Raw genomic sequence first — 72,089 nt, 5'->3', positions numbered from 1 at the left:
CAGCCTGTTGGACCTGTAGCTTAGTATTGGCCCTAACAGCATTAATTGTTTGAATAATGTCTCCTCTAGCCACTGCCTTAAAGGCATCCCACAGGAGAGCTGGGGATGTTGAGTTGCTATTTTCCTCCCAATAATGTTCAGCTGAGGTCTGAATCTTCTCTACTACCTCCTCCTGTGAGAGCCATAAGGAGTTCAGTCTCCACCTTTTGAATCCCTGATACGGGTACAGTTGCAGCTTAATACGTAAGGGGGAATGATCTGAAATGGATCTCGGTTCGTACGTAATGTCTACAATCTTAGCGGCCACTTCTGGAGAAACCAGGGCCATATCTATACGGGACAAGGTTCGATGGGTCCCTGAGTGACATGAGTAGGACTGGGCAGAGGGGTTCCTAGCTCTCCAAACATCCAGCAATCCCATACTATCCACCCAGTTTTTAAATTTAGATGGAGTAGTGTCTATGGAATTAAGTCTATCAAGGGCCGGGATTAGGCAGCAATTAAAGTCACCTACCCAGCACTGGGGGAGGAGAGGCATAGCAATGACTTTTCGCATTATCTGATCCATAAGTTCCATACTAAAGGGTGGAGGCACATAGACAGTAATCAGTAGGAGTTCAGTCGATCTAATTGTACAATGTAGGATAATGTATCGCCCGTAATGGTCTGTATGAATCTGGTGGAGTACATAAGGAAGGCTTTTCTTAATAAGGATAGCGACTCCTCTGGCGTGGGAGGAAAATGTAGCATGGTACGCCTGGGCTACCCATCCTTTCTTAAGTGCAAGAGTTTTGCGCCCTATTAGATGAGTCTCCTGGAGACAAACTATTTCAGGGGCCCATTGCTTCAAAACAGTAAACATAAGAGCCCTCTTAATTTTGTCATTAAGCCCCCGGACGTTCCATGATACTAAGGTTGTGGTTGCCATTCATACCTATGGTTGATTGCCCGTGCTGGACCCAGCGCTGTACCTAAGTATAAGGGTAAGGTAAAGATAGGGGAGGGGGAGAAAAAACCCACAAAATACAACCCTAACCCTCCCTGCCCACCCTGCAAACTGGGGTGGGCCTTGGCCCCAAACTGAAGTAAGCAAACATTTGCAAGGGACGAGTGAACCATCGCAGTAGTAAGCACACTCAACTTAAACTTGTAAACATATCATATTACCCAATTCGCTCCGAGTCCCAACAGTGAACAGAGGCTCCAAATGTCCGAACCTGGGGTCCCCCCGGTGTAGGTGTCGGCTCACCCTCTCCATGACGGGCAGCAGTCCAGCAGGAGGGGAGCATGTGTGTGACAGTCAAGCACTTGAAGTTACCTGCATCTTGAGACAACGCACACTGCAGGAGGAAGGTGTTCAGGCTCTGCGTGGTGAAGCCGGTGCGCCTTGTCGTTCCAGCCAGTCCATGGCACTCTGGGGAGTATCGAAAAAACGGGTGGTCTCACCATCAATCAGACGGAGTTTTGCGGGGAACACAGTTGAATAAGGAATTCCTCTGTCTCTTAACTTCTTCCGGACTTCAGCAAATTTTGCCCTCTGCCGCTGCACTTCGAGTGTATAGTCCGGAAAGAACAGTAGTTGAGCATACCTTTTAACGTGACTTTTCTCCCCCTAAGAAGTAGTAGGTAAAAATTGCTAGCCGTCTCAGATGCCAAGCTGAGCATAACTTTTAACGTGTCTTTTCTCCCCCTAAGAAGTAGTAGGTAAAAAGCGTTTGCCGGCTCAGACTTAGAGCTGAACATACCTTTTAACGTGACTTTTCTCCCCCCTAAGAAGTAGTAGGTAAAAAGCAGTAGCCTGCTCAGACGCCGAGCTGAGCATATCTTTTAACTTGACTTTTCTCCCCCTAAGAAGTAGTAGGTAAAAAGCGATAGCCGGCTCAGACTTAGAGCTGAACATACCTTTTAACGTGACTTTTCTCCCCCCTAAGAAGTAGTAGGTAAAAAGCGTTAGCTGGCTCAGACTTAGAGCTGAACATACCTTTCAACTTGACTTTTCTCCCCCTAAGAAGTAGTAGGTAAAAAGCGGTAGCCGGTTCAGACGCCGAGCTGAGCATACCTTTTAACTTGACTTTTCTCCCCTAAGAAGTAGTAGGTAAAAAGCAGTAGCCGGCTCAGACGACGAGCTCAGCATACCTTTTAACGTGACTTTTCTCCCCCTAAAAAGTAGTAGGTAAAAATCGTTAGACTGCTCAGACGCCGAGCTGAGCATACCTTTTAACGTGACTTTTATCCCCCCTAAGAAGTAGTAGGTAAAAACCAGTAGCCGGCTCAGACGCCGAGCTGAGCATACCTTTTAACGTGACTTTTCTCCCCCTAAGAAGTAGTAGGTAAAAAGCGTTAGACTGCTCAGACGCCGAGCTCAGCATACCTTTTAACGTGACTTTTCTCCCCCCTTAGAAGTAGTAGATAAAAAGCATTAGCTGGCTCAGACTTAGAGCTGAACATACCTTTCAACGTGACTTTTCTCCCCCTAAGAAGTAGTAGGTAAAAATTGCTAACCGTCTCAAACGCCGAGCTGAACATACCTTTCAACTTGACTTTTCTCCCCCTAAGAAGTAGTAGGTAAAAAGCGGTAGCCGGTTCAGACTTAGAGCTGAACATACCTTTTAACTTGACTTTTCTCCCCCTAAGAAGTAGTAGGTAAAAAGCGGTAGCCGGCTCAGACTTAGAGCTGAGTATACCTTTTAACGGGACTTTTCTCCCCCTAAGAAGTAGTAGGTAAAAAAGCGTTAGCTGGCTTAGACTTAGAGCTGAACATACCTTTTAACGTGACTTTTCTCCCCCTAAGAAGTAGTAGGTAAAAATCGTTAGACTGCTCAGACGCCGAGCTGAGCATACCTTTTAACGTGACTTTTCTCCCCCTAAGAAGTAGTAGGTAAAAATCGTTAGACTGCTCAGATGCCGAGCTGAAGATACCTTTTAATGTGACTTTTCTCGCCCTAAGAAGTAGTAGGTAAAAATCGTTAGCCGCCTCAGACGACGAGCTGAACATACCTTTTAACGTTACTTTTCTCCCCCTAAGAAGTAGTAGGTAAAAAGCGTTAGACTGCTCAGACGCCGAGCTCAGCATAACTTTTAACGTGACTTTTCTCCCCCCTTAGAAGAGTAGGTAAAAAGCATTAGCTGGCTCAGACTTAGAGCTGAACATACCTTTCAACGTGACTTTTCTCCCCCTAAGAAGTAGTAGGTAAAAATTGCTAACCGTCTCAAACGCCGAGCTGAACATACCTTTCAACTTGACTTTTCTCCCCCTAAGAAGTAGTAGGTAAAAAGCGGTAGCCGGTTCAGACTTAGAGCTGAACATACCTTTTAACTTGACTTTTCTCCCCCTAAGAAGTAGTAGGTAAAAAGTGCTAGCCGACTCAGACGCCAAGCTGAGCATACCTTTTAATGTGACTTTTCTCCCCCTAAGAAGTAGTAGGTAAAAAGCAGTAGCCGGCTCATACGCCGAGCTGAGCATACTTTTTAACGTGACTTTTTTCCCCCTAAGAAGTAGTAGGTAAAAATCGTTAGACTGCTCAGACGCCAAGCTCAGCATACCTTTTAACTTGACTTTTCTCCCCCTAAGAAGTAGTAGGTAAAAAGTGCTAGCCGACTCAGACGTCAAGCTGAGCATACCTTTTAACGTGACTTTTCTCCCCCTAAGAAGTAGTAGGTAAAAAGCGTTAGACTGCTCAGACGCCGAGCTCAGCATACCTTTTAACGTGACTTTTCTCCCCCTAAGAAGTAGTAGGTAAAAAGCGGTAGCCGGCTCAGACTTAGAGCTGAACATACCTTTTAACGTGACTTTTATCCCCCCTAAGAAGTAGTAGGTAAAAAGCGGTAGCTGGCTCAGACGCCGAGCTGAGCATACCTTTTAACGTGACTTTTCTCCCCCCTAAGAAGTAGTAGGTAAAAAGCGGTAGCTGGCTCAGACGCCGAGCTCAGCATACCTTTTAACTTGACTTTTCTCCCCCTAAGAAGTAGTAGGTAAAAAGCGGTAGCCGGCTCAGACTTAGAGCTGAACATACCTTTTAACTTGACTTTTCCCCCCTAAGAAGTAGTAGGTAAAAATCGTTAGACTGCTCAGACGCCGAGCTGAGCATACCTTTTAACGTGACTTTTCTCTCCCTAAGAAGTAGTAGGTAAAAATTGCTAGCCGTCTCAGATGCCAAGCTGAGCATACCTTTTAACGTGACTTTTATCCCCCTAGGAATTAGTAGGTAAAAATTGTTAGACTGGTCAGACGCTGAGCTCAGCATACCTTTTAACGTGACTTTTCTCCCCCTAAGAAGTAGTAGGTAAAAAGCGGTAGCCGGTTCAGACTTAGAGCTGAACATACCTTTTAACTTGACTTTTCTCCCCCTAAGAAGTAGTAGGTAAAAAGTGCTAGCCGACTCAGACGCCAAGCTGAGCATACCTTTTAATGTGACTTTTCTCCCCCTAAGAAGTAGTAGGTAAAAAGCAGTAGCCGGCTCAGACGCCGAGCTGAGCATACCTTTTAACGTGACTTTTTTCCCCCTAAGAAGTAGTAGGTAAAAATCGTTAGACTGCTCAGACGCCGAGCTGAGCATACCTTTTAACGTGACTTTTTTCCCCCTAAGAAGTAGTAGGTAAAAATCGTTAGACTGCTCAGACGCCGAGCTCAGCATACCTTTTAACGTGACTTTTCTCCCCCTAAGAAGTAGTAGGTAAAAAGCGGTAGCCGGCTCAGACTTAGAGCTGAACATACCTTTTAACTTGACTTTTCCCCCCTAAGAAGTAGTAGGTAAAAATCGTTAGACTGCTCAGACGCCGAGCTGAGCATACCTTTTAACGTGACTTTTCTCCCCCTAAGAAGTAGTAGGTAAAAAGCGGTAGCCGGTTCAGACTTAGAGCTGAGCATACCTTTTAACTTGACTTTTCTCCCCCTAAGAAGTAGTAGGTAAAAAGCGGTAGCCAGTTCAGACATAGAGCTGAACATACCTTTTAACGTGACTTTTCTCCCCTAAGAAGTAGTAGGTAAAAAGCAGTAGCCGGCTCAGACGACGAGCTCAGCATACCTTTTAACGTGACTTTTCTCCCCCTAAAAAGTAGTAGGTAAAAATCGTTAGACTGCTCAGACGCCGAGCTGAGCATACCTTTTAACGTGACTTTTATCCCCCCTACGAAGTAGTAGGTAAAAACCAGTAGCCGGCTCAGACGCCGAGCTGAGCATACCTTTTAACGTGACTTTTCTCCCCCTAAGAAGTAGTAGGTAAAAAGCGTTAGACTGCTCAGACGCCGAGCTCAGCATACCTTTTAACGTGACTTTTCTCCCCCCTTAGAAGTAGAAGGTAAAAAGCATTAGCTGGCTCAGACTTAGAGCTGAACATACCTTTTAACGTGACTTTTCTCCCCCCTTAGAAGTAGAAGGTAAAAAGCATTAGCTGGCTCAGACTTAGAGCTGAACATACCTTTCAACGTGACTTTTCTCCCCCTAAGAAGTAGTAGGTAAAAATTGCTAACCGTCTCAAACGCAGAGCTGAACATACCTTTCAACTTGACTTTTCTCCCCCTAAGAAGTAGTAGGTAAAAAGTGCTAGCCGACTCAGACGCCAAGCTGAGCATACCTTTTAATGTGACTTTTCTCCCCCTAAGAAGTAGTAGGTAAAAATCGTTAGACTGCTCAGACGCCGAGCTGAGCATACCTTTTAACGTGACTTTTCTCCCCCTAAGAAGTAGTAGGTAAAAATTGCTAGCCGTCTCAGATGCCAAGCTGAGCATAACTTTTAACGTGTCTTTTCTCCCCCTAAGAAGTAGTAGGTAAAAAGCGTTTGCCGGCTCAGACTTAGAGCTGAACATACCTTTTAACGTGACTTTTCTCCCCCCTAAGAAGTAGTAGGTAAAAAGCAGTAGCCTGCTCAGACGCCGAGCTGAGCATATCTTTTAACTTGACTTTTCTCCCCCTAAGAAGTAGTAGGTAAAAGCGATAGCCGGCTCAGACTTAGAGCTGAACATACCTTTTAACGTGACTTTTCTCCCCCCTAAGAAGTAGTAGGTAAAAAGCGTTAGCTGGCTCAGACTTAGAGCTGAACATACCTTTCAACTTGACTTTCTCCCCCTAAGAAGTAGTAGGTAAAAAGCGGTAGCCGGTTCAGACGCCGAGCTGAGCATACCTTTTAACTTGACTTTTCTCCCCTAAGAAGTAGTAGGTAAAAAGCAGTAGCCGGCTCAGACGACGAGCTCAGCATACCTTTTAACGTGACTTTTCTCCCCCTAAAAAGTAGTAGGTAAAAATCGTTAGACTGCTCAGACGCCGAGCTGAGCATACCTTTTAACGTGACTTTTATCCCCCTAAGAAGTAGTAGGTAAAAACCAGTAGCCGGCTCAGACGCCGAGCTGAGCATACCTTTTAACGTGACTTTTCTCCCCCTAAGAAGTAGTAGGTAAAAAGCGTTAGACTGCTCAGACGCCGAGCTCAGCATACCTTTTAACGTGACTTTTCTCCCCCCTTAGAAGTAGTAGGTAAAAGCATTAGCTGGCTCAGACTTAGAGCTGAACATACCTTTCAACGTGACTTTTCTCCCCCTAAGAAGTAGTAGGTAAAAATTGCTAACCGTCTCAAACGCCGAGCTGAACATACCTTTCAACTTGACTTTTCTCCCCCTAAGAAGTAGTAGGTAAAAAGCGGTAGCCGGTTCAGACTTAGAGCTGAACATACCTTTTAACTTGACTTTTCTCCCCCTAAGAAGTAGTAGGTAAAAAGTGCTAGCCGACTCAGACGCCAAGCTGAGCATACCTTTTAATGTGACTTTTCTCCCCCTAAGAAGTAGTAGGTAAAAAGCAGTAGCCGGCTCATACGCCGAGCTGAGCATACCTTTTAACGTGACTTTTTTCCCCCTAAGAAGTAGTAGGTAAAAATCGTTAGACTGCTCAGACGCCAAGCTCAGCATACCTTTTAACTTGACTTTTCTCCCCCTAAGAAGTAGTAGGTAAAAAGTGCTAGCCGACTCAGACGTCAAGCTGAGCATACCTTTTAACGTGACTTTCTCCCCCTAAGAAGTAGTAGGTAAAAAGCGGTAGCCGGTTCAGACTTAGAGCTGAACATACCTTTTAACGTGACTTTTCTCCCCCTAAAAAGTAGTAGGTAAAAATTGCTAACCGAATCAGACGCCAAGCTGAGCATACATTTTAACGTAACTTTTCTCCCCCTAAGAAGTAGTAGGTAAAAAGCGGTAGCCGGTTCAGACTTAGAGCTGAACATACCTTTTAACTTGACTTTTCTCCCCCTAAGAAGTAGTAGGTAAAAAGTGCTAGCCGACTCAGACGCCAAGCTGAGCATACCTTTTAATGTGACTTTTCTCCCCCTAAGAAGTAGTAGGTAAAAGCAGTAGCCGGCTCAGACGCCGAGCTGAGCATACCTTTTAACGTGACTTTTCTCCCCCTAAGAAGTAGTAGGTAAAAAGCGGTAGCCGGCTCAGACATAGAGCTGAACATACCTTTTAACGTGACTTTTCTCCCCCTAAGAAGTAGTAGGTAAAAAGCGTTAGCTGGCTCAGACGCCGAGCTCAGCATACCTTTTAACTTGACTTTTCTCCCCCTAAGAAGTAGTAGGTAAAAAGCGGTAGCCGGTTCAGACTTAGAGCTGAACATACCTTTTAACGTGACTTTTCTCCCCCTAAGAAGTAGTAGGTAAAAATCGTTAGACGGCTCAGACGCCGAGCTGAGCATACTTTTTAACGTGACTTTTCTCCCCCTAAGAAGAAGTAGGTAAAAAGCGGTAGCCGGCTCAGACGCCGAGCTGAGCATACCTTTTAACGTGACTTTTCTCCCCCTAAGTAGTAGTAGGTAAAAAGCAGTAGCCGGCTCAGATGCCGAGCTGAGCATACCTTTTAAGGTGACTTTTCTCCCCCTAAGAAGTAGTAGGTAAAAAGCGGAAGCCGGCTCAGATGCTGAGCTGAGCATACCTTTTAACTTGACTTTTCTCCCCCTAAGCAGTAGTAGGTAAAAAGTGCTAGCCGACTCAGACGCCAAGCTGAGCATACCTTTTAACGTGACTTTTCTCCCCCTAAGAAGTAGTAGGTAAAAAGCTTTTGCCGCCTCAGACGATGAGCTGAACATACCTTTTAGCGTGACTTTTCTCCCCCTAAGAAGTAGTAGGTAAAAAGCAGTAGCCGGCTCATACGCCGAGCTGAGCATACCTTTTAACGTGACTTTTTTCCCCCTAAGAAGTAGTAGGTAAAAATCGTTAGACTGCTCAGACGCCAAGCTCAGCATACCTTTTAACTTGACTTTTCTCCCCCTAAGAAGTAGTAGGTAAAAAGTGCTAGCCGACTCAGACGTCAAGCTGAGCATACCTTTTAACGTGACTTTTCTCCCCCTAAGAAGTAGTAGGTAAAAAGCGGTAGCCGGTTCAGACTTAGAGCTGAACATACCTTTTAACTTGACTTTTCTCCCCCTAAGAAGTAGTAGGTAAAAATCATTAGACGGCTCAGACGCCGAGCTCAGCATACCTTTTAACGTGACTTTTCTCCCCCTAAGAAGTAGTAGGTAAAAAGCGGTAGCCGGTTCAGACTTAGAGCTGAACATACCTTTTAACGTGACTTTTCTCCCCCTAAAAAGTAGTAGGTAAAAATTGCTAACCGAATCAGACGCCAAGCTGAGCATACATTTTAACGTAACTTTTCTCCCCCTAAGAAGTAGTAGGTAAAAAGCGGTAGCCGGTTCAGACTTAGAGCTGAACATACCTTTTAACTTGACTTTTCTCCCCCTAAGAAGTAGTAGGTAAAAAGTGCTAGCCGACTCAGACGCCAAGCTGAGCATACCTTTTAATGTGACTTTTCTCCCCCTAAGAAGTAGTAGGTAAAAAGCAGTAGCCGGCTCAGACGCCGAGCTGAGCATACCTTTTAACGTGACTTTTCTCCCCCTAAGAAGTAGTAGGTAAAAAGCGGTAGCCGGTTCAGACTTAGAGCTGAACATACCTTTTAACTTGACTTTTCTCCCCCTAAGAAGTAGTAGGTAAAAAGTGCTAGCCGACTCAGACGCCTAGCTGAGCATACCTTTTAATGTGACTTTTCTCCCCCTAAGAAGTAGTAGGTAAAAAGCGGTAGCCGGCTCAGACATAGAGCTGAACATACCTTTTAACGTGACTTTTCTCCCCCTAAGAAGTAGTAGGTAAAAAGCGTTAGACTGCTCAGACGCCGAGCTCAGCATACCTTTTAACGTGACTTTTCTCCCCCCTTAGAAGTAGAAGGTAAAAAGCATTAGCTGGCTCAGACTTAGAGCTGAACATACCTTTCAACGTGACTTTTCTCCCCCTAAGAAGTAGTAGGTAAAAATTGCTAACCGTCTCAAACGCAGAGCTGAACATACCTTTCAACTTGACTTTTCTCCCCCTAAGAAGTAGTAGGTAAAAAGCGGTAGCTGGTTCAGACTTAGAGCTGAACATACCTTTTAACTTGACTTTTCTCCCCCTAAGAAGCAGTAGGTAAAAAGTGCTAGCCGACTCAGACGCCAAGCTGAGCATACCTTTTAATGTGACTTTTCTCCCCCTAAGAAGTAGTAGGTAAAAATCGTTAGACTGCTCAGACGCCGAGCTGAGCATACCTTTTAACGTGACTTTTCTCCCCCTAAGAAGTAGTAGGTAAAAAGCGGTAGCCGGCTCAGACTTAGAGCTGAACATACCTTTTAACTTGACTTTTGTCCCCCTAAGAAGTAGTAGGTAAAAAGCGGTAGCCGGCTCAGACTTAGAGCTGAACATACCTTTTAACGTGACTTTTCTCCCCCTAAGAAGTAGTAGGTAAAAATTGCTAGCCGTCTCAGATGCCAAGCTGAGCATAACTTTTAACGTGTCTTTTCTCCCCCTAAGAAGTAGTAGGTAAAAAGCGTTTGCCGGCTCAGACTTAGAGCTGAACATACCTTTTAACTTGACTTTTCTCCCCCTAAGAAGTAGTAGGTAAAAAGCAGTAGCCTGCTCAGACGCCGAGCTGAGCATATCTTTTAACTTGACTTTTCTCCCCTAAGAAGTAGTAGGTAAAAAGCGATAGCCGGCTCAGACTTAGAGCTGAACATACCTTTTAACGTGACTTTTCTCCCCCCTAAGAAGTAGTAGGTAAAAAGCGTTAGCTGGCTCAGACTTAGAGCTGAACATACCTTTCAACTTGACTTTTCTCCCCCTAAGAAGTAGTAGGTAAAAAGCGGTAGCCGGTTCAGACGCCGAGCTGAGCATACCTTTTAACTTGACTTTTCTCCCCTAAGAAGTAGTAGGTAAAAAGCAGTTGCCGGCTCAGACGACGAGCTCAGCATACCTTTTAACGTGACTTTTCTCCCCCTAAAAAGTAGTAGGTAAAAATCGTTAGACTGCTCAGACGCCGAGCTGAGCATACCTTTTAACGTGACTTTTATCCCCCCTAAGAAGTAGTAGGTAAAAACCAGTAGCCGGCTCAGACGCCGAGCTGAGCATACCTTTTAACGTGACTTTTCTCCCCCTAAGAAGTAGTAGGTAAAAAGCGTTAGACTGCTCAGACGCCGAGCTCAGCATACCTTTTAACGTGACTTTTCTCCCCCCTTAGAAGTAGTAGGTAAAAAGCATTAGCTGGCTCAGACTTAGAGCTGAACATACCTTTCAACGTGACTTTTCTCCCCCTAAGAAGTAGTAGGTAAAAATTGCTAACCGTCTCAAACGCCGAGCTGAACATACCTTTCAACTTGACTTTTCTCCCCCTAAGAAGTAGTAGGTAAAAAGCGGTAGCCGGTTCAGACTTAGAGCTGAACATACCTTTTAACTTGACTTTTCTCCCCCTAAGAAGTAGTAGGTAAAAAGTGCTAGCCGACTCAGACGCCAAGCTGAGCATACCTTTTAATGTGACTTTTCTCCCCCTAAGAAGTAGTAGGTAAAAAGCAGTAGCCGGCTCATACGCCGAGCTGAGCATACCTTTTAACGTGACTTTTTTCCCCCTAAGAAGTAGTAGGTAAAAATCGTTAGACTGCTCAGACGCCAAGCTCAGCATACCTTTTAACTTGACTTTTCTCCCCCTAAGAAGTAGTAGGTAAAAAGCGGTAGCCGGTTCAGACTTAGAGCTGAACATACCTTTTAACATGACTTTTCTCACCCTAAGAAGTAGTAGGTAAAAATCATTAGACGGCTCAGACGCCGAGCTCAGCATACCTTTTAACGTGACTTTTCTCCCCGTAAGAAGTAGTAGGTAAAAATTGCTAACCGTCTCAGACGCCAAGCTGAGCATACCTTTTAACGTGACTTTTCTCCCCCTAAGAAGTAGTAGGTAAAAAGCGGTAGCCGGTTCAGACTTAGAGCTGAACATACCTTTTAACTTGACTTTTCTTCCCCTAAGAAGTAGTAGGTAAAAAGTGCTAGCCGACTCAGACGTCAAGCTGAGCATACCTTTTAACGTGACTTTTCTCCCCCTAAGAAGTAGTAGGTAAAAAGCGGTAGCCGGTTGAGACTTAGAGCTGAACATACCTTTTAACTTGACTTTTCCCCCCTAAGAAGTAGTAGGTAAAAATCGTTAGACGGCTCAGACGCCGAGCTCAGCATACCTTTTAACGTGACTTTTCTCCCCCTAAAAAGTAGTAGGTAAAAATTGCTAACCGAATCAGACGCCAAGCTGAGCATACATTTTAACGTAACTTTTCTCCCCCTAAGAAGTAGTAGGTAAAAAGCGGTAGCCGGTTCAGACTTAGAGCTGAACATACCTTTTAACTTGACTTTTCTCCCCCTAAGAAGTAGTAGGTAAAAAGTGCTAGCCGACTCAGACGCCAAGCTGAGCATACCTTTTAATGTGACTTTTCTCCCCCTAAGAAGTAGTAGGTAAAAAGCAGTAGCCGGCTCAGACGCCGAGCTGAGCATACCTTTTAACGTGACTTTTCTCCCCCTAAGAAGTAGTAGGTAAAAAGCGGTAGCCGGCTCAGACATAGAGCTGAACATACCTTTTAACGTGACTTTTCTCCCCCTAAGAAGTAGTAGGTAAAAAGCGTTAGCTGGCTCAGACGCCGAGCTCAGCATACCTTTTAACTTGACTTTTCTCCCCCTAAGAAGTAGTAGGTAAAAAGCGGTAGCCGGCTCAGACTTAGAGCTGAACATACCTTTTAAACCTGACTTTTCTCCCCCTAAGAAGTAGTAGGTAAAAATCGTTAGACGGCTCAGACGCCAAGCTGAGCATACATTTTAACATGACTTTCATCCCCCCTAAGAAGTAGTAGGTAAAAAGCGTTAGCCGGTTCAGACTTAGAGCTGAACATACCTTTTAACGTGACTTTTCTCCCCCCTAAGAAGTAGTAGGTAAAAAGCAGTAGCCGGCTCAGACGCCGAGCTGAGCATACCTTTTAACTTGACTTTTCTCCCCTTAAGAAGTAGTAGGTAAAAAGCAGTAGCCGGCTCAGACTTAGAGCTGAACATACCTTTCAACTTGACTTTTCTCCCCCTAAGAAGTAGTAGGTAAAAAGCGGTAGCCGGCTCAGACGCCGAGCTCAGCATACCTTTTAACTTGACTTTTCTCCCCCTAAGAAGTAGTAGGTAAAAAGCGGTAGCCGGTTCAGACTTAGAGCTGAACATACCTTTTAACTTGACTTTTCTCCCCCTAAGAAGTAGTAGGTAAAAATCGTTAGACTGCTCAAACGCCAAGCTGAGCATACCTTTTAACGTTACTTTTCTCCCCTTTAGAAGTAGTAGGTAAAAATCGTTAGACGGCTCAGAACGCCGAGCTGAGGATACCTTTTAACTTGACTTTTCTCCCCCTAAGAAGTAGTAGGTAAAAAGCGGTAGCCGGTTCAGACTTAGAGCTGAACATACCGTTTCACGTGACTTATCTCCCCCTAAGAAGTAGTAGGTAAAAAGCAGTAGCCGGCTCAGATGCCGAGCTGAGCATACCTTTTAACGTGACTTTTCTCCCCCTAAGAAGTAGTAAGTAAAAAGCGGAAGACAGCTCAGACGCCGAACTGAGCATACCTTTTAACGTTACTTTTCTCCCCTTTAGAAGTAGTAGGTAAAAATCGTTAGACGGCTTAGACGCCGAGCTGAGGATACCTTTTAACGTGACTATTCTCCTCCTAAGGAGTAGTAGGTAAAAAGCGGCAGCCGGCTCAGACTTAGAGCTGAACATACCTTTTAACTTGACTTTTCTCCCCCTAAGAAGTAGTAGGTAAAAAGCGGTAGCCGGCTCAGACTTAGAGCTGAGTATACCTTTTAACGGGACTTTTCTCACCCTAAGAAGTAGTAGGTAAAAAAGCGTTAGCTGGCTTAGACTTAGAGCTGAACATACCTTTTAACGTGACTTTTCTCCCCCTAAGAAGTAGTAGGTAAAAATCGTTAGACTGCTCAGACGCCGAGCTGAGCATACCTTTTAACGTGACTTTTCTCCCCCTAAGAAGTAGTAGGTAAAAATCGTTAGACTGCTCAGATGCCGAGCTGAAGATACCTTTTAATGTGACTTTTCTCCCCCTAAGAAGTAGTAGGTAAAAATCGTTAGCCGCCTCAGACGACGAGCTGAACATACCTTTTAACGTTACTTTTCTCCCCCTAAGAAGTAGTAGGTATATAGCAGTAGCCGACTCAGACCCCGAGCTGAGCATACCTTTTAACGTGACTTTTCTGCCCTTTAGAAGTAGTAGGTAAAAATCGTTAGACGGCTCAGACGCCGAGCTGAACATACCTTTTAACGTGACTTTTCTCCCCCTAAGAAGTAGTAGGTAAAAAGCGTTAGACGGCTCAGACGCCAAGCTGAGCATACCTTTTAACGTTACTTTTCTCCTCCTAAGAAGTAGTAGGTAAAAATCGTTAGACGGCTCAGACACCGAGCTGAGTATACCTTTTAACGTGACTTTTCTCCCCCTAAGAAGTAGTAGGTAAAAATCGTTAGACGGCTCAGACGCCAAGCTGAGTATACCTTTTAACGTGACTTTTCTCCCCCTAAGAAGTAGTAGGTAAAAAGCGTTAGACTGCTCAGACGCCGAGCTGAGCATACCTTTTAACGTGACTTTTCTCCCCCTAAGAAGTAGTAGGTAAAAAGCGTTAGACTGCTCAGACGCCGAGCTCAGCATACCTTTTAACGTGACTTTTCTCCCCCCTTAGAAGTAGAAGGTAAAAAGCATTAGCTGGCTCAGACTTAGAGCTGAACATACCTTTCAACGTGACTTTTCTCCCCCTAAGAAGTAGTAGGTAAAAATTGCTAACCGTCTCAAACGCAGAGCTGAACATACCTTTCAACTTGACTTTTCTCCCCCTAAGAAGTAGTAGGTAAAAAGCGGTAGCCGGTTCAGACTTAGAGCTGAACATACCTTTTAACTTGACTTTTCTCCCCCTAAGAAGTAGTAGGTAAAAAGTGCTAGCCGACTCAGACGCCGAGCTGAGCATACCTTTTAACGTGACTTTTTTCCCCCTAAGAAGTAGTAGGTAAAAATCGTTAGACTGCTCAGACGCCGAGCTCAGCATACCTTTTAACGTGACTTTTCTCCCTCTAAGAAGTAGTAGGTAAAAAGCGTTAGACTGCTCAGACGCCGAGCTCAGCATACCTTTTAACGTGACTTTTCTCCCCCTAAGAAGTAGTAGGTAAAAAGCGGTAGCCGGCTCAGACTTAGAGCTGAACATACCTTTTAACGTGACTTTTATCCCCCCTAAGAAGTAGTAGGTAAAAAGCGGTAGCTGGCTCAGACGCCGAGCTGAGCATACCTTTTAACGTGACTTTTCTCCCCCCTAAGAAGTAGTAGGTAAAAAGCGGTAGCTGGCTCAGACGCCGAGCTCAGCATACCTTTTAACTTGACTTTTCTCCCCCTAAGAAGTAGTAGGTAAAAAGCGGTAGCCGGCTCAGACTTAGAGCTGAACATACCTTTTAACTTGACTTTTCCCCCCTAAGAAGTAGTAGGTAAAAATCGTTAGACTGCTCAGACGCCGAGCTGAGCATACCTTTTAACGTGACTTTTCTCTCCCTAAGAAGTAGTAGGTAAAAATTGCTAGCCGTCTCAGATGCCAAGCTGAGCATACCTTTTAACGTGACTTTTATCCCCCTAGGAATTAGTAGGTAAAAATCGTTAGACTGGTCAGACGCTGAGCTCAGCATACCTTTTAACGTGACTTTTCTCCCCCTAAGAAGTAGTAGGTAAAAAGCGGTAGCCGGTTCAGACTTAGAGCTGAACATACCTTTTAACTTGACTTTTCTCCCCCTAAGAAGTAGTAGGTAAAAAGTGCTAGCCGACTCAGACGCCAAGCTGAGCATACCTTTTAATGTGACTTTTCTCCCCCTAAGAAGTAGTAGGTAAAAAGCAGTAGCCGGCTCAGACGCCGAGCTGAGCATACCTTTTAACGTGACTTTTTCCCCCCTAAGAAGTAGTAGGTAAAAATCGTTAGACTGCTCAGACGCCGAGCTCAGCATACCTTTTAACGTGACTTTTCTCCCCCTAAGAAGTAGTAGGTAAAAAGCGGTAGCCGGCTCAGACTTAGAGCTGAACATACCTTTTAACTTGACTTTTCCCCCCTAAGAAGTAGTAGGTAAAAATCGTTAGACTGCTCAGACGCCGAGCTGAGCATACCTTTTAACGTGACTTTTCTCCCCCTAAGAAGTAGTAGGTAAAAAGCGGTAGCCGGTTCAGACTTAGAGCTGAGCATACCTTTTAACTTGACTTTTCTCCCCCTAAGAAGTAGTAGGTAAAAAGCGGTAGCCAGTTCAGACATAGAGCTGAACATACCTTTTAACGTGACTTTTCTCCCCTAAGAAGTAGTAGGTAAAAAGCAGTAGCCGGCTCAGACGACGAGCTCAGCATACCTTTTAACGTGACTTTTCTCCCCCTAAAAAGTAGTAGGTAAAAATCGTTAGACTGCTCAGACGCCGAGCTGAGCATACCTTTTAACGTGACTTTTATCCCCCCTACGAAGTAGTAGGTAAAAACCAGTAGCCGGCTCAGACGCCGAGCTGAGCATACCTTTTAACGTGACTTTTCTCCCCCTAAGAAGTAGTAGGTAAAAAGCGTTAGACTGCTCAGACGCCGAGCTCAGCATACCTTTTAACGTGACTTTTCTCCCCCCTTAGAAGTAGAAGGTAAAAAGCATTAGCTGGCTCAGACTTAGAGCTGAACATACCTTTTAACGTGACTTTTCTCCCCCCTTAGAAGTAGAAGGTAAAAAGCATTAGCTGGCTCAGACTTAGAGCTGAACATACCTTTCAACGTGACTTTTCTCCCCCTAAGAAGTAGTAGGTAAAAATTGCTAACCGTCTCAAACGCAGAGCTGAACATACCTTTCAACTTGACTTTTCTCCCCTAAGAAGTAGTAGGTAAAAAGTGCTAGCCGACTCAGACGCCAAGCTGAGCATACCTTTTAATGTGACTTTTCTCCCCCTAAGAAGTAGTAGGTAAAAATCGTTAGACTGCTCAGACGCCGAGCTGAGCATACCTTTTAACGTGACTTTTCTCCCCCTAAGAAGTAGTAGGTAAAAATTGCTAGCCGTCTCAGATGCCAAGCTGAGCATAACTTTTAACGTGTCTTTTCTCCCCCTAAGAAGTAGTAGGTAAAAAGCGTTTGCCGGCTCAGACTTAGAGCTGAACATACCTTTTAACGTGACTTTTCTCCCCCCTAAGAAGTAGTAGGTAAAAAGCAGTAGCCTGCTCAGACGCCGAGCTGAGCATATCTTTTAACTTGACTTTTCTCCCCCTAAGAAGTAGTAGGTAAAAAGCGATAGCCGGCTCAGACTTAGAGCTGAACATACCTTTTAACGTGACTTTTCTCCCCCCTAAGAAGTAGTAGTAAAAAGCGTTAGCTGGCTCAGACTTAGAGCTGAACATACCTTTCAACTTGACTTTTCTCCCCCTAAGAAGTAGTAGGTAAAAAGCGGTAGCCGGTTCAGACGCCGAGCTGAGCATACCTTTTAACTTGACTTTCTCCCCTAAGAAGTAGTAGGTAAAAAGCGGTAGCCGGTTCAGACGACGAGCTCAGCATACCTTTTAACGTGACTTTTCTCCCCCTAAAAAGTAGTAGGTAAAAATCGTTAGACTGCTCAGACGCCGAGCTGAGCATACCTTTTAACGTGACTTTTATCCCCCCTAAGAAGTAGTAGGTAAAAACCAGTAGCCGGCTCAGACGCCGAGCTGAGCATACCTTTTAACGTGACTTTCTCCCCCTAAGAAGTAGTAGGTAAAAAGCGTTAGACTGCTCAGACGCCGAGCTCAGCATACCTTTTAACGTGACTTTTCTCCCCCCTTAGAAGTAGTAGGTAAAAAGCATTAGCTGGCTCAGACTTAGAGCTGAACATACCTTTCAACGTGACTTTTCTCCCCCTAAGAAGTAGTAGGTAAAAATTGCTAACCGTCTCAAACGCCGAGCTGAACATACCTTTCAACTTGACTTTTCTCCCCCTAAGAAGTAGTAGGTAAAAAGCGGTAGCCGGTTCAGACTTAGAGCTGAACATACCTTTTAACTTGACTTTTCTCCCCCTAAGAAGTAGTAGGTAAAAAGTGCTAGCCGACTCAGACGCCAAGCTGAGCATACCTTTTAATGTGACTTTTCTCCCCCTAAGAAGTAGTAGGTAAAAAGCAGTAGCCGGCTCATACGCCGAGCTGAGCATACCTTTTAACGTGACTTTTTTCCCCCTAAGAAGTAGTAGGTAAAAATCGTTAGACTGCTCAGACGCCAAGCTCAGCATACCTTTTAACTTGACTTTTCTCCCCCTAAGAAGTAGTAGGTAAAAAGTGCTAGCCGACTCAGACGTCAAGCTGAGCATACCTTTTAACGTGACTTTTCTCCCCCTAAGAAGTAGTAGGTAAAAAGCGGTAGCCGGTTCAGACTTAGAGCTGAACATACCTTTTAACGTGACTTTTCTCCCCCTAAAAAGTAGTAGGTAAAAATTGCTAACCGAATCAGACGCCAAGCTGAGCATACATTTTAACGTAACTTTTCTCCCCCTAAGAAGTAGTAGGTAAAAAGCGGTAGCCGGTTCAGACTTAGAGCTGAACATACCTTTTAACTTGACTTTTCTCCCCCTAAGAAGTAGTAGGTAAAAAGTGCTAGCCGACTCAGACGCCAAGCTGAGCATACCTTTTAATGTGACTTTTCTCCCCCTAAGAAGTAGTAGGTAAAAAGCAGTAGCCGGCTCAGACGCCGAGCTGAGCATTCCTTTTAACGTGACTTTTCTCCCCCTAAGAAGTAGTAGGTAAAAAGCGGTAGCCGGCTCAGACATAGAGCTGAACATACCTTTTAACGTGACTTTTCTCCCCCTAAGAAGTAGTAGGTAAAAAGCGTTAGCTGGCTCAGACGCCGAGCTCAGCATACCTTTTAACTTGACTTTTCTCCCCCTAAGAAGTAGTAGGTAAAAAGCGGTAGCCGGTTCAGACTTAGAGCTGAACATACCTTTTAACGTGACTTTTCTCCCCCTAAGAAGTAGTAGGTAAAAATCGTTAGACGGCTCAGACGCCGAGCTGAGCATACTTTTTAACGTGACTTTTCTCCCCCTAAGAAGAAGTAGGTAAAAAGCGGTAGCCGGCTCAGACGCCGAGCTGAGCATACCTTTTAACGTGACTTTTCTCCCCCTAAGTAGTAGTAGGTAAAAAGCAGTAGCCGGCTCAGATGCCGAGCTGAGCATACCTTTTAAGGTGACTTTTCTCCCCCTAAGAAGTAGTAGGTAAAAAGCGGAAGCCGGCTCAGATGCTGAGCTGAGCATACCTTTTAACTTGACTTTTCTCCCCCTAAGCAGTAGTAGGTAAAAAGTGCTAGCCGACTCAGACGCCAAGCTGAGCATACCTTTTAACGTGACTTTTCTCCCCCTAAGAAGTAGTAGGTAAAAAGCTTTTGCCGCCTCAGACGATGAGCTGAACATACCTTTTAGCGTGACTTTTCTCCCCCTAAGAAGTAGTAGGTAAAAAGCGGTAGCCGGCTCAGACGCCGAGCTGAGCATAACTTTTAACATGGCTTTTCTCCCCCTAGGAAGTAGTAGGTAAAAATTGCTAGCTGGCTCAGACGCCAAGCTGAGCATACCTTTTAACGTGACTTTTCTCCCCCTAAGAAGTATTAGGTAAAAAGCATTAGCCCGCTTAGACGCAGAGCTGAGCATACCTTTTAATATGCTTTTTCTCCCCCTAAGAAGGAGTAGGTAAAAATTGCTAGCCGGCTCAGACGCCGAGCTGAGCCTACCTTTTAACATGACTTTTCTCCCCCTAAGATGCAGTATTTAAAAATGGCTAGCCGACTCAGACACCAAGCTGAGCATACCTTTTAACGTGTCTTTTCTCCCCCTAAGAAGCAGTATTTAAAAATTGCTAGCCGACTCAGACGCCAAGCTGAACATACCTTTTAACGTGACTTTTCTCCCCCTAAGAAGTAGTAAAAAAGCCTTAGTCGGCTCAGACGGCATCTGAGCCGGCTATCGCTTTTTACCTACTACTTCTTAGTCTGGATATATTGGGGGCCCTAAAAATATTTTGTTGAAGAGCCCAGTAACATCTAGTTACGCCACTGTAGATGGGCATCTTTGGAAGCACAGATCTTTACTGCTAAAGTGCTGTGGTTGCTTTGGCCCAGTATAGAAGCCCAAACCGTAATGTAATAATGTAAATCTGCCCTATTTCTTGGGTTAAGCTTTAGTTTTCCTTTAAGACATTAAAATCATGGCACTAACAATGCTCTCAATGGTACTTTAGCTGTCAGGACCCTCACCTAATCAGAAGCATTCCTGGGTATCCCAGGGGTACTAATCCCACTGGAATTTAAGATCCCTGGTTACAAATACTTGTCTATTAAAGGACTGCAAAAGGCATTCCTCTTGGGAGAGTAGTTTCTTGCTGGCAGGGAAATAAATCAGCTTGCTACCAAGGGACAGGCAAACATAAAAGGAACAAGGAGAGACTGATGTACAAGAAGCATTGATACAGACCAATACTGATGTGACTATCACTGCAACAGTGAAGGTACTTAGAAATACAAAATGTGGTGTGGTGGAAATTTCTTATTTCCTTTAGACGAAGTTCCTATAAAATCTTAATTTGCGAGCTAGTTCCCCTTTAAAAAGACTTGAGAATGGGTTAAATGATTATGCCTGCCTGCTAGGGGTGAGGATATTATTTACCCATGAGGTGAACCTGTTTATCATATACATGTTCTCCTCTCAAAGAGAGCAGCTATGTATCTCTCAAACTATAATTATTAAAAAATTAAGATTTACACAAAGTATTTATAAAGCACCAACATATTCTGCAGTGCTGTACAATAGAAGGGTGTAGCTATGTCTTTAGATTTTTTTATTCTTTATTTTTTTTGCAGTGTATTGATATCAGCTCAGGTTACTGTAGACATCCGTTGACTTAACACCTTATATACAGTAGCATAATGAGTTCATGGAAATTTGGTTACACTGAGATGAAATCCTTAGAGATGGATGTCTCAGAACATATGTCCAGAAAGCATCCAGAAATAGAGGTATTTTTATATAAAATATCATAATCAAGCAGAAGTTCTAAGAGCACATTATGTACAAATGTATATAAGGCGTATTTATTTTCTTGTGAATACTTTGCACTAGAAAGATTGTATTAAATTAAACTAAGGGCTGATGTTTGAATGTTGTAGCCAGAGTTTATCATAACTAAATACATTTTCAGGGTATTTATATCAGTTTTAATTTATATGCAAAATATGCATGATGCATCAGTTATATGGCATTTTGGATAAATGGCCCCATATCTAATTAGACAGCTACCATATATAATAAAGGACCCGGAGGATGAATACAATTCTGTGTATGCAGATTTCCCGGGAGTCCCCCTGACTTGGATTCTGTTCTCGAGGTAACCTTAGTACTACTATTGTGAGCTTGAGGAAGAACCATCCTCTTGGTTATTTGAGCAGTTCTTTGATTTCCTGTGCTGTGAAGAGATATCTGTATCTGCTCTCACAATGGTAACTCCCGTTTATGCCTGTAAATTCTTATCTCATACTCTCCCAAGTTTATTAAAACTCCGCGATTGCTTTGTTTTTGGTTGGGACTCGTTCAGAATCCACGGTGCTCGTGGTCTCCAGTTCTAAAAGTGGTCTCCAGTTCTTGAAGTTCTACAACAACCCTCAATCCAAAACTTAGTGGTAAGAGTTGAAAATTTTATCCAGGGCCCACTGGCAAGCAGAGATTTAAAAGGATTATTTCAGGTATAGCACATTTCTCCATTAATGAATGGCCTCCATGTGAAAGGTTATAGGATGGGAATATATACCATTATTGTTATAACAGATTTCTCTGTTTCATGGGAAAGAGATTTTGGGGGGTTGAATAACTGGCATGACCTCCTGGCATACATCCGGAAGATATAACTTTTGGATATGTTAATCTCCTCTTACGATGACGACTCTTACCACTTAAACTAGTTCAGGAGATTTAAAGGAGAAGGAAAGCTACGGAGCCATTTTATTGCCAATAGATTAGCTGCAATAGTGCAAGCTAGAATGCAATATTTATTCTGTAGAATGTTTTACCATACCTGAGTAAAACGCTCTAGAAACTCTCTGTTTGTTTAGGATAGGAGCTGCAGTATTAATGTGGTGTGACATCACTTCCTGCCTGAGTCTCTCCCTGCTCTGGGCTCAGATTACAGAAGAGAAGGGAGGGGGGTGGGGAAGAGGAGCAAACTGAGCATGCTCTTGCCCAGGGCAATGAGGTTTAAGCTGAAGGCAGGAAGTCTGATACAGAAGCCCATGTGTACACAATAGAAGGAAAGAAATGCAGTGTTTCTTTTGACAGGGGACTCAGAGCAGCATTACTTTGGGGGTTTACTGGTATATGTAGATGGACCTTTCTGATAAGGCTTACTTAATTTTAACCTTTCCTTCTCCTTTAAGAGTTTCATCTTTTGAACTAAAGAAAAGCAGATTAAAGATTTAAAAAAGTTTCTTCCCTTTTTTTTAACAATTTATTTCTGATTTTCCTAGCTCTAAAGGGAATTTTCTGGTAGCTTGCATGCATATGTTATTTTAAGATTACTGTGTAAGAGATTGCCATCTTGGTTTTAATACTTAATGGGAACGCAGTTGTCCAGGAGATTTGCATGGAACCCCGATTATCATAACAAGGGGTTTCCTGTGACTACTGGGTCCTATGTCTGCTGTGGGGACCATAAAGCTGGCAAACCAAGGATCCTATTTCCCCCGATTCCTCTCCTATCTGCGAATGCCTTGTGCTGGCTGGAGGGGTCGGCGCCTCTCCCAACAATATGAAGATTCAAGGATTTGCCAGACACAAAAGGCAGGTGTAGCGGGGAAATCTTGGTCTTCTCTATAGTTTTACATGTATTTTCATTATTCGTCAAAATACATAAAGCATTAGGTTTGTAAAACACTTCATATTAGGTCTCACTGATATGTAAATTTAAATTAGCAATTCTATTTATTTCCTGCCTGTCCAAAGAATAAATGGTAAAAGCAGAGCAAGAATATTAATTGGCTTGTGCTCCACATGAATGCTATCCTATTTCTCTGAAAATGCTGCTAGAATATCTCCCAAATCATCATCTAATTCCATTTAATTTACTATATGCCTGTGGGGAATACTGCAAATCCTGTTTGTACCAGGTTATTGTTTAGAAAAAAAATCCTTAATGCCTGAGTTCCATAGATTTTGCAGTGATGTTCTTTCTGATAATGGAGGTGACTCATCATTTTAAATATGGATGGATTTTCAAATTCATATCTCTTCTTTTTTTAAATTCCTTTGTACTGTATATATCCAGAAGGAATTGACTGAAAGTTAGGCTTGATAAATTGAACATGGTATTAAATTGTATGCTTTTTGCTATAGCCTTGCTAGATCTGGTTTTGTGGATCATTGCATATTTTTAAATGCAAATTACTGTACATATTGTTGCAAATGTTCATTTGAATATAAAATATTTTGAGTGCATTCATTGCACCTGTCTTTTGTCTGTATCTTTGAACTGGGTAGGGGATAGAATAAACCTCTAGCCAATTATTGTTAAGATCTATTGGCAGGGAGCTCCTTCCACCATAATCTCCCAACATGTAGCATTTAATCTTTGTAATTGTATATTATGTTACCACCCTGCAGTGTCAATGTATTGTAACATGTACAACACTGTAAATACAAATAACAATATTCAATTTCCACTAAAATAGAAACTGTGTCCTCAGTCTGATTTAAAATCATTAGCTTCATTACTGTAAGGCTGGTGGCACACATCAGACTGTTAGCATGAACATGGGGCAGCTATCAGCTTAGAAACGGTCAACTATGTTTTTTTGTGCTGAAATCGGTGCACGCGCTGATGGACCTATGCCGTGCCTGCTTACACAGGATGGGACAGTCAACCAGTCTTTTCTGTTTTGGATCTGGTCATAGCTCTATAAATGCCCCCCCCGCTCTGCTTCTCCTTCAGACTACCTAAGCTCTCTGTAGGGGATCACTCTGTTCTTGGATCACTGCTCTTCTCACTATAAGACTATAATCATCAGCTCCTTTGGCTTTCATTGCTATCTTTATGCTGATTGATATGCAATCTATCTCTGTTCTGATCTTTCCTTCTCTGTCATATCTCAAGTATCCATCAGCCTCTCTTATATAGCCTCTTGGATTTACTCCAAGTTGTAAAACTGAACTGGGACATAATAGAACTGATGTTTTCCCATGCCCCACCCTGACATTGTCTGTTATTGTAAACAACACTATTATTCACTCCATTCTGCTCATCCATTATCATCTCATTAACTGATAATATTTCTCTTGGATTTCACACTTTGTGACATTTAGCTTTTGTAATGGTTTTGTATATGTATTATAAATAATTTATCATTGTTAGATCTTCCCCCTTTGTGTTTTATACAGTGATATAAAGATGCTGCATACTGTAAAGGGAAGTTGTATACAAACATGTAGCAGAAAACCCATTACAGTACAAAGAAAATGGTGTTCCATATTGCAATGTGTTGAGATGAAAGCAATAGCATTTATTTTCCCTTCGGCACTTATTATTATTATAATAGAATCCAATCTTTGTAAATTGATTGTAATTATATGTTGTAGTATAACCATTTTCAGTGATATGATTATTCAACTTCTAATTACTAAAAAAAATATTGATCTCAGCTAGACATTACTATTGCTTTAAGGCAGTTTCCTCAATATTATGATGGGCTGAAGTAACGTTATAATTGAATGGATAGTTGTAGGTCAGAATTAAAATGCAAATATTCTAGGTTTGTGTAAATATTTTTTTAATTTAGATGCTCTGTTCTCTGAAAGTATCAGGTAATACAACATCTATGTTTTTTGTGTATGGTTTAGAAAGACGAATCAATACAGTGCAATTCTGAACACAGTGTCAAATGAAAGAATAACAGGTATTTATATATTCATGAACACATCTAGTCCTAGGCCTGCATTATGTACAATGCTTCTGTATAACTGGGATGCAGAAAACATTACATGCAAGAAATTTCATATACCTGTGACCTGGGCAAGTACCCGAGTGTACACCCAAGATCTAGCTAAGTGCATTCATTCAACAGCAAGCTGTCTTTGCTCCCAGTTCTACAAAATGTTCTTGATGGTGAGCAAACTTTAATTTCCTGAACCTCATGTTGAAAGTTTGAATTTTTTAACATTTAGGGGGTTATTTATTAAAGTCCGAATGCCAAAAACTCAAAAAAATTAAATTTTTTATTACTAAAAAAAATCTAAATTTTTAGTGGAAAAAAACCTAACATTTTTTGTGACTTATCATATCCTGAGGCTGGTAAAAGTTCAAGTCTGAAAATACTCCATCTCCAAGATGGGGCCATCCTGTAGAAGTCAATGGCAAAGGTCCCATTTCAAATTTGAAGATATTCTGCGCTGCTTTGGCCAAAAATCCAAATAAAAATTGGGGGTTTAGATCGATTTCACAAAAATTTGAGCATTTAGGCATAAAACCAAAAAACACATATTTTTAAGAAAAATTCCGAACCTATTTTATCGAGTTTTTTCAATGATAAATAAGGTCAAATCTTGGATTCTCGTTTGGTCTGACTTTTTTTACTTAAAAAAAATCAGAAAAAAACCTTTTTGATAAAACCCCTTAACCCCCTCTTTTGATAAACCCCTTAATTTGACTTTTCCTTGTAAATGAAAGAGGTATCTATGAAATTGAAAAAGAGAATTAAGAAAGAGAGAGAACATACAACAATACTGGAACTTCACTACTAGCTTCTTCTAAAAACAAAGACTTTGAGGCAGATTTACTGATATTTGAACTATAGAATTCTTACATATTACAAGCAATTCAAATTTTAGCACAACTGACCAACACTCCTGACTGTCAGGAAAATAAGAGTACATTTCCAAAAGGTGATAAAAAGGCAAAAGATGATGCATACTGCATTCCTGGTGTCAGATAAAAAGGCTGACTTACAATGCCCCACACAGAGTTCTAAGTCCAAAAAACGTGGCAGACAGTTGCCTGAATCTAGTGCAGGGGGAGACACACAGATATCCACCTCTTCCATCCTTTTTTGCACGTAATTCTGTGGTGCAAGGTAGGAGTAGAAAGATGCAGAGCCCTAGAGCAGATAGTAAGAATAAGGCTAGCTGCTTCCTGATATACGCTTGTCCCTGAGCACTGGATTTGTTTATCTGGCATTAAGTGCAGAGTGCAGTGTGGGTGGAGAAAAATCTTTAATAATTTTGCGATTAAGAATTTAGGAGATGCAAGTGCCTTTCTGAATGAGCAGTAAACTCTTGCACTTGCGCTCACTGGGGTCATAAATAAACCTCAAGAAGTAAATTTAAAACTGCACCTTAAAAAGATATCTCACAGAAAGACATTAAAAAGAAACAAACAACCATTGCTTAATCTCATCCTAGCTAGACCAATTGGAGGTTAGAATGAATGTCTGTGGCCTATGAAAATAGCACTTCTGATTTAATGATAGGATGTTATTCCATTGTGTGACCAATTGTCTGAATAATCTCACACATGTTAGTGCGCATATGGCCAATACTAACTATTTATGGAATTGTTCCTATTTAATGAGTATTAAATTCCCTGATTTCAAATAAAAAAAACTACAACAAAAAAAATAATCAACAACGTATTGGCTGGGTTTTATACAAAGCCCCAACTTGTTTTTATATTTATTAAGTCATAGCGATAATAATCTAATAAAATATATATATATATATATATATATATATATATATATATATCACTTACTGTATATATATTCAATATGCAAATGGTGCGTACTTACACTACATGTAGATCTAAAAATAAAGAAAAATTATTCTTAACATTATTTAAAAAAATGTTTTGTACATACAACAAAAATGAAGAACATTTATGGAAATAGACACACTGTTTGTAATAATGCTGATGATGTGATAGATATCATATTAATACAAAACAAGTGCATCTTAATCATATACTTTCAATTCACCCTGAAGCAGCAAAGCACCATGTGTGGCATAGAGTTCCATTCTCTGGGGCAGACTCATTAACAATGGTCTTTTAGCAAGATAACATAATATAATTGGACATTCTCTATTGTATTAAACTAGCCTTCTCCAGAGAACTTCTTATCATAATTGCTTGGAAGATAAAATAATTATGGAACCATCTGAATTATCTCATGGCATTAAAAGTAGCTGTTCACGCTGCTCATTGTCAAGAATTAAGTTTGCTAGAAGTATGAAAGTATGGATCTAGCTAAAATCCAGCCCATTATCATTCAGTATACAGGTGTGGGATCCATTATCCGGAAAACTATTATCCAGAAAGTTCTGATTTACAGAAAGACTTCATAAATAATTCAATTTTTTTCTTTGTAAAACAGTACATACTTGATCCCAACTAAGATATTATTAATCCTTACAATCATATTAGGTTTACTTGATGTTTAAATAATGTTTTAGTACTGTTTATGTAAAGTATGATGATCGAAATTATGGCAAGTTCTCTTATCTGAAAAACTCCAGGTCCTAAGCATTCTATATAACAGGTCCCATACCTGTACTAACAAAATATTCATAGTAAGTGACACAACAGGGTAATTGTCATATGTAAATATTGCTGTGTTAAAGGAACAGTAACTCCAAAAAATTAAAGGAATTAAAATATAATGCACTGTTGTGCTGCACTGGTACAGCTAGTGTGTTTGCTAGTTTAGTTTATATAAACAAGATGCTGTGTAGTCATGGGGGCAGCCATTCAAAGCTGAAAAATGAGAAAAGGCACAGGATACAAAACAGATAAGCTCTGTTATATACAAGGGATTCTTCAGAACTTATCTGTTATCTACTGTGTATACTGTGCTTAAATGGCTGCCCCCATGACTACACAGCAGCTTTTTCATATAAACTAAAGTAGAGTTTCTGAAGCAAACACACATGTTCCTTTAAGACAGATTACACTGTGTGAGACGATAGAGAGCCTTGGTGAGTTGCAATCTCTGCTCATTTGGGATCCTGCGATTAATTACTAAAATAAACAAAAAATATAATCAATGAGCTGTTAAATCGTGTACATATAATGTAGGGTTGCCACCTTTTCATTTGGTGGAAAACGGGCAGGAGGCAGGGCCGGTGATGTCAGAGGGCGAGCTGGTGACATTGGAGGGTGGGACCATAGTATCAGGGGGCAGGCTGATGACATCAGGGGTGGGGCTGATGATGTAACGGTCAGCAATTGGCTGATCGACATGTCACTTGATTTACCGGTAATGTCCTGTCCGGATTTCTAAATTAGAAAACAGACAGCACTTTCAAAAACCAGGCTGTCCAGGTGAAATCTGGACAGGTGGCAACCCTAACATGGCGAATGTATGGCAGGTTTATTTCATTCAAGAAGTATAATTTATAAACTATTTATATGTTATTTAGAAGTTTGTTATATCGTGTTAACATCACAAAACAGCTGTGGGGTGCAACATAAAACAGTGAGGCTTAAAGGTCTGTATAGCATTCTAGACAAGCTGGAAATGTGTCCCACTGTATTAAATATCTACATAGGTCATCATCCCACCTATTTGTAATAGATCTCTTCTGTGCACCTCACTTTCATGGAACTACTAAACTTACATGGTTACGGGATTGAACAAATAGAATTAGAGCCAGGATTATTTCCACACCTGTGTTCTCCCAAGCAGCCAACATTGAAGTATGTAGGCATTTAGGTACATTAGGCACCTAGTATTTCATGGCAGAGCATCACTCTGTGCTTTGCTGCAAGCTCTCAAATTCTCCAGAAAAATACATAAGGCTTCATGTAACACAAGTGTAAAGCAATAAAACACTGGCAGTATTACAGTATGTTTTAATAGGGGTCGGAATTGTATTGTTTAGAAATGGATTTACAGAGCAACTTGCATACGCAGCAAAGCAAAACATTTTGTTATATGCAAGTACACATTTAAAATGTGTTTGTAAATAAGCCCTATATCTAATAGAAGAAAAACATTATAAAAAGATGATTATTAACTCTGCTCTTTCTTTGTACAAAAAAAGAGCTGGGGCATGTCAGTCATTTGGACAGCATGTCAAGACCTTGAAGAAATCTTTAACCCAGTAATAAGGAGGCAAATGTTACCACCCTCCCCTACATTAATGTGTTGTTCCAATATTTATAGCTTGCATAAACACAATATACAATACAGAAATTAGAAATCACGTGGCAAACATTGTAAAGTTATTAGTGAGAAGAAATGCAGTTTTCAGCAAAATGTATACTCGGTATTAAAGGAGAAGGAAAGTCTGTTTGCACTTGGGGGTGCCAAATATTAGGCACCCCCAAGTGATTGTATTTATTTACCTGAAACCCTGCCCGGGGTTATACTAGTGAGCACCACGGAGAGATCTTCTTCCTGCTTCCTCTTTCTTTGTGTGATTGCGCAGTAAAACGAAAAGCCAAACTTTAGCGAAAAAGTCGGCTGTTTTGTTCTGCGATTGCCCGGGGAAATTTAAAGAAAGAAGAAGCCGGAAGATCTCTCCGCGGTGCTTGCTAAAAAAACGGAGGTTTCAGATAAGTCAATACACTCACTTGGGGTGGCTAAAATTTGGCACCCCCAAGTGCAAACAGACTTTCCTTCTCCTTTAAGGCCCTAATAAACCATAAGAATTTTTTATGAGAACGCAGATTCTAAATCTTTTTTTTGACAGGTAGGAGAGTGATCCTGAATATAATGGGAGCTTCTAAAATTAATTCAATTAGGAGGATGCACCCTTGGGCAGAAGAAATGTTGCTCAGATTATCTACTGCTAAGTGCTAAACATTGCTGACTTCAGCTTATTCAAAATGACTGTTTCTCTGCTGTATTTACTTCTTCTACATGTAACTATAGCAATTTGTACATCCAGTCTATTAAACCTTATTCTGTGTATAAATATGCTGAAGCAGGGCCTTACATTCTTTATTTTATGATAATAGTTTGACGTAAGTGCAGGCTGTGACCTCTGGGTATACAGTGTACTTGAAAACATAGAGAAAAGATTAATGCTGGTAACTTGTATATATATCTGTAAATATTATCTGTCAAGTATGTGTAACACTTTCTTGGCACTAATATCTAGGGCCAGAATGGGGCGCTAACAGTATTGATCCCAAGCTTCCGCTAAGTGGAAGATTTGTGGGGTTTGGATAGGTTAAGTGCCTTCACCCAGGCCTAAAACCAGTCATAGTAGTCATACAACACCTTAGAAACTGCAGTAGCAGTGATTTTGATACCCAATGTAGCAGACAATAAACCACACAACAGATAGTTTTGTTGTTCTGACACGATCCAGCGGAAAACGTTTGTATACTTCAGCCCTTTAATGAGAACCAAACCCTTGCTAATTAAAACCCCCTACCCTACATACATACCCTTCCCTGCTCCCCCCCCTAACGTAGGTGAAAAATTGTTTAATGCCCCTAACTCTTTACGTAGCCCTCAATGCAGATTCAGGGCATCGGAGTTCACGGGCGCCATCTCTCTTCGGTAATCTTCTGGTCTTCTCCTGGCTCTTTGGCAATTTCCATTGCGCAGTTGTTGCAAAACAGAAGGTTGCTTCAACTGCGCATGCGTCGACACGCGGTTCTCTCTTCATGAAGACTACCGAAGAGAAGAAGATGGCGTCCAGGAACTCCGATGCCCTGAATCTGCACTGAGGGCTAAGTAAAGAGCTAGGGGCATTTAGCAAAGGTACCACCTAGGCTGGGCGGAGCAGGGAGGTAGGGCTTTTTATGACAATGGTTTGGTTCTCATCAACTCCCAGTTGTAATGAAAATAATGAAATCCTGTGAGGCAGAACAAATGCAGGGAGCAGTCTGGCAGCTTTAATCCACACTGAGCTTGGAATGCTGGAGTAGGGAAAGGCTTCCTGAGATCCACTGCACGTATCACAGAGGAACAATCCAGATCCAGTGAACACACTGGCAACTCACTACAGGGCTGAAGTCCTATCCATCCTACAGGGGTTACTTCCATAGCAATAGCTCAGGCAACTGCACTAGTCCCATTCACTATGATGGCTGAATGGGAATGGTTAACTCACTCCCTGTGCTCTGACTATGGGGTTCCCTATATGGGTAAATGTTCTACAGGTGAAACCCCTAGCTTCCTACTCTAACAGATCAGCAGGAACACTCACAAGTGTTCTATGTGGAGAACTGGGGACGCGCTGCTCCCCAGTGCTCTGGTGCTTGCATGCCAGCGCTCTTTTGCCTGCCCGAGCTAGTGCAGATGGGCGCTAGGACTACGCGGCTGGGCACCACGACTGCGCGGCCTAGGGGCACTGCCCGGCAAATCCGGCGCTGACCTTGCCTCAGGCGGTAAGAAGTTGCTAGTTACAAGGAGCGGAAAAAAAGCTTTAAAACCCCAATTTCCAGGTTTTAAAGTGGACCCGTCACCCAGACATAAAAATCTGTATAATAAAAGTCCTTTTTAAATTAAATATGAAATCCAATTTCTTTTTTTTATTAAAACATTCATAGCTGTTGTAAACTCATTTAAAAATATCAGCTGTCAATCAAATATTGTCTGCCCCTCCTCTATGCCAGTGGCATAGAGGCGGGGCAGACAATTTCTTTCACTTTCCATTCAGCACTTCCTAGATGTCACTGCTCTCCCTGCATTCCCCCAGCTCTCTTAACGATTTAATTGTGTAACCAGGGCATGGGGATGGACATTGGGTCCCTGTCCCCTGGTGCACAAACAAGATTCTGAGATGATACAAGGCTTGTCTTAATAACAATGTCCACAAAATGGCTCCTTCCTGGTTGCTATAATTATGAGTTCCCAGACTGATGGAAACAATATTCAAATAATTTATACAGTGTAATTAAAGTTCATTTTGCTTGACTAACATGATAAAATAGGATTTGGAATAATTTGGTTTGGGCGATGGGTCCCCTTTAAACCAGAAATTCATCTCTACTAGTGCAGGGAGCCCCCATTTAACCCGATCCATCATTAATGTTTTTGTGCGAACAGGGGCGTTTCAGGGGCTGCCACCTACCAGCAGGAATTTGCATTTCCTGTTTGAATAAACGTGCAGCACATGCCTAAAAATAATAACACACGTGAATCACGTGTACACTTTGTAAGGTTCGAATTCGGCCCGGCACTTGGATTTGGTTGAATCCTACTAAAGAATGGCCTGGACTCCTAATCCTAGATTTGGTGCATCCCTAATATATATATATATATATATATATATATATATATATATATATATATATATATATATATATATATATAAAGTTCACAAAAAAAAGCAAGCACTCATGACATAAAGGTTGTTAAAAGTCCTTTACTGAATCATATAAACATCTACGTGTTACACCACACGTAGATCCGTCATCAGGATGTCCCTTGAGGTACCGAAACGCGTAGATGTTTATATGATTCAGTAAAGGACTTCTAACAACCTTTATGCCGTGAGTGCTTCCTTTTATTTTTGGACTTTATATTGAATTGGGTTAGCACCCAGCGAAATGATCGAATGGCGGAGATGAGTGCCGGGAACCAATGGCTTTATATATATATATATATTGTTTTTTTCACAAGAAGATCATGGCTTTCACCTACACTATATGCCACTGATGTTCATTATTGTGCTTCTGTGTATTCATTTGTGAAATGATTATTTAAGATTTTATGACATAAGTTTAGATTGTATAATGCAGACAAACACACTGGAAAAGTAGTGAAATGTGTTTTTTAAAAGAAAGCATGATGATACACAAATAAACTGGAAATTTGCCATGTAAATACTAATACTCTACCTTAAGCTGCAGTATTGGCCCCATTAGGGGTATGAAGTACAGGTTTGGGGACAGGTTTGTTCTCCAGCAAATGCTCCAGGGTCTAATGCATCTGTCACATCAGCAACAGCAGTGAAAATCAATATACAAGCAGTAGATAAGCCTGTTTACTGTGGAAATTGGAAGATGTCGAGTCAATTTTACAGTTAAAGGAAATAGCAGGAATACCATGACAATATACAAACCGGGCTTTATTAATCAATAGATAATTGTTGTTGTAACTGGAGGGCAGGGCTATAATGTATGGTTATATATTGCTCTACAATCATGTATTTCCATATATAAAGACATATTTCCGCATATTTCATTAACATTGTTAGCAGTAAGTGTTGGACTCACGGGGGTAACCAAAACAGAGAGCACAGACTTTAGGCAATTCTTTAAGGCAGTGTACAGAATACAAACAAAGGGCACAATGTTTTCTCTTTCATGCCTTTCTAAAAATAAATCTTAATATCTGCAGCCAGTTTTTATTTGCCAGGTATCTAAATGTTTTCAATATGCTAGGGGGAATCAACACAAACTGTGGCAATTTAATCAGTTTATAGATTTATTGCCCCATTTAGATTTGAAAGTGTGTTGATGGTGGTAATAATGTTTAATTTTGCACTGAAAATAGGTAAAAATGACATTGCAGCCAATATGCATTTCAGCTTCAAGGGACAAGTATAGTATCTCAATTACCTGGAATGCTTTGAAGTTGTGGTTTCCACATAACAGGATCTTTCCAAATCTTACCTTAAGTCTGCTAAAAAAGAATTCAAACATGGAAAAAAAAAATTTGTTTTTTGTATTGCAAAACAAATATTGTTTTGCTAACAATGTGGCATTCTGCAGCTTAGCACTAGGTGCTGTTTTATTATTACAGTGAAGACGTTTTTTAAAAATTAGAATTATTTGCTTCAAACGGAGTCTATGGGAGATGGCTTTCCTGTAATTCAGAGCTCTCTGGGTAAGTGGTTTCTGGATTCCATACCTATAATTTTCTTTCCTAAAAGCTTGGAGAAATCTGTGTTTCTATCTATTATTCTTGTTTCCATGCTGAGCTGTAGTAGGTCTCCATGTTGTGTGATGTGTCACTTCACCGTGTGACAGTTTTGCCTCTGAGACCTATTTAGTGCTGTACGTAGCAGCAATGATATACACTTATTCCGATGCAGATGAATATTTATGTATTATTTATTGCATTCTTTTAAAATTTGGGGGACAGGGTTTAGGTGGCGGGGGTTTGACTTTCATTTTACCCTATTATTTGACATTGAGACTATGACTAATTCTTTTCTGTGATAGCTGTTGTCATGGCACCTAATTGTTCTGGGTATAGCCAATTAATTATGAAAAAAGGACACAATGGGGAATGAGCACTAGTAATCTGGTGTATTACTTGTGTAACATGTAAAATATATTTTCCTTTTCTCAGTGATTATTTGCTTTCAAACATTTAGCTGCTTTTGGGTACATTTCTGCTCTACCCCTGCTGCCGTTAATAGATTGTTTTCAAATACACTTCGCACCATTTTTATGGCAATACATTACTTTTCTAGATGAAAACTTATCAGCATGAATCATTGTTGCATCTTGAGCACGAACAACAGAACAAATTAGAAGCATGAATAGAAAGAGTCGCACATCCACATGCTCAGAGCCCTTGATCAAAAACAAGGGGACAACACGTTTATACTCGGCATAAATGTAGGTCACTGAATTGGCTCCATGGGAGTTAGCCAATATTTCACGATTTTTCTTTTTGTAGTTTTATAACAGAGCTTTGAGGCCTGCAGTGTAAATGAATTATTATTATTGGATAACTCCAGACATTTAAAATGTGAAGTTGTCTGGCAGAGTTTCCTGAAATAGAGAAATTGATTGCAAAATGGGTTTTCTAGCAGCCATAAGATATACTAAAATAGTAATATAATAACCTTCTATTTCTCTGTCTTTCACGGGTGAGAATCATGAATTTCCTCATGATATTTGCCAATTCATTTTGTATACATTTCATTTTTTTAAAACCTTATTATACAAAGAAATAATGGCTTTATCTTAAAACAAGTTACAGAATTACATAAAACTGGATACGTCTGTCCTACAGGCCTACAGCTGCCAAACTATAATGTATTACTTATACTGGCTAGCTTTGATTGCATTTAAAGGGGTTGTTCACCTTTTAGGTAACTTTTAGGATGCTATAGAATGGCCAATTCTAAGCAACTTTTCAATTGGTCTTCATTATTTATTTTTAATAGTTTTATAATTATTTGCCTTTTTCTTCTGACTCTTTCCATCTTTCGAATGGGCGTCGCTGACCCGTTTTAAAAATGCTCTGTAAGGCTACAAATGTATTATTACTGTTAGCTATTTATTTAGCAGTTTGGAATGTTCAACTAGCTGGTTGCTAGGGTCAAAATTACCCTAGCAACCATGCTTTGATTTGAATAAGAGACTGGACTATGAATAGGAGAGGGCCTGAAGAGGGTAATAAAAACTATCAATAACAATACATGTGTAGCCTTACAGAGCGTTTGTTTTTAGATGGGGTCAGTGGCCCCCATTTGAGAGCTGGCAAGAAGAAAGAACAAGAGAAAAGGGCAAATAATTAAAAATCTATAAAAAAATGAAATCCAATTGAAAAGTTGCTTCGGATTAGCCATTCTATAACATACTAAAAGTTAACTTAAAGGTGAACCCCCTTTTAAATAGCCAAGAGGGTGGATATCCCCATAGTAAAAATGTCTAGTCCTATGTCAGATTTCAAAATTGAATATAAAAAAATCTGTTTGCTCTTTTGAGAAACGTATTTCAGTGCAGAATTCTGCTGGAGCAGCACTATTAACTGATGTGTTTTGTTAAAAACATGGTTTTCCATGACAGTATCCCTTTAATAAATCTGCCCCTAAATGTCACTTTGTGACTTCCTGCAGATTATGTGTACCAGCAGACCAAAACAGACCTTGAGAGGACACCATGGAGCAGATTTATCAAAGTGTGGAAATAGAGCTCACCACCGAAAACAAACCCACTTTCTATTCTTTCATTTGGGGTGTCACACAAGGTTCCCAAAACCCAGAATGAGAGTCAAGGTTCTGGTCACGGCTACTTCTGCCTATAACAACCGCTTTTCACTTCCGGAGGAGCTTTCTCTACTCGGGTGCCATCAGGTCTTAAAGTGAGAGAACCAAGGCTCAGATTCTGGGCAGCCAAGGTACCCAGAGAGTAAAACAGATGAACGGGGATCAAGCAAAACATAGTCAGTACCAAATCAAACAGAACATCACACGCAGGAGCTATTCGCAAATAGAACCTACTGTATGTTGGACAATTATGTTCAGTCCATGGTCCCTTTAAATATTTGAATCTCTTGGCTCGCAATGAAACAAAGACCTGAGCATGATGGACATGCGCACCGGGGTCCTGCAGGCATCCCTGCACATGAAGCAGCCTCCCCACCAAACCACCAGCTATTGCTAGACCAGCAGGTACCTTTACATGGGGATTTTAGATGTGTATATATCAAATGGAAACTCTAACTTTCACCCATTGATTAATACCCTTGGGTGAGTTTTCTGTGGTGAACTCTAATTTCCCAGTTTGATAAATCTGACCTTAATCCCACAATCTCTGGCCTGCAAATCCAATATTTGAGCAATTTGTCACAGACGAGCCCAAATGTTTCACTTGTACTGGGGCCCCAGGGGAAAATGTGTTTTTTTCTTGAAGTCATGCATCTTATAACTGTGAGATTTATACAAAAAGAAATCTGTGGTAGGAATACTCAATTCCAGAAAGATAATTACCCATTATTAATCTAGTCTTATTTTGTTTTGAGGGTTCAAGAAACTGTTAAGACTTTTCAAAAGACAGAAGGCAAAACAGAAAAAAAGGTGCTGAACTGTACTTATCGTTCATATATTCTTGCTAAGAAACCTCTTTCACACAGAAAAAAAGCAGAATAGAAGAAACAGTGAAATGTAGGTCAGTGATTGCTACTGTCAAGATTGTTCTTCCAAAAACAAGTCAACTAAAATGATATTCAAACCACTGTGGAACACAAGAGAAATAAAAAAGGTAGGATTTATTCAAGATGCAGATTTTCTGACAGAAAAATGCATGCTAAATTATGGAATTCTGTATCAACAGCTGAGAACTAGCACCAGGCTTAGGCTGTTTAGAGATCTCTTTCATTACTAAAATATCATAACTGTTGCCAGGTTGTATTACAGGAAGGCATTGCTGTGCCAAACATATTATGAATACTTGGTGTACATTATTCAACATTTTAGTCATTATATTCATGAAAAATGTGCATACGAATTTGTTACCCTGCATAAACCAATAAATGAATGACATTGTTTGCCTGACACTGTATTAAGATTGCAACCCAAGATCACCCAACAATATGGTAATATATGACATCTGTAGACATTATAATTACTCAGTCTTACAAAAAAATAATACATTTTTTCTGAAATGTTGATGGCAAATTCTGATTGGTGTTTGTTGCTTTCCAATATTTACAGTTTAAAGTGGGTGTTTTACAGTGACCCAAGTCACCGATCTGCTACTAAAACATTTTCTGTTATCTTCAGCTCTTCCTTATGCCAAGGAATGCCTTAATTCAGTCAAATTTGTCAATTTGCCACATTTAGAAAAGAGAATGGATTTTGATGGGTTTGCAGATATCAAGGGACTATGTAGAATTCTTCAGAAGGACATGGCAGCAATATAACTCTAGAGGAAGTATAACTCAATGGTAGTGCAAGCAATGTATCGTCAGGTCACACATATATATAGGTGTGGGATCCGTGATCCGTAAACCCATTATCAAGAAATCTTCAAATTACAGAATGACTCCCATAGGGGAGATTTCAAGAAATCTTCAAATTACAGAATGACTCCCATAGGGGAGATTTCAAGAAATCTTCAAATTACAGAATGGCTCCCATATTAACAGTGAAGTTAATAGTGAAGTTCCGCCACTAGAGTGAAATTCTGCCACTCTCCATTCATTTCTATGGGATTTTTATAGGCGTATTTATCAAAGGGTGAACTTTCACCCATTGATAACTACGCCTTTCAAAATCCCATAGAAATGAACTGAGAGCTGCGGAATTTCACTCTAGTGGCGGAACTTCACTCTTTGATAAATTTACCCCATAGTCTCTCCCATAGACTAAATTTTATCCAAATTTTCAAAAATGATTTCCTTATTCTCTGTAGTAATAAAACAGTAGTTTGTAATTAATCCCGACTAAAATATCATTAATCCTTACTGGATTACCAGCCTATTGGGTTAATTTCATGTTTACATGATTTTCTAGTAGACTTGCTGTATGAAGATCTAAATTATGGAAAGATACATTATTCGTAAAAACCCCAGATCCCAAAAATTCTGGATAACAGGTCCAATACCTGTATACTGTATATACAGTATATGGAACACATAGCAGGGTCTGATATAGTAAAAACAAAATCAAATGTGAGCGGGACAGATTAAAGGCGAATATGTTTTCAATGAGTAGAGGACTATTGGTTCTTTGTGTTGTTCTGGTTCTTTGCAAATGTGAAGCTTAAAATGAGTAGGAGTATGATGGATACTCATCATAGTGAAATACCTGCTATTTTTGCCCTGATGAGAAAATACATGTCCGACAGAGACAGATATAGAATTACCAACAGATATACTGTATTTTTACATTAACAACACAGTGTTCCTGCTGACAAAGCATCCTTTCTAGTCATACAATTTAACAAAAATGATTACGGTAGATATGCTAATAAATGACTACATTTCTGTTTTTGGTAATATAGACCCCCAAAAAACAAGTTTTGTTCTTCAAACTCTTTCTTTTGATTTCAGGGAGGTGTATCGGTTTAATATCTATTACCTAAGATCCCATGCACAAATCCATGGCCTTGGCTAAGAGCTACCGTAATTCACACCAACAACTCTGTAGTTCTAACTAGTTCTCAGTGTATTAAAGGAGAAGGAAAGGGTAAAATTAAGGAAGCTTTATTAGAAAGGTCTATATAAATACACCAGTAAACCCTCGTGCTGCTATGAGTCCTCTGTCAATAGAAACACCACATTTCTTTCCTTCTATTGTGTACACATGGGCTTCTGTATCAGACTTCCTGTTTTCATCTTAAACCTCCATGGCACGGCCTTGAGCATGCTCAGTTTGATCCCTGTTGTAATCTGAGCTATGAGTGAGCAGGGAGAGATTCAGGCAGGAAGTGAGGTCACACCAAGCCAATATGGCAGTTGCTATCCTAAACAAACAGAGAACACTTCAAGAGCTGTTTACTCAAGTATGGTAAAGCATTTTGCAGAATAAATATAGTGTTATAGCTTGCACTATTGTGGCTAAAATGCTTCAGTAGCTTTCCTTCTCCTTTAATGACCACTGTGGTTGTGGAACCTACTGCAGTAAAATATAGTTTATCATAGATGAAACTCAAAAAAAATCAACATTATCCATCCTAAACTACAACAAACCACTTTACAGGGAGGTGAATAGGTGCAGGTTTCTGCATGTTTAATACTCAAGTAATGATTTTAAATATGTTCTATATAGCAAATGGCTATCATATAAAGCATTTGGGACACAAGCTAACCATTCTAAAAGCACCTACAATTTAAATTCAGTAGTTCTAAGTTTTTTTTAAGAAAGTTCTTCACAAATGTGTGGGCTTCTACATACCAAAAATGTTTAATTCAAATACTTAAAGTGTTATGGATGAGTATAGGTTTATTCAGGTGGGCCAGGTACCGTATTAAGCATAATAATTCTGGCCTGCACTGTTCTAGTATATGCACTAATGTTTGTCAGAGAAAATAAAATATTGCTTTTCATCTTTTATCTTATATAATTAATTCTGTATTTACCTTATATATATATAATAAAAATCAGTTTATTTTATAATATCAAAGTAAGGATGCACCGAATTCTGGATTCGGTTTGGGATTCGGCCAGGATTCAGCCTTTTTCAGCAGGATTTGGAATCGGCTGAATCCTTCTGCCTGGCCAGGTGCAAATTAGGGGCAGGTAGGGAACTTTTTGTCACAAAACAAGGAAGTAAAACTTTTTCCCCTTACCACCCCTAATTTGCATATTCAAATTAGGATTCGGCTAATCTTTCACAAAGGATTTGGTGGGTTCGGCCGAATCCAAAACAGTGAACTCAGTGCATCCCTTATATCAAAATATCCATAATTAGAATGTACATCCACTTGTATACTAAGGCACCAATAGATGGAGCTCTTAAAAGGATTGCACTTTCAAAGAATACTGCAATAAAGAAAATCTTGTCACAGATGCCTTTATTGTTGCTTAAAACTCCTCTTTTATGTAGCTTGGACCTATGTTACATAGCAATTTTCAAGGTAGTCTAAAAGCTAAAGGTGAACTCTAACTGTACTCTATGTACTTCTGTTATTATACTCAAAATATGTGCCTGAGGCTTACACTAATGTACAATATCACAACACTCATTTACAATCATCAAATACATAAGGTCTTTAAAGGAAGATATTTCTGAATCAAAAGATAATTCAGTTTTAATAAGGTTTCAGCTGGCATGAAACAGATTTCCAATTTATTATGCTATAAGACAGGGGTGCCCAAAAGGTAGACAGCTTGGCTAAATCACCCTCCTACAGTATTTCATGCTTTTCATTTAGAATTTAAGGTTACATAAAAAATAGTTGTTTATTAAATATACCAATATAAATTCTCTCATAAATCAATACAATATATAAGTAATATTATGCTATTATGGAAGTAGATCATAATGGGACATCATCACCATTAGTAAAGTATGAGCACGTGTATTTCTAGGAACGTTCCCCGCACTGCCTCAGCTTAATAGTAGAATGCATCCAATCCTCCACGGGTACACCGCTATCCCGATATATACTTCAAAATTTCCAAGAATGAGGAGAGCACTCATAGATAGCAATTTATGCTGTGATGTGTTTATTCAGGCTTTACACGACATGTTTCGGATCCATGTTGATCCTTTATCAAGTGTAACTAATACAGAACAAATCAGGCTTATATAAGCCCTCCCAAAAAGTGATTAATTAGCCCACAGGCGTGTCATAAATTAGTACAAAACTAAAAGGCGACATTTAACTAATGAAACCATATTTGACATCAAGTGACTGAAAAATCCGTATTGTCCATAACATAGTGCTTAATATTTTTCAGTATTCGAAAAGTGCTGTAAAACAACATATAAAAATATTAAAGTCTATTTAAAAATATGCCACATACAATTAAAATATTTTAAAACACCAAATCTTGACAGGATGCTTTCATTTTTTGTCTAGTGATTACTAGTAAACTGATACTTTGCTTTCAAATTACATTGTATCTAAAATGTACTGCAACATAGTATTCAAATGTCACTAACTTACTATGGATCAAAACGTTACATTTAATCTGCTGACATATATTTGCACTAGTAGTTAACTCTTACCACATAGCTTTACTCATCTATGCTGATGAAAATTCAGGGCCTGCAAATTCAAAGAAGAAAGAAAGGTATGAAAAAATTATAAAAATGGTTTCAAACTCCAACTGTCATTTAGCCCATTAGGGGTTAATGTATTCAGCCTTCTAATCCACTTCCCTTCAGCTTGAAGTAATTTCTTCTGTCTGTCTCCACCTCTGATATCCATCCCAATCTCCTCTAGTACACACCATCTAAGTTGCATTGGGTTATGACTGCATTCAAAAAAATGTCTAGACACCTGCGTGTCTGTTTGTGTACCTGTTTTAAAGTTCCTAATATAACCTCTATGTTCCTGAATCCTCTTTTTTACTTCTCTTTTCGTTTGACCGACATACCCCATGCCACACGGGCATTTTAGCAAGTACACTACAAATGTAGAATTACATGTGGTGTGACATTTTATATTAATTTCATGTCCCTTTGTCGGATGATTAATCTTGTTGCCCTTAATTATTGAAGAGCAACAATTACATCCTAGACATGGGTATGTACCAAATCTTGGTTTACCATGAAATTTGGTCTTTTTGGGTCTGGTGTCTGAGGGACATAATAGATCTTTAAGGGTACGACCATGTTTGTAGCAAAAAAGAGGCAAATCTACAAACAGCCGACCATATTGTCGGTCTGATTGTATTAATGGCCAATATTTTCTAATCACCTTTTCAAGCCTGTCACTATTTTGACTATATGTGGACACGAATGTTATTCTCTGTTCAACTTTATTATTTTGTTTTGTAGTCAATAAGCTGTTGAGTTCAACTTCTGAGCACTCATGGGTAAATTTTATGGTATTGTGAGGCTAATTTGAGTCACAATACCATAAAATTTACCCATGAGTGCTCAGAAGTTGAACTCAACTTTTTGGATGTTACAATAACTATTAATAATGGTGTGATTCAAACTAGCCTCTATAGAAAATCAGTTGATAAAAACAATTTGTTACATGTTAAAAGCTTTCATAACCCCAAAGTGAAAAGAGCAATACCAAAGGGTCAATTTATGAGGGCAAAAAGGATTTCTTCAAATATAGAGGGATATGTGGAAGCCTCGAATACCTTGACTGGCCGCTTCCTGGAGAAGGGATATAGACCAGAATGTATAGAAAAGGCCATTAAGGAGGTTGAACCTATGTCAAGGGACAGCTTATTGACTACAAAACAAAATAATAAAGTTGAACAGAGAATAACATTCGTGTCCACATATAGTCAAAATAGTGACAGGCTTGAAAAGGTGATTAGAAAATATTGGCCATTAATACAATCAGACCGACAATATGGTCGGCTGTTTGTAGATTTGCCTCTTTTTTGCTACAAACATGGTCGTACCCTTAAAGATCTATTATGTCCCTCAGACACCAGACCCAAAAAGACCAAATTTCATGGTAAACCAAGATTTGGTACATACCCATGTCTAGGATGTAATTGTTGCTCTTCAATAATTAAGGGCAACAAGATTAATCATCCGACAAAGGGACATGAAATTAATATAAAATGTCACACCACATGTAATTCTACATTTGTAGTGTACTTGCTAAAATGCCCGTGTGGCATGGGGTATGTCGGTCAAACGAAAAGAGAAGTAAAAAAGAGGATTCAGGAACATAGAGGTTATATTAGGAACTTTAAAACAGGTACACAAACAGACACGCAGGTGTCTAGACATTTTTTTGAATGCAGTCATAACCCAATGCAACTTAGATGGTGTGTACTAGAGGAGATTGGGATGGATATCAGAGGTGGAGACAGACAGAAGAAATTACTTCAAGCTGAAGGGAAGTGGATTAGAAGGCTGAATACATTAACCCCTAATGGGCTAAATGACAGTTGGAGTTTGAAACCATTTTTATAATTTTTTCATACCTTTCTTTCTTCTTTGAATTTGCAGGCCCTGAATTTTCATCAGCATAGATGAGTAAAGCTATGTGGTAAGAGTTAACTACTAGTGCAAATATATGTCAGCAGATTAAATGTAACGTTTTGATCCATAGTAAGTTAGTGACATTTGAATACTATGTTGCAGTACATTTTAGATACAATGTAATTTGAAAGCAAAGTATCAGTTTACTAGTAATCACTAGACAAAAAATGAAAGCATCCTGTCAAGATTTGGTGTTTTAAAATATTTTAATTGTATGTGGCATATTTTTAAATAGACTTTAATATTTTTATATGTTGTTTTACAGCACTTTTCGAATACTGAAAAATATTAAGCACTATGTTATGGACAATACGGATTTTTCAGTCACTTGATGTCAAATATGGTTTCATTAGTTAAATGTCGCCTTTTAGTTTTGTACTAATTTATGACACGCCTGTGGGCTAATTAATCACTTTTTGGGAGGGCTTATATAAGCCTGATTTGTTCTGTATTAGTTACACTTGATAAAGGATCAACATGGATCCGAAACATGTCGTGTAAAGCCTGAATAAACACATCACAGCATAAATTGCTATCTATGAGTGCTCTCCTCATTCTTGGAAATTTTAAAGTATGAGCACTCCTGCTATAAGATATAGCTTGACTTAGGCGGTGGCATTTGAAACAGTCGTGCAATATAACTGTATATTATGGCAGTATTTAGCAAGGGATACCACTTGCCTAAAAAGACCACTTTGGCCTATTCTGTCTTAAAGGTACTTTTTCATTTTGGCAGAGTAATTGTAGTTTGAATCAAATGCTCATGTGCCAAGATCTAACTAAAAAATACTTTAGTTGCTCAGGCAAGCATATGCAAAACTATCTGCGTCAGATACAGGTTACAAATATGCAGACACTTTGGTTTTAAAGATAACTAAAGCAAAAAAAAAAAAATAGATTAGAATTGCTACATCGTATGTTTTGAGTTTCTGTTTCTCCACAACAGCCCTATAGAAGTGTCTGTGTTCTCGATGATGACAACATTAACTCCTGATCTTTTTTTTCTGAATTCTGTGAGCTGCGATCAGTCATACATTCTGAATCATGTTAGAGAAACCAACTGAATTCAAACAGATTATTATTTTTTCTTGTATCATCAGATAAATCATCCATACATAAGTATAAAGTGAGTTTACATCTCACTTTATATTAGGGATGCACCAAATCCACTATTTTGGATTCAGCCGAACCCCCGAATCCTTTGCGTAAGATTCGGCAGAATACCGAAGGGATGGGAAGGGGTAAACATTTTTTACTTCCTTGTTTTGTGACATAAAGTCACACAATTTTCCTCCCCGCCCCTAATTTGCATATGCAAATTGGGATTCGGTTCGGCCAGGCAGAAGGAATGGGCCGAATCCCGGACCGAATCCTGGATTCGGTGCATCTCTACTTTATACTGATGTATGGATGATTTGACATGACCCCCTAAGCTGAGCTTCTCAACAGCCCAGAGCATACTGAATATGTGCAGTGCTACTGACACTCAAAGATGGCCTACAAGAATCAGAGGATGGGGAGCTCCTGTGTACAACTTAGGAGGTATGGATTATTATTAGGGCAGCTGAACCTCCGGGCTGGTACAGAAAGTCTATAAAATGCTGCATTTCTAGCCATATTATTTTTAAGGCTTTAGTTCAGTTACGGTGGACAAACATCACAAAATAGCATTGGACAAACATCAGAAAATAGCATTACATTACTTCTTATAATTGTCATTCACAGAGTGACATCCTAGAAAATGGACAGACTGGACAGTTGTAGTTAAATAACAGCTAGGTTCCTCAGGTTCACAAACATATTCTGGAACTATAAAAATGAGTTCTAGCTACTGTATATTCAACTCACTGCCGAACTAAAGAGAAATAAAAAGATTTATTCAAAATGCAGATATTAAAGTGCATTCTAAATTATGGAATTGTATCAGCTGCTGAGATCTACTCTAAAGCACCAGGTCCAGGATGTTAAGAGCTCTCTTTCATTACTAGCATGGTTATTGATGGTAACTATTACAGTACCTTTAACAATTAAATATAAATTAAATTAAATATAAATAATTATAGCTCTCCCTTGCTGGACAATATTATTATTACTGCATGCCATATGCATTCTCTGTATTGCCTTTGGTATTTTATTACTTAACATGCAACGTTTCAATTCTAGGCCCTGGCCTCCGTTATTTAGCCATGAAGGTGCTCAAACCAAGGCATAACTGTAACAGGTTGTGATGGACATTTGTTCGAAAGAAAAATACACAGTTTGAAAAAGATTGTGGTTTGTTATCAAATGTACAAAATGGAATTAAAGAGCACAATAACAATTAAAGAATGCTATTTAATATTATATATTATAGCAGCAAAATACTAAATAGTTAACAATTAAAAAACTGTAAAGGCCTAAAGCTTAATTAAAAAAGTGTAAAGACCTAAAGCTCAAAATATAATTAGGCTAGAAATGCTACGACTTGTATCAGTCCAAGGCCACCTGAGCCCTCTGACAGTGAAGATCTGTGTCACCAGGCTAAGGGTTTGAATCTCATACAGTATATATATATATATATATATATATATATATATATATATATATATATATATATATATATATATATATATATATATATTTATTTTGCCAGAACTTAACTGTTTTTACATTGTGGGGGGGGGGGGGGGTATTTATTAAAACTCAATTTTTAAAAAACTTTTATTAAAAAATTCAATCAAACTCCCAACAACAAATTCCTTTAATTTAATAAGACATCTGAATGAAGTAAGAATATGAAAAGTCGTGACAAAATTATGCGACAATCCAAATAGTGCTACTTTTTAAAATTATAAAAATATGTACAGAGAATGGGACTTAACCTCCAACCACAAACCTACAGGTGCTCCAATTTTACAAATAATCAAAATATAATATTTGATTATTTGTAATATCGGAGCACCTGTAGGTTTGTGGTTGGAGGTTAAGTCCCATTCTCTGTACATATTTTTACAATTGGTTTGGTTGTCGACACTTGAATCCACATAGCCCACGGACTTAACCACCTTGGATATACCTTGCTTGAACAAAATTGGTACTATTTAAACACTTTTTAAAATTAGTCACTCAGAAACCGCAAGTTTTTTAGATTGTTGTACAAAAACCAGCATCAAAATGCCCAAAACCTTGAAAATTGTGAAGACAAAAAAACCATCTTCCAACTGTAAAAGGGACATCAGCCATTGACTTCTACATGACTTTGAAAGGTTTTAGCTGGAGTATTTTCTGATTTGTCACAGTTTTGTCTCATAATCCAGAAAAATTTTCCAGAAAGATTTTTTGCGACAAAAAGCCAGAGAAAAAAAATCGACCTTTAATAAATGTGCCCCTAGATGTTAAAAATTCCTGCCTCCCACCGTTCGAGATTGTATTGTATTGAAGACTTTTACTTATGTGCAGTAAGAACCCCAGACTTTTACTTTTGTTTAATATAATGGTTCTTGTCAGAGTCAAAATGTGGTAAAAACGCTGCCCTAATTACATTTTGCACTACCAAAAAAGTGAACTTCTATGTTGACTCTAATGATGGCCATATTGATGGGAAGCCACTGTTCCTGACCGGAACACTGTAGAATATAACAATGTTATGAGCAGTCTTTTTATGGTTAATTACTCAAATCATAACAACTTCACATAATTACAGAGGCTGCATTTTAAGCCTTTAGTCCTCCTTTGGCAGAACTTAGTCCTCCTTTGGCAGAACTGATAAGCACCCAATCAACTGTATATATCAACATGGGATGTATTATCCAGAATTTTGTCTATCCATAATATTGCAAACCATGCCTTAAGGCTAATAAAAATTCTCACAAAGAATCAATAGGATTAATATCAACATGGATTCATTCTAAATTGGTTAACATTAAATGCAAGGCTTTATAATAACAGAAAAAAGGAAAAACTGTCAACTTTTAGTTTAAATAAGACAATATATGCCAATGCTGCATTTCCAATCTGTCTGGAAAATATATGCCATAACTATATTTCTGGTTTCCCTTTGCAATTCTACAGATAATGTATTTAAAGCAGAACCCATCAGTTGAGTAGTCTGCATTTACCAACCCCCTTCAATTGACTCGCTTCTAAGAATAAACCATCCTAAAGCCTGTTATATTCCCAGCTGGGTTGTTAAAAGAGGCAAAATTATAATTGAAACATGTATTTTATATAATGCACTGTAGTACAAGGCATTCCAGCTAGGAAAGAAGGTAAAACAAATGGGATATTTGTTTCAATAATGAGGTTGCACTTTGATGAAAATAATTACTTCTGCTAAGAACAGTGTTAATATATACTCTGAGTCTGTAAATAAAAGTTTTCTTTATCTATTCTTGAGAAATATTAAAATATATATTCTATCATGCAATGTACTTGTTTTCCATTCCTATAAAATCAAGTCTATTGTAACCAGCAATAGCTTACTCATCAATGCAATATTCTGCTGTTGTAAGCAACATAATGTGCATGCTGTTATTAAATAATACTACACAATATTAAGTATCCTTTTTAATAAATGGCACAAAAGCTAGATCTTTTGCTTAAATTGTTTCATCCTTAAAACCTGATCATTTGGAAGTAATGTCTTTAATTATAAGCCTTTCTTGCAAAACCTTTATTTATTAATGCTATTTCACTAATGTCCATAACACTCAAATACATGGTTTTACAGTAGTTTCTAATCGTTTTAAAAGAATTCTCATTCAGTTTATATAGTTGCAAGGCAGTCTTGCTGACTTCATGTTTGGAAAGCTAAACCAAAGAGCCATAACAAAGCAATTACTGACATGCCATCAGCAGAGAAAATTTACCGAAGCTCAGAATAAAAGTACACAGTATTGTCAAAATAATCTATCATACCATTTTGAAATGTTAGGACCTGTGTTAACTATCAGCTTGGTTTTTATTGTTTGGTTAGACATATACATACATCAAAAATAAGTTGCTAAAGTGACTCTTTCTTTGTTACATACCAATACCATGCCGGTTGTTCAACCTGTGTAGACCTTTGGATATTGGCAATTTGAAAATAAGAACATAAGGTGAAAGACTGAATAATTTACTGCACTCATTTCCCTTTTGCCTTATATGCGTGTAACATCTAAATCATTTTCAAGTTAACATGAGATCTGGAGACCATCAACAGTTTTGTATTATAGGTATACTGCCTCTGAAGCATTTCTGGTCTCTTCCAAGGAATCATTTGTACCTGTGTCCTTTTGGATTGTTTCACAGTCTTGAGTTTTATTGTTTGCAGTTTCTATAGACTCAAAGGAGGTTCCTGCCTCCTCAAGGTGAAAATAGCCCTTATTGCTGGATTGGTCTGATTCTGAACTCTGAGAATTTCTTCTCATTAATGATGCCATGGGGAGAGAATCATTAAGAACCACTGGTTTTGTTTTGCCACATGGAGAAGCTTTTACCAGAAAGCTGCAGTCTAGGTCTGTGCTACTTAGAGACTGGCTACCCAAATCTGACAGAAGCCCAGGTGACATAGGTCTTCTGAAGTCAGGTAGACAGCTTGTGCTCTGCCGTCTCAACAGTAATTTCTTATTGTTCTTGGGGATGTCGCAGTTCAAGTCTGCATGGCTAAGGTTGGTCAAACTCAACTGAATTTCCTCTTTACCTAAGTCTTTGTCACATTTATTCTCTAATGATTCATCACCTTTCTTTTCCATAAGGCATCTATCTATTTTGACAACAGGCAGTGTAAATGCACTAAGGGAAGAACCAACAATTGAGCAAGTGCTGCTCCTACTCCATCCTTTCTCTGGTGATAATGAGACGGGATCCTTTGCCCCTTCTCTACCTGAAACTCTGTCAAATGGCAAAGCAGATGCTGAGCGCTCTCTGTAAATACTATATACTGCATCATCCAAATTTGGTGGCTCCAGTGTCTGACGACATGCCTTAGGGGATGATGTCCTTGTTTCTCTTAGATCTGGAGGTGAGAAAGTAATGGAACCTCCAAGAGCAGAGTTCCAGGAACTCTTAGCTAGCATGGCAGCCCCAAAGGTTTCCCCACTTTTGATGTCTATGCTCCGAGACTGAACATAGTTCACAAAACCATTCAAAGGTGTTCCATCTTTGCATTTTAACCCATGAACATCAATCACTGTAGAATAGAGGTCTCTTAAATTGATGACCTTAGTTTTCTTGTCTCTGTTTTCATGAAGAACAGCATTTGCACATATAAAAAGAAATATTCCAATACCCATTATTAGAGGACCAAACACTTTAAGATTATCTGAATGTAAATATCCAGAAAACAGGCCAGCAAAGAAACCAGGTGAATTATGTTGCTGTAGACTTCTGGTAATGTTATGGTCACTTGCTTTAAATGTGTCCTTATTGTATCCATTACTGCTTTGATGGCTTTGGGACTGATTTTTGTTTGCAATATTATCTGTATCATCTGAAGCATATTTGGCTTGATTTGACCCTATACCTCCATTATAAACAGAGTTACTTTTTGGCCAGTAACCCATAACAGCCATAGCAATCCCAACTAGAAGAACTAAAATTCCACAAAGAGCAATTAATCCAGAGACAGAGCAAAGCTTAAGTTTGCCTTTCACTACAACCACATCGCTCTTGCGTTTATTTTTTGCTTTCCGATTCCGTTTTGGAGCTTGAGTTTTTTGTCTGAGAGGGTCTTGTTTTCGAGCAGAGATCCTTAAAAGACCTCCTGTGGCAATCATGCTGACCTCACAATTCTCTGTAAGTTACTCCAGCTCCTAAAGAAAAAAAACATATAGAAAAACTGTGAATATTTGAAAAAGAAAGTATTCCTACATAGTTTTTTTGTACAATCTCATGAAAGACATCAAATCAAACAAAACACATTCATGGTAATTTTCTGCTTGATAATTTGTGACGGCCTCTAAGCTTAGCTTCTCAACAGCTGCTCAGAGCCCACTGAGCATGTGAGTGTTGCAGACACTTTCCAAGATGGTGACCCCGTGTGACAAGTTTTAAATCCTGGATCATTGCTGCTATTGACAAGCTGAAACTGTAGTCTGGCGCAAAAAGTTCAGTATATAAAATATGAAATTTTTAGCCATATTCATTTTTTGGGTTTAGTTCTTCTTTAAGATCCCAATGCCCTGCACTCTTCACTTAAAGGAACAGTAACGCCAAAATAATGATAGTGTCTCTTCAATCTCCCACAGAATGTGGTCCCAGCACTGACTGACAGGCTGAAATCTGTAGCTGTAGCAGCCAAACTCCTCCACTCCCACCCTCTGTTCTATGTGTCCCAGCCCGCACATAGCTTATGCTGTGACTTATGCTGCTGCCTGATCATTCACTTATAACAACATACCTTAAAGGGGTTGTTCACCTTTAAATTAACTTTTAGTATGATATAGAGAGGGATATTCAGAGACAATTTGCAATTGTTTTTTATTTTTTTTATTATTTGCAGTTTTTGAGTTATTTCACTTTTTATTAAGCAGCTTTCCAGTTTGCAGATTTAGCAAATTACCCTAGCAACCATGCAGTGGTTACAATAAGCGACTGGAATACAAATAGCAGAGGCCCTGAATGGAAAGATGAGTAATAAAAGGTAGCAATTACAATATGTAGCCTTACAGAGCATTTGTTTTTAGATGGGGACAGTGACCCCAATTTGGAAACTAAGTTAGAAGAAAAAGACATGCCAAAATTTAGGGGCAGATTTATCAAGGGTCGAATTTCGAGGGTTAATAAACCCTCGAATTCGACCCTTGAAGTTCGAATTCGAATGATTTTAGCGCAAATACTTTGATCGATCAAATAAAAATCGTTTGATCGAACGTCAAAATCCTTCGAATCGATTGAACTATTTTTATTTGATCAAAAAAATCTTAGAAAATTGCTGGGGAAGCTCCCCATAGGCTAACATTGAACCTCGGTAGGTTAAAACTACCGAAGTATGTAGTCAAAGTATTTATTAAAGAGTCAGTACTTCGACTATCGAATGGTCAAATAGTTGAACGATTTTTAATTCAAATCGTTCGAGTCGTAGTCGAAGGTCGGAGTAGCCTATTCGATGGTCGAAGTACCCAAAAAAATACTTGGAAATTCAAAGTTTTTTTCATTCGAATCCTTCTAGTAAATGTGCCCCTTAATGTAAAGGTGAACCACCCTTTAAATGTTCAACATAAAGCAATAGATGTGAAGGTTAATACAAACTTTAATAGTAATGTAATAGTAATATTTTCTTTTATTTAAAGTACAACAGTATTGTCCTGTGTTCCACAGCAAATAGGCATTTTTCACAAATGTACATGCCCAGCTGGACATAATCTATAGTCCATAATACATTGTTATACACTATGCAACTCTCTGCCTCTATTACATTATAAAAGTTATACAAACAGTGTACATTAGTATTTATTGTTATGATATTACATAACAGCAGCTGTAGGTTTGTTTCCTTCAGGTGCAGGTAGTTGCAAGGAGATAAATGCAGCAGTTCTGGGATAATGTATGATTAATTGCAGGGTGTTGTAAGGTAAAATGCAGCTGTTGTGGAACAGTTTATGGTCAGGCACAGGGGGTTGCAAGGAAATAAATGCAGCAGTTCTGGGATAATTTATTTTTAATTGCAGGGAGTTGCGAGGGAATAAATGCAGCTGTTCTGGGATTATTTATGACCAGGTGCTGGGAGTTGCAAGGTAAAATTCAGCTGTTGTGAAACAGTTTATGGTCAGGCACAGGGAGTTGCAAGGGAATAAATGCAGCTGTTATAGAACAATTTATGTTCAGGTTCACAGAGTTGCAAGGTAAAAATGCAGCTGTTATGGAACAATTTATGTTTATGTGCAGGGAGTTGCAAGGGAATAAATGTAGCTGATGTTCTGGAATTGTATAACATAGCATAATACAAGGGGGGCAGTGGGAGCACTCCAGGCTAAAAAAAAATGTTCAAATACATCAATGCACATTCCCTGGTCCCGTCTCACAAGTAATTCAATATATACCACATTGCCCCCAGAAAAGAATAAAATACTTTTAGTAGCAGATTGTTTTATTTATACAGAAGTTTGCTTTTCTCCCCCCCCCCATTATTGCAGGGCAAGGGAGGGAGGAGTAGAGAGGAAAACGATCAGGGCAGAGAGGGTGTTAAATGAACAGGGCAGAGAGGGGGTGAAATGAACAGGCAGAGAGGGGGTGAAATGAACAGGGCAGATAGGGGGTTAAATGAACAGGCCAGAGAGGGGGTTAAATGAATAGTGCAGGGAAGCGAGGGGGGAAGGAACAGGACAGAGAGGGACAGAAAGAAGCAGTTCAGGGAAAAAACAAGCAGTAAGGGTTAAAAGATGACTGCAGGGAAGGACTGAGTGTGACATCACAAACATGCCCACTCCTCCCTCACTGGCTGCTGCTTTGCATTTTAGGCAGAAAGAGCTGGAGGCTGCAGAGTCAGATAGTGGAAAGTCTTGGACAGGAAGTTGCAAAGAGGGCAAGGCTGAGCACAGGTTTCACGTTTTTTAATCCAAAAGGTATTAAAATAAAAACTATTTCTTCTATTTTACATTATTTTACATGGTTTGATGCATTGTGAAATTTTATTCTATATGTCCCCTTTTAACATTATGGTTTTATTTTGTTTTTCTGCCTACCTTTTTCTCTTTTTTTGCTGATTCTTGGCTCTGTTTTGCTACCTTAAGGTTCTCTTTGCAATGCTGACAATTCTGTTTAGTCACAGCAGATGTGTTTTCTTCATATTATATCTCTTTATTAACCAAGGGCATGCTGGGAGTTGTATATCAAAGGCAGATTTCGAGTGTAAAGTCAGATGAATACCCTGTGCTTCCATACTAACAGGACCGCACATTGCTGCAATTAAATGTCAAAAGATTCAGATCTGAACCCCTGCTAACTCCTGTAAGCAGATCTGTGCTGAACAGACCAAAAGCCTGCTGTTTGTGCTGGCAGTCAGCATGAATGAATGTTGCCGATGAGAAGTTGATCTCTATGCAGTGAAGCTAAAGTGCTACCTTTTTCTTATAGCAATGAGCACTTTCCTCCCTTAGACACTAAAGCAGCACAGAGACTGGGGGCACTGCTCTTCTGCAGAGAAAAAAGCTGGAGCATGCACATGTAGGTTGACTAATGGGGGTGAGATTAAAAGCAAATGGGGGTACAGAAGAGAAACGGAGTGAACAGGATATAAAGATGAGAAAAAGGGGTTAAGTTTGAACAGAAAAGAGAAAAAATGGGGAAATTATGAGAAGTGTAAATGGGGGGGGCCCAAAGGTGAAAAATGTGTAAAGAGAAAAGAAGGAAAGGGTGGAGAACAGAAAATGAGTAGCCAAGAAAGCAGGGGTGGGGTTGAAAGAAGGAGACACAATGGGGATAGTGATATACAGCGATATTCTGAGACAATTTGCAATTGGTTTTATTTTTGTTTTAATTTGTGGTGTTTGAGTTATTTAGCTTTTTATTCAGAAGCTCACTGGTTTGCAATTTCAGCAATCTCATTGCTAGGGTCCAAATTACCCTAGCAACCATGCCCTGATTTGAATAAGAGGCTGGAATACGAATAGGAGAGCATCTGTATAGAAAGATGAGTAATAAACGTAGCAATAACAATATATATGTAGCCTTAGAGCACTTGGTTTTTAGATGGGATTAGTTCCCCCGATTTGAAAGCTGGAAAGAGTCAGGTGAAATAGTCACATGATTTAAAAACTATAAAAAATAATAATGAAGACTAAATGAAATGTTGCTTAGAATGAGCCATTTCTATACAACATATTAAAATTTGACATAAAGGTGAACTGCCCCTTTTTTCATAGCGCTTTACAGAGATTATACATCATCACCGTTAGTCCCTACCCCAGTGGAGTTTACAGTATATAGTCCCTTAATTCATACACAAAGGCTGTACTTTTATCACCTGTAAAAATATATGTACAGTCTCTTTAAGCTTTGTCATTAGTAAAGGACTTCTATGAGTATTACTATTAGGATTGCCATCTTTTCTGGGGCCGGAAAACAGGCAGGGGGCGGGGTAGATGATGTTGAAGGCTGGGCAGGGCCCAGTTACATCAGGGGCAGGGCTGTTGATATCGGGGGCACTGGTGACTTGGCGATCAGCGATTGGCTGATTACCATGCCATTATTTTCAATGGCCTGTCAGGATTTCCTAATTTGGAAATCCAGACAGGAAGGTTTCACCCGGACAACCCTTCCAAATTATGGACAGATGGCAACCCTAATTATTATTATCACTATCTCCTCTAGTCATAAGTGTATTTTCTCCACTGTACCATGTCCATCTAAAATATTTAATTTTCTTTGCAATATATATTAAAGGAGAAGGAAATGTAAAACTGGAATCAGGAAAAAAGGCAGGATGTGCAAGAGCATGTTTTGAAGCAAATACACAATATACATAGCATTAGTACATATGACAATTGTTTTTACTTTAGTGTGGCTGCCCATATGTCTGCATGTTTTGTTACATTGCACAAAAAACGTTATAGGCAAAAAAATAAACAAATACAAGCTGTTTGCATTAATATTACACAGAGAGGCCTTTTCCAATAGTAACAAGAGTGATTTCTGCCCTGTTCTTCCAGGCAGCTTCTGGCTGCTAAGGTTAGTGGAATAAATCCCAATTTAACGGAGATCAGGGCTGTGAATGGGCCATTGTAGGACATACACTTTTAATACCACTCCAGTGTTACTATGGCCTTGTGGTTGGGCATGCAAGTTTCTGTTTTGACTGGAAAGGTTCCCTTGCAGTACCTACATGTGTTCTGCACCATCCATTTTTCATTCTGCTTTAAAAGTCTCTCTTATAACCTGTGCTAGTCAAAAAAATGCATTTTCCTTTTAAGGACACACAGATTTTGTTGAGCATTCCATCTTTTTTTAGCTGTTTAAGTCTCTCTATCACATCGGCAAATGTATGGACAGCTCCATTAATATACTCTAACCAATTTATAGCTTCTCCACCCTGGCTGCAACCTCGCTGGTCCCCTTGCCTGGATCACAAACCCCCCATACCTTGATCTCTTACTTTGGGAATGTGATTGGCGGTAGGAGGAGGACAGGGGGCAGTATGCAAGGTTTCAGGCAGGAAGTGGGTCTGGGTCAGTGAAGCCCACCAGGTTTTTCCGCTGGCCCAGGCCAACCCTGAATTTAAGCAAATGCATTTACAGTTGCAAGTTACAACCTCCCTTGTCTTTAAACTGCATGTATAATGAATAAAGCAGCCACATGCTCAGAACCCTATCTTGTGCTAATAAATTTGTTTTCTATTAAAAAAAACAATGTTATAGTTATGCATTATGCATTCTTTCACACTTCACTCGGAACATTCACTGTGAGCTAAACTTGACATGTTCATAACTATAACCTTAAAGTGGACCTGTCACCTACACATAAAAAACTGCATAATGAAAGTCCTTTCCAAATTAAATATGGAACCCCCAAAAAATTTTTCATTAAAACATCCATACCTGTTCTAAAGGTGTTTAAATATCTAAACTGTCAATCAAATATCACCTGCCCCGCCTCTATGCCCGTGGCATAGAGGAGGGGCAGTCAATTACTTTCACTTTCCATTCAGCACTTCCTAGATGTCACTGCTCTCCTCACATTCCCCCTTCCCTCCTCAGGCTCTATAATTGTGTAGGGCACTGCACATGGACATCAGGTCCCCCATTCTGGTGCATACACAAGATTTTGGGGTGATGCACAATTTCCCTTAATAACCGTGTCCACAAAATGGCTGCTGCCTGCTTGCTGTGATTGTATAATTCCAAAACAGAAGGAAACAAAATTTAAATAATAAATACAGTGTAAGTAAAGTTTATTTTGCTCAACTAACATGATAGAAAAGAATTTGAAATTATTTCTTAGGGTGACAGGTCCCCTTTAATAAAGGTGTGATATTCCATGACAAGCATTAGTACCTTAATCATTAATAACTTTCCTAAGTTATGCACATAGCCTATATATAAACAATAAAAGAGTGAAAAAAATTAAGCTAAAATAGAAAAAAAGATTATGAAGCCATATGTTATCATCATAAACTGGACCCATCATGTTTTAAGTTCTCAGCATTTACAAAACTTTTAGCACCCACAATTATTTACTCATTTAAAATGTCTCCATGAAGTTGGGTCTTTCTACGAAGTTGGTATGTGTTTTTGATTGGATCAAAAGCAGGGGCTACAAGTTATAAGGAATGGTCTGATTGATGATAATATCTTCAACATAATACAAGTCAAATATCTGTCCATATAAATTGTAATTCCATCATCGAGGGATTAAATATATAAACGACAGAAAGAAATAGTTTACAGGTTCTCCCCTTGCTATTTGAATTTCTCCACGCTAACTCTATGTTGTAATATAAACTTGTGGTTTAGTGCATGTGGGAGATTTATACTCCATTAAGAGTTAGGATGTAAGGATAATACAGGAAACAACACTGAAATAAAACATTGTGTATGAACTAAATGGGAACTATTGCAAAAAACTAAAATTTAATATAAACTTCATCTCAAGGAAGTAAGAATTTAAATATAATCAATTTATAATGTTGTTCCTCTTCTAAAACATTCAAGTTATTCTTCACAATCCCTCTCTGCAGAAATCTGTCTGTCATCATTCTTTCTTCATGCAGAAGTTGGGGTCAGATTTTGATAGATCTAATACATCTTTTCAGGAGAGGGGAGCTCCCAGATGTATTAGAGTAACTCAAGTAACTGACTCCATCACAAACAAAATCTAACGTGTAGAGAGAGTATTTCTGGTAAATTTGGAAGAGTGCGTTCCAATACATATTCTAGTCAAAAGAAGCCCCAAAGAATTTTAGACCTAACTTTCAATCAAAATCAGACTCTAGCTCCTGCACGAGGAGAGACAGATTACTGAAAGGGAGATAGAGAAAAGTACCTTGAATGTTTTAGAAATGGGAAGACATTTTTAATTGATTATAACTGGATAGAATCTTATTTCCGTGAGATGAAGCTTGTATTAAATGTTAATTTCTGTGATAATTCCCCTTTTTGGCTATACACTGTATTTACAGTATTACTGGAATCTAGCAAGAGAGAGATATATATATAATACGCTGTTCCAATTTGAAAAGAAGTACATGGCCTAAAAAACCCAGTTTGAAGGTCAGTAAAGATGGATATTAATTTGCTGTGCTAGATATTTAGGAACTATTGCTGAATAACTGATACACTAATATCTTATAGCTTTACTTTTCTTGTGAGGTAAAGGTAGCCCTGACCAAACGTTGGGCCTTTAAATGAGGACTGAAAAAGTCTGACAACCACTGCTTTATGGTCTTGTATTTTATAATCTAAACCAGCTATTGTTAAAGTGCTACATTGTGGCAGTTCAGGTGGTAGGACAGTTTACTCCTGTACCTGTTCGGTCTAGTATTCCCTTTAATATGTGCCTATCCAAAATAATGTTTTAAATCCAAACAATATCTGTTTGGACTGCCTGTTAGGATCATGGAAGTAGAATTCACAGCTTGTTTGTATAAAATTAGGTTTCCTTTTCTCTCTATAGTTTTTTCATACAGAATACTAATGGGGGAATGTAATAAAAGTCGCAAAGAGCAAAACAATTTGCACAAATAAGAATAAAAATTCACATTTTGCAATGTAATATTCTTCCTTAAACTGTTATTGCATCACAAATTTTTATTGCTCATTGGCCACTTTTAAGAAGTGCTTGAAGGTGTCGTAATCTTTAGGTCTATAAATGGGCCATTACTGCTGTTTCCCCAACTGCTTTTCGTTGTAGAGCACTAAATTGCAGTGCTTTGGCACTCTATACTAAATTTTATTCTCTTCCACAGAGCAACAATCTTAATAAATATCCCCATCACTGCAGAACCTGTCCACCTCCATCCATCTACAGCTACAAAACCTCATGTCATACAGAAATATTAGTAGCTATTGCCTGTAAATGGCTAAAGAAATGTTTTAGGGATACACTAAACCAATAATTTCTGTATTCGGATGAATACTGAATCACCCACAAAAGTCCTAATTTGCATGTTCATGTTTTAGTTGTCCAGAGTTTTTAATTCACATGACCTTAAAGATTTGGATTCAGCCAATTACATAAAAGTGATAGTATAACAGGTATCAACAGGACTAGTCATCCATACAAACCAAACAGCAAGTAATACTTACTGGTAACATGTTTGAAAGGAAACATCTGGTTGGTTACTACTGGGGATGCTAAAATTTCAGCAACTTGATGACTGCAAATAAAACATCCCTAAAAATTGCATAAGATCATACCCATTCTAATACTTCTGTTTAATGAAAGTCACGCTTACTAGCTATGAACTATGCCTTTTTAAAAGTTTTAAAACTCATATAGTCTGTAACGAGAGTATGAAGCAGCTGCAAATGCTTCAGAGTATTATCAAAACTGTCATGCACAGTGAATGTCATTTTAATATAAATATAGACCAAAAAGGCCAAGTATGTGTCATTCCTGTTGTACAACAAGTGAGTATGACTGTGTATTTACACACCCATGCTTTGTCCCTGAACACATGAATCACACTTTCAGCGGATCTTTTTTTTTCCTCCTATAGCCTCAATATTTTCAGCACATGGTATTTGTTGCTATTTCTTCAAAAAGAAAACATTTGTGTGGATAAGCAAACAAAAAGATTACAGTATATGAAATTATAAAGGGAGTATTTTCCACTATAAGTCTATTGCAAAGCATCTGGTATCATGGGGTATGTCTGGACATCCTTATATATTACAGAATATATTACATTTGCTGTAAACACAACTGTATAATGTCAAAAGACAAATAGAATTATCCAAGGAGAGCTCTGATGTTCTATTAACAATTAGGTTGTGCCCTTGTTAGACACAAAACATTGCTTATCCTTCCTGTTGCTTTACAGCTTTGCCATATCAAATGAGGTTTAAAAAGGGGAATTTCGGCACAGAGAGAACAAGCTAATATGCTATAAACTACAGAAGGCTGCTTGTTTGTGTTTTCTACATTGGCTGAAACCCACTCCAAGCAAAGGAAATAAGTAGGAAAAAAATCAATAAAACACATCATTGTACCTCACAATGCATTTCAATTATCAGATCCTAAAACTAAAACACAAACCAATGCCCGGTCAAGTAAGCCACTTTACTTTTGATTCTTTCCTGTCTGTATTTTGTGCGTGAGCAGAGAAGACATTTTGAAGATTCCTATTACAAAAACAAAATGTAATTAATGCTGTTGGGGATTATAATGCATGTGGCATCATGAGAAATAATAAGCTTTAAATAATAGCTTTCACTAATGTTATCACTTAACCTAAACAATACAAAATATGATAGTGCTAAACTATTTTACTGCCATTTTAATGTCAGCTCAGCAGTGCTCAGCTGTAGGGTGGGGGGGTTATAATGTTCAAAATATAATCCAAGTTTTGGTGCTGTGTCTGCGTAGTCATGTAGTGAAAGCTAAAGGTGACAATTTTAACTGGATAGTGGAGCATCATGGGAGCATCGGCGCGTCTCCATTTATTGAACCACAGCAAGTGTAGTTAGATTATCCCTGTCTAATAGGAGCACTGATTGACGAATTTAGAAACTAATGGAACAAACAGAACTCTTGCTCTGGGGCTGAGACGCCATTCGCATTCAAATCATTACAAAAAAAAGAAAAAAAAGAACGAAGTCTGTTTGATTTTGGAAAGCGAGAGAGATCGTGCAGGATTAGGAAGAGTTTACAGTGTTTCCATTCCAAATCGATGCTTAATGAACTGCACTACTAGATCTTGTTCTGGGCACGGCACCAATACAAATGGTCCACTCGTAGCTGAAAGGCACAAACAGATGGCACCCCATTTTCCAAATCATTTCCCCATTGATATCAAAAGGAAATGCTCCTGGTCACTTAGCACTAAAGATATGTGAAGAAGTAAGTGATAAAGGGGATGTGTAAAGGATACAGATCATAATGTTGTAGTAAACAACCACCATTCTGATGCTCAGTGATAGTTCTACAGTTCTCATCCCTGCATGAATTGTGGCTAAACCAATCCATAGTTCAGTTGTGGGAACAACAGTGCCATTATAGCTCTATTATGGCTTGAGAGGTGTTTTTCTATGGATATCTGCTTCTGCCTCCAGCACAGATGAACATGCTCTTCTTTACTCCATTTTCAAGTTGTGACTCTCCGGTCTTTACGTAATATCTGGATTCTGCCTTCTTTCTTTTGATGGTGCTGTCTTCTTGGATTGATCCATTTTAATGAAGCATCTGAAAACAAAAAACTTGGCTTCTGGTATTATGCCACACACCCTGCTATGGTATGGTGCTCCTTATTGTGTTTTTGTCTCTATATCTCAGATCAACATGCACAATCGTTTCACTAATAAGGCAACTTGCACTTACTGTGGTATGATCATGGGGATTCCCGAAAGGTGCATTCATTAAAGTATTCAGATAACATGGATATGGGTTTGAAAGTAGCAGAGAGATGACAGTAAAATGGCAGTAAGGTTACAGACACTGGCACAGGGGTGGAAGGTGTAGGCAAGACAAAGGGCTTAGGTGGTTAATACTGGGGGGCCGGATAACAAAATAACAGAACAAGGTGCAAACAATTATGAGCAACAAAAGAGAATATCTAAATACTTAAAAATATCAAAGACAAATATGTATCACGACACTTGAAACATAATTTAAATGAGAAATACCATCCACATTTATATGAGTGGCATTATATACATCAGTATATCAGTCTCCCTGTTGTCTCTCCTACACTTGCAAAATCCATTGAGCTGTAGTCTCCTGTGACAACAATGAAATGACAGAATGGTGTCTCCGTGATATAAATGGGTCCAGGGTCAGCAGCCGATGCCAAGGACGAATATTAAAGTATAAAGCTTAAGAAAATGAATTTCCATAGGAAAAACTGTTTAAAAAAATGCCCAGTTCTGTGATAATCACTTTGTGCCAGAAACAGCCCAGTTTTCTCCTTTGGCGTTGAAGGGGTGCAAGGCAAATACCCAGTGCTAGCAAATTACAGAATGACTAATTTTAAAAAAATTATGTTTTAGCTTTGGTGTATAAGGAAAATTTGGGTGCAAAACAACACGAAAACCAAACAACACAAAATAGGCAATACAAAAAAAATAGTAATCACATTTTGTGTGCTCAACTATATATATGTTGGTTGTAAAACTTGTTTTTTAGCCTATAAAAAACACAAAAATAATAGTAATAAAAGAACTAAAGAAAGGAACATTATTATGGTTTGTAACCCTTTCACTGCCAGTTGGCCAGTGGAGCCTGGATCAGCAAGGTTAATGGTAACCCATTTGCAAGTCAATAACAAGTAGTTTTGAGCATGAAAGAGTAAGCGGATGAAGAGAACACACTGGAATTGATTTGTGGCAGTGTAGTAAGGGCAGGGCTGCGCTAATATTAGCGCTTATGTCCCCGGGCAGCACTGGCTATTCTAGCAGACAACAGATCTCATGGCTAGTGTGTGCCGCATCTTATTTGCCATTGCGGCCGTTTTGCTCCTCAATATGGCAGTAGACAAATAATGACAGCGCCAGAGGTTGGTTTTTTTTGGGGGGGGGAGGGTCGCGCAGAATGGAGTGAGTGAAGGGTCTGTGACTCACCGGGAAGACTGGAGCAAGTGGAAGGCGCCGGCCAACGCGAGCAGATCGGGAGCAACTTTGCCGGCCAAGAGAACATGTCGAGCAGCAGCAGCAGCAGCACGAATCACTCAGTTCTCCGGTGAGCTGATCCCTGAAGCCTCCCCCTAATCCTGCTCGTGGCGCCTCAGGCTCCAGCCAATCTCCCATTGTACTGTTTGTACTCGAGCAGAGTTATTACTCCGGCGCCTCATTGTATGTGCCAGGGCTGTGCTTTCTCTCCTCCCAGTCCCGCACCCACAAACATGTCACGCTCGGTGCCCGCTCGGTCCCCCATGGAGAGCAGCGCCCGTGTCTCTCCTTCTGCGCAGTTCTGTGATGAGGCGGATGAGCGGCATCCCTGTGTGTGCGCTGGCGCTGTTGCTTGGATACCGACAAATGAAAGCGAGCTGGGGGCAGCCACTGCGATACCTTTTTGGAGGAGGTGATTGAGTGCGAGGCCGCACCTCCCCGTGTTACCTCCCCTCCTCTCCTCTCCCTGCACATTAAGCTCTACGGCCTTCACTCTGTATTCTGCTTTGACTCCATGCGGAGCTGTTAGGGACAGGTACAGGAGAAAGGCCATTTGCTCTGGCTCCCCAGCTACAGAGAGAGAGAGAGAGAGAGAGGCTGTTGATGAAACAAGAAAAGATGTATTCTAATTTACTACAATTAGAGCATCTACTCCAGGGATGTCCTTCAGTTATTAGTGAATGCTAGGGATGCACCCAATCCTTGGTGAAAGATTCTGGCGAATACCAATCCGAATCCTAATTTGCAAATGCAAATGGGTAGGAAAGAAAAAAGTGGAAAAAATTCTTCTTTTGTGACGAAAAGTCACGTGATTTCCCTACCCGCCTATAATTTACATATGCAAATTAGGATTCGGTTCGGCCAGGCACTAGGATTCGGCCGAATCCGACCTGCTTAAAAAAGCCCGAATCCTGAACCAAATGCTGGATTCAGTGCATCTGGGGTCGGACTGGGCCGGAGGGACACCGGGAAAAAACACGGTGGGCCCCGGGTCTGTAGAGCCCTGCCAGCCCAGACCCGCTCCCTGCACTTCCACCTTAGCTGCAGGATCCACTATGCACAGGGGGTTGCCAGCCTATAGCCGCTTCTGCACTTCCTCCTGTATGCATGCGCGGGGGGAGGGGGCGCCAGCCCAGAACCGTTTACTGCAGTTTCCACTTGCCTCCTGGACCCTGGTCACATCGCAAAAGTTATGTACGCGCGCACACGCATGCACAGGCGTGGAGATGGGTGGTTTCTCGGCCGATAGGACTTTGCGGCTGGGGGGCCCAGGGGATGGTGTGGCGGGGCCCCTGAGGCTGTGGCCCAGTGGGCCCTGCACCCCCCAGTCTGATGCTGGGTGCATCCCTAATGAATGCAACTCCCAGAACCCCAGCAGCAGGTAATACATTATAATATGGAACTGCCTCTAACATCACCCACACATACTGTAGTGTAAAATCCAGGAAAATGTAGAATCAGGGAAATGTATAATGCAATATATATAGGTGGGACCACAAAACAACAATGAAAAATGAAGGAAAACTTAAAATCAGGGGATGTAAAATGAGGGGTTCTACTGTATTTACAGCCAGAAAGCCAGGGGTGGATTTGTTAAGGGAAAGAATGAATACTAAATGCATATATACATATATTGTGCATTGGCAAAGCTTGCATATGGATTGCACGCTGAAGAGGTTACAACAGGGCAAGCGATGCCAAAGCAAATAAACAATCGAAAAGTAACCGTGTCTTGCTCCATCGTTAATAATAATAACTCCTCTAATTAGATGCAATGACAAGACTTGTAATTGAGCAAATGAAGTGTCCGCATGATTTCACAGCTTCCTTCTCTTTTCTTTGTCCCTCTTTTGCCTTTCTAATATGTCAGTCTAATGATCAGATACATGCAGATTCACCCTAAAGAGATAACCATAATAACTCAATCAGCTGTCATGCTTCTGCATTTGGCTTATAGGCATTATATCATATATTACCAAATCTTTGCGCGGGTATTGCTAGTGCATATTATATATAAAATACAAGTTTAATGTGCAACTGGCACAAACACTGCAGTTCCTTTCCTGTTTTCTGCAAAAACAGTTTTTTGCCAATGCCATGCTTACGATGGAGGGCAGATACAAGACACACAGATCCTTCTCTTATGCCCAATTCCAGTGGTGCCCAACAGGTCTGGACTAGGAGTCAAAACAGGCCCTGGCATTCCAAACAGCCCCTAACCAGCCCACTAAATAGAGTCTTTCTATGCCATCTGACAGCAGCCCCTCTGGCAATTGCCAGAACCCACAGATTGCCAGTCCGGGCCTGGTGCCTAACCAGTGGCTCATGAGCAAAATGTTTCTCACCAACCCCTGTTGCTCCTACTGGCCTTAAAGCAAGTGCTTATTTTTGAATTCCTGACTTGGAGGTAAATTTTGGTTGCATAGTCTGCCAGTCCACATAGGGGCTACTAAATAACCAATCACAGCCCTTATTTGGCACCCCCAGAAACATTTTTCATGCTTGTGTTGCTCCCTAACGCTTTCTACATTTGAATGTGGCTCGCAGGTATAAAAGGTTGGGGACAGTCCATACTGTGGTGGTGTTTAACTTTAAGTATGTTATAGAATGGCTAATTCTAATCAATTTTTTAATTGGCTTTATATAATTCTTTTTATTATTACCAGTATATTCTTTTACTGCTAAAAAAAAAGTAAAAAAACAAGCAGCTAATAAATCTGGCCCAAACTACACCTAAGGCCCTATAATTAAACTTCCCATAAATCAAATTTGTTAGCACAATTAGAATGTATACATTATGTCTCTGTCTGTCCAGCTAAGGCACCCATATTTCTGCTAGGGTTTATATACCATCCATATGTCCGCTATTTCTTGCAGATGATATCTTATATAAATCCAACAGGAGGAGAGAACAACTGAAGTTTAACCTAATTGTATTCCTGTTTGTGATTGGTATTTGTTAACATGTGCATAGATCTCATTTATAGATCTGTGTTAGACATCTATCCCTACATAGTATTCATATGAATAGTAATCCTATCCTACATACTGTAGCAACCACATTTAAATCATTCCATCTCTATATATGATGAGCTTTCATGCCACATACAGTAGTTGTATGCCCTCTATTTCCTATTTAAATAACCCATAAACTACAGCAGCCTTTATATATACAGATCTAGGCATACTACAACATTTCACATGTTCCCCTATTTACCTGTTATTCACCAGTTAACTACAGCAAGCAGAACTTTACAGTAGTTATATGCTCACTATTACCTATGTAAATAACCCTAAAGTACAGCAGCCTTTAGATCTAGGCATACTACAACATTTCACATGTTGCCCTATTTACCTGTTATTTACCTGTTAACTACAGCAAGCAGAACTTTAGAAGCTGTGTTATTTAAATATACAGTATAATTTTGTCTGCCACAATCCAGAGCTGCAATCAAGACATTTCTAATCTTCTTGAAACATATCTTGAGGTATGTGACACCGAGCAGGCCTGATAATGCGCTTCTGGAACGTCCATGCAAACCTGGATGGCATCGATTATACCTATGTAAAATATATTGTATGTGTGCAACCTGATATAAAACATAACAGCTACCTGATACCTTTGTCCAGGAGTCAGTCTGACCTGGTGTCAGGCAAGTCAGGTTTATAGAGTGCATTTCTTGCAGATTCAAGTTTTATGTCTCTGATTTCATTCTGAAAGATAACTTTTGAGCAATTAATCAGTGGAAGAAAGAGTTCTGTGAGACTGGAAGATACGATTTCTTTTTATTCAGTCAAACTTGGATTCTAAATAAAGTCAGCTGCTCAGCTGATAAAATGAATGTTTCAAGAGGCTTCAGTACATCAATTCCATGAAACATGTCCAAGGAAACAAGACATATAGATTTGTGACATCACCTGTAAAAAAACACCTTCAGCATGACTAAAGCTTTTACCAACGGAGCTGTACTGTCAGGCCCCCACATACCGTATAGTGGCTCAACAGACTCTGTTCTCTTATTTATGAGCAATTCTCTGTTTGGAAATACAGACCTGCTATAGGTCAGTCCTTGAAGCTGAAAGCAAAGGCTTAAGATTTCCGATATGTCTGTATATCAGCAGCTTCTTCCTTAAGGGGTACTTGGCTAAGCTTGTCACCCACTCCATATTACTATAGTACCGGTATGTTTTATACAGTAGTAGAACAGCCTTGTGAAAATCTTTTGCTATATTTATAGTGATATTTCTAACACTGCCCATAATATTTTTTGTTGTCAGGCATCATGCCCATCTGAATGTTATATTTTAAAATTGTGCAGCAAGTTTAGATATTGCAAAAGCACCCGGTGCTGAAAAATAGTGATACATGCAGTAGTGATACATGCAGCTAGTTCTTCACATCCAATCAATTACCACCACCTTTTGGCTTAATTTCCTACTCACAAGACGAATATTAGATATATTGCCTGAGTATTATCAGCAGATCTCCCTCTAGATTCGCTCTTGTACTCCAATGGAAAGAAATACAAAAATAGTGTAACCATTTAAGTTAAAAAAATACTTTAAAACAAGTTAGTCACATATGTATACATAAGTGTCACAGGTTAATCACTCCTTTGAAGGGACCCTGCCGGCGTGTATGTTTCCTCTCGTGGTTGCCCTTACTAATGGTTACTAGTACCCTGACCTTGAGGGCAGACCCACTTGTTTTTCTGTTAGTGCAGTTCTTTGTTTTTTTGTGCTGTGCAGTGATATCTCTATGCTCTCCCACTGGTAATTCCCTTTTTACAGGTCTATAAAAACTCAGTGATTTCTTTGCTCGGGGTTCTGACTCTTTGTGAGTTAAGAATCCACAGAGCTTGTGATAAATAAACTTTGTTGTGGCAGGCAATTACTTTCATTTTAAATGCAGCACTTACTAGATGTCACTGCACTCCCCAGTAACCAGTGCATGGGGATGGACATCAGATCCGCCATTCTGGTGCACAAACAAGATTTTGAGATGCAAGACTTGTCTTAATAACCGTGTCCACAAAATGAATTCCCAGACCAAAGGAAATAAGATTCAAATAATTTGTATAGTGTAATTAAAGTTAATTTTGCTTGACTAGTGAGATAAAATAGGATTTGGAATAATTTTTTTTGGTGACAGGTCCCCTTTAATTAATTTAAACATGAAATAAACCAGATATGATTGTTTGGCCACCAATATGCAGCATTAGTTACCATTAGCAATGTGCAAACCGCAAAACTGTGAAAGTTTGCTAAACGTAATGAAGTCAGTTATTACTTATTTTTGCATAAAATACATTGAAGTCGATGGCTGTTTTTTTTTTTTTCTTATTATGTTTTTTATTATAGCATATAATAAGACAGTAAAACAAGATAGTACACATCCACAAGGTAAAGTCTCATGACAGACATGTTACATGGAACAAATCCTGGATTTCCATCTGTGGCAAACTCCAAAGAGTCTAGTGATATTCATTCCAAAATAGGCATCTCAGGCAAGTTATTTTCTGTGCTACATGTCTGTCTAGCAACAAAATAGGGGGAAAGGAGAGGGGGAACAGAACAACTAAGAAAGAAGAAAAGGAGAAAAAAAAAAAAAAAGGAGGGGGGAGGGGAAAGAGGGATCCAGTGGTAGTCTTGGATAGGGGGGGGTGGGAGTAGCTTCGATGGCTGTTTTTATGCTGCATTTTTATTTTTTTATATCAATTTAAAATATTTTTTAGTAGATTTAAGGTATGAAGAACCAAATTAAAGAAAGGCGGAAATTCCGGAGGAGTAGGGAGTGCAATTGGGCCAGGCCCCGCACCCCCTCAGGGCCCCCCGGCAGCTCGTGCACTGCTGATTTTCGGCCGCATCGGCCGATTTCGGGTCAAATAATCTGGTACGGAGGGGGCCCAGCGGAACGTCCCGCACCAGGGCCCGCCCCCCTCCAGTTACGTTACTGCCCATACCTGTATTGTTTCATTATTGGAGAAAACAAATAATCATTTTAGAATGATTTGCTTAGAAAGGAGATGGCTTTTCTGTAATTCTGAGCCTTCTGGATAAGGGGTTTCTGGATAAAGGATCCCATACCATTAAGTCATTGTGCAATGTGCATAAAATGGGTGCAATTGCCATCCTTTTTCGCAAATTGTTGCAGGGCTCCATGCCAGAGTACAGAAATCTACAGTATAGCCCCCCCCCTTGAATATAATGCTGCATTATTGAATGAAGCTGCAGAGGATGTAGGCTGCAATGGGGCCTATTGGACTGCCCCCCCCACCCCATCCCATGCTACCAACTGCTCAGAAAATCAGATCACAGCATGAGGGGAACAAGGTGTCTGCTGAATTGGTTCTAAGGGGCACACTCTAGCTTCACCTGGTGTGTAGTCAATGCCCCTATATAGGGATTAATAACTATACAAGCATAATTGCTTTTCTTGAAATGATTTCTTTCATAAAGATTAAAACTGAATTGCCTGCCCTCCTTTCTAGTTAGAAATGGTTATGATTATAATACAAAAAAACAGTACTTCCCATCTAGAGAATTCAGAGACGGAGGGAGAAAAATAAATAAATAAATAATAAATAAAAAGTAGGAGGCACTGCAGGCATCGTATTGTATTGTTCTGTATTGTTTATATGGTTTATATTGTTTGTATAGTGCACTTAACATGCACAGACACATTTGTTAATACACCTAATGCCAATTGTGATTCTTCCTAACCCTGGAAATACAACTGGAAGAAACTTCCTATTACTCTACTCAGGAACTAACCAATGGTAACGACTTGAACTGCCGCTCCCCCTCTTTATAATATTTTGAGCACATTCTAAAACCAAGAAATTACGGGACACAAATAGTTTGAAGAAGAAATCTTTTTTGTTGTTTCCATTTATGTATAGGACGATATACCAACATTCCAAATTTGATATAAAAACTTTTATAAAATAGTGCAAAGAAAATTAAACTTTCAGGTGCTATTCATTTGCTATTATCACACCATGCAGCTTTTTCAAGAGTGCACATAGTTTGGTAACCATCTGTTTTACCAAATCAAAATGGTCGAGGAATATATCAAGTCACAAATGTAGATGTAGAATTGAAAAGTAAGAGTTTACAACTATTTGTTGGATATTCACGGATGTGTGAAGAATGGTGTTCCCCCATTCTTCTAAGAGCCATAAATAGGCATACAAGTCAAAACCAAATGGTAAGATAACTTTATAATTTGATTTATTACGTTATTTGTCATAATGAATTAAAGGCATCAGAACTTGCTATTATTTCTGAACTATCACATCATTGCTTTCTTTTGCAATGTAGTACTGCTGTTGAGTACAAGTTTGTCACATCTAAGATTATTGTGAAATAAAGGGATTCTTATGCTGTCATGTTAATTATTTAACTGTGCAGATCGAGTCTCCTTTCTCCTGATCAGATTACTATGAGTGGGACATTTAGTACATTTCCTGTATTTACATAAGATCTGTGCTTACATATGACAATATCCAGGACATTCTAGGTACCATGCCATCCTACATTCCTAAATGACTTAAAAGGGTGTCTATAAACCTGCACCTTTTCAGTGCAGCTATAAAATCCGGTCTGTATCATTTAATGGACGTAACATATACAATAGCTACAACTAGCATCCTGTAGCCTCGCAGGATGCAAGCATTGGAATCCATATGTCATCCCTTAACTTAAAAAAATCCTTTCAATTTAGTAGTTTAATACCATTTTCTACAGATCTAAAAGTAACATATACAGTACTTTTAAAAAGTTTGCCTTGCCTGCTGAATATTTTGTTCTGGGGTATGAGAAATAGAAAGCTGAATGCAGCACCAAGAAGAATACATTGCATGCATTACAATTCTAGGAAATAAGCATGTAAGGTGAATATCCTTGAATAATAATTGAAAAGATAAATGCCCTGAGGCATAGATCATAATATTTTACTGGCCACATTAATTTACAGCTTAATGAAGAGCTTTGTAAGTGTCAAGCCTGACAAACAATTAGAGAGGTTGATAATATTATTCATGCGCAATATCACCTTTTAGTACATGTGAGGAAATTAAATAGCTGTTAAATATGTAGTTATTTTATATCCTAAAAGAGAATTGCAATGGACTGGAAATTTTGGAAATTTAGCACCAGGGGGGCAGTTTGTGTAGTATTTTGGTGCACAACTTTGCCATTTCCTTATTGTTTCATAATACAGACGTGTATGTGCCGCTGCAGTTTATTTACAGCACAAGCATAACAGTTTTGGCCACACTATTTTGCTCCCCTTTTTTTTAAACAAATGCTAGGCCCATTATAGTCTCTAAAAGACAATATCCTTTAATGTATTTTTAACAACCCTCACATTATCTTTAACATGTCCAAAGCTAAATAACAGATTTACATTGCCAGGCATTTTCTTTAATGGGATATTTAACCAGCATAGCATATTGTACCTTGCCCAAGGGCTATCCATTCTGTTTTTTTAATTGAAATGTTCTATTGATCAATGCTTGAAGCATTGTTCTATGACTTTTGCTGCCATCTAAATCCATCTAATTATCACTGTATTTTCACCTTTAACAGTTTTTTTCACCACTAGCTCAGTTCAGCAGAAACGTTTCGTCTGTTCATCCAGATGCAAACTGTGCATTTCAATGACATATTAATAGACCTTTCACCAAAACGTGTTAAGACATAAACTATTATTTAATATGGCTTTTTGCTACAGGTTATTTCAACAATGACATCTTTTTTTTTCATGGACATCTTACTGACATTGCAGCTGCAAAGACATAGGGGCAGATTTACATAGGATTGAATATCGAGGGTCAATTAACCCTCGATATTCGACTGCCGAATGTTAATCCTTCGGCTTCAAATATCGAAGTCGAACAATTTACCGCAAATAGTTTGATCGAACGATTAAATCCCTCGAATCGTTCGAAGTTGTAGTCAAAGGTCGAAGTAGCCAATTCGATGGGCGAAGTAGCCAAAAAAAAACATTCGAAGTTTTTTCTCTTCTATTCCTTTACTCGAGCTTAGTAAATGGGCCCCATATTGTTCTGTGTTATGCAGAGGTAAAATTACTTGTTGCTGACATTTCATGGACACAGCCAACATACTATAATCCAGGGGTCCCCAACCTTTTTTGGACCGGGGATCGTTGAAAAAAAATTTTTTTTTTTGTGCAAGGACCAGGGGGTGAGGTCGGGGATGGCGTCGGTGGGGTCAGGGGTGGGGTTGGCAGAAAGTTTGGGCGCGCCTTGTTTTTGTGTGCTGGGCTCGGTGGCCCACTGCAGGAGTGTCTGCGGCCCGGCTGTTGGGGACCCATGCTATAATTTACTTTTAGATACTTGCATTTTTGAAGTAAATCAAAATTAAACAAATGATATATATATGTTTCATTCTCCATTGTGGCTTTCATTAGAAAGATAAGTTAAGTTAGGTTGAAAAAGTACACACGTCTATCAAGTTCAACCTTTCTATGTCTATATAACCTGCTGAACTGCTAGTTGATCCAGAGGAAGGCAAAAACTATGTTGAAGCCTCTACAATTTGCCTCAGAGGGGGAAAAATTCCTTTCTGACTTCATGATGAATGGATCAGACCAGTCCCTGGATCATCTTGTACTATGAGCTATCTTCCATAACCATGTATTCCCTCTCTTGCTAAAGAGCCATCCAACCCCTTCTTAAAGGAGAAACAAACCCTTTACCGAAAAAAACCCTACCCCCCCACCCCACGTCGACCCCCTCCCCCAGCCTAGCTGCCCCCCTAGGACAATGCCCCTAACTTTTTACTGAGCTGAGATGGAGACCAGTGAAGCGGTGCATGCGCAGTTGAAGCAATTTACCGGTTTGTGACAACTGCACATGTGCCGAAATGGACGGAAATTGCCAAAGCACTGGACTCTGCACTAAGGGATAAGTAAAAAGTTAGGGGCATTTCCCGGGGGGGCAGCTAGGCTGGGGGGGAGGGGGTTCTACGTGGTGGGGGGTAAGGTTTTTTTTGTTAAAGGGTTTGTTTCTCCTTTTAGTCTAATGTATCAGTCTGTACAACTGATTCAGGGAGAGAATTCAACATCTTCACAGCTCTAACTGTAAAAAACCCCTTCCGAATATTTAGACAGAACCTCCTTTCTTCTAATCAGAATGGGTGACTTTGTGTCAGCTGGAACCTATTGGTAAAATAAAGCATTAGAGAGATTATTATATGATCCCTTTATATATCTATACATATCTATATATCTATACATAATTATCATATCACCCCTTATACGCCTCTTATCCAGCATGAACAAATCTAACCCGGCCAATCTTTCCTCATAGCTGAGATTTTCCATACCTTTACCAATTTATTTATTTCTCTGTACCCTCTATAGTTCAATAATGTCCTGTTTGAGTAAAGAGAAGAAAAAAATTAGTGGAGGCACACTGATTAAACACTCCACGTGTCAAAGAGATATATACACACATATGTAGAAGCTTTTAAATTCAAAGTAAATAAATCACAACTAAAAAAATGCACCTGCACTGGTGAGTCATATTAGGTTGGTTGCCAGTTAGCAGCATGTGTCAGCTACAGAACAAATCTGACAATCAGCGCGTTGATGTGTTAGTTTTCAAGGCAACTTAAGACGTGCGTGCTACTAAAAATCTGAAAAATGATTTCATGTGTCAAAATAAAAGTCTGGAAAATCACGACAGCATAGAAACTGCA

General features: G+C 39.5%; 1 protein-coding gene across 1 annotated transcript; it reads right to left on the bottom strand.

Annotated features, from left to right (window-relative positions):
• Window positions 1–47,277: 47,277 nt before the first annotated feature.
• Window positions 47,278–61,884, bottom strand: tmem200c.S (transmembrane protein 200C S homeolog). Its single transcript, XM_018242254.2, has 2 exons — window positions 61,314–61,884; window positions 47,278–49,415 (listed from the first exon to the last, which is right to left on the bottom strand). The coding sequence occupies exon 2, from the start codon at window positions 49,377–49,379 to the stop codon at window positions 47,832–47,834; it is 1,548 nt and encodes a 515-aa protein (XP_018097743.1). The 5' UTR covers window positions 49,380–49,415; window positions 61,314–61,884; the 3' UTR covers window positions 47,278–47,831.
• Window positions 61,885–72,089: the final 10,205 nt, after the last annotated feature.

Source organism: Xenopus laevis, chromosome 6S, assembly GCF_017654675.1.
Source record: "Xenopus laevis strain J_2021 chromosome 6S, Xenopus_laevis_v10.1, whole genome shotgun sequence".
Lineage (NCBI taxonomy): Eukaryota > Metazoa > Chordata > Amphibia > Anura > Pipidae > Xenopus > Xenopus laevis.
The sequence above is the reverse complement of the archived record's forward strand: the minus strand, read 5'-3'. Positions and strand labels throughout refer to the sequence as shown.

Bases quoted from the DNA above. Each gene is read 5' to 3' on its own strand.
- tmem200c.S (XM_018242254.2), bottom strand. From the start codon at position 49,379: ATGATTGCCACAGGAGGTCTTTTAAGGATCTCTGCTCGAAAACAAGAC.